The sequence below is a fragment of the Papilio machaon genome, chromosome Z (genome assembly GCF_912999745.1).
Source record: "Papilio machaon chromosome Z, ilPapMach1.1, whole genome shotgun sequence".
Classification (NCBI taxonomy): Eukaryota; Metazoa; Arthropoda; class Insecta; order Lepidoptera; family Papilionidae; genus Papilio; species Papilio machaon.
This window is the reverse complement of record NC_060016.1, coordinates 4,808,201-4,880,289: the sequence shown is the minus strand read 5'-3', so window position 1 is coordinate 4,880,289 and position 72,089 is coordinate 4,808,201. Positions and strand designations below refer to the sequence as shown.

General features: G+C 33.5%; 5 protein-coding genes across 7 annotated transcripts; 2 read left to right on the top strand and 3 right to left on the bottom strand.

The window, feature by feature from the left end:
- Positions 1–5,281: 5,281 nt before the first annotated feature.
- Positions 5,282–14,682, bottom strand: LOC123723459. The gene is made up of 9 exons (XM_045686109.1): positions 14,535–14,682; positions 10,840–11,878; positions 10,546–10,750; positions 8,034–8,147; positions 7,672–7,784; positions 7,305–7,409; positions 7,003–7,110; positions 6,734–6,862; positions 5,282–5,299 (listed from the first exon to the last, which is right to left on the bottom strand). The coding sequence occupies exons 2-9, from the start codon at positions 11,665–11,667 to the stop codon at positions 5,282–5,284; spliced, it is 1,620 nt and encodes a 539-aa protein (XP_045542065.1). The 5' UTR covers positions 11,668–11,878; positions 14,535–14,682.
- A 3,416-nt stretch (positions 14,683–18,098) lies between these two features.
- On the top strand, positions 18,099–28,785 carry LOC106717135. Of its 2 annotated transcripts, XM_014510857.2 has the most exons (6): positions 18,100–18,279; positions 22,196–22,346; positions 26,860–27,040; positions 27,587–27,652; positions 28,359–28,460; positions 28,664–28,785. In XM_014510857.2, exons 1-6 carry the CDS (start codon positions 18,263–18,265, stop codon positions 28,762–28,764), a joined length of 618 nt encoding a protein of 205 aa, XP_014366343.2. In that variant the 5' UTR covers positions 18,100–18,262; the 3' UTR covers positions 28,765–28,785. The 2 variants fall into 2 exon arrangements, with proteins under 2 accessions (XP_014366344.2, XP_014366343.2); XM_014510858.2 differs by lacking the exon at positions 27,587–27,652 and having other exon boundaries at positions 18,099–18,279.
- A 4,126-nt stretch (positions 28,786–32,911) lies between these two features.
- LOC106716975 (D-3-phosphoglycerate dehydrogenase) lies at positions 32,912–34,593 on the top strand. Its single transcript, XM_045686108.1, has 6 exons — positions 32,912–33,046; positions 33,173–33,324; positions 33,459–33,678; positions 33,905–34,033; positions 34,179–34,311; positions 34,412–34,593. The coding sequence occupies exons 1-6, from the start codon at positions 32,912–32,914 to the stop codon at positions 34,591–34,593; spliced, it is 951 nt and encodes a 316-aa protein (XP_045542064.1).
- A 1,050-nt stretch (positions 34,594–35,643) lies between these two features.
- On the bottom strand, positions 35,644–40,117 carry LOC106717084 (D-3-phosphoglycerate dehydrogenase). The gene is made up of 8 exons (XM_014510793.2): positions 39,958–40,117; positions 39,253–39,393; positions 38,921–39,072; positions 38,240–38,459; positions 37,855–37,987; positions 36,839–36,954; positions 36,390–36,492; positions 35,644–35,831 (listed from the first exon to the last, which is right to left on the bottom strand). The coding sequence occupies exons 2-8, from the start codon at positions 39,385–39,387 to the stop codon at positions 35,707–35,709; spliced, it is 984 nt and encodes a 327-aa protein (XP_014366279.2). The 5' UTR covers positions 39,388–39,393; positions 39,958–40,117; the 3' UTR covers positions 35,644–35,706.
- A 2,366-nt stretch (positions 40,118–42,483) lies between these two features.
- On the bottom strand, positions 42,484–71,729 carry LOC106717253 (flocculation protein FLO11). Of its 2 annotated transcripts, none has more exons than XM_014511029.2 (11): positions 71,635–71,729; positions 71,287–71,390; positions 50,529–51,497; positions 50,065–50,244; positions 49,319–49,977; positions 48,553–48,662; positions 46,877–46,983; positions 45,485–45,649; positions 44,981–45,167; positions 43,808–43,963; positions 42,484–43,499 (listed from the first exon to the last, which is right to left on the bottom strand). In XM_014511029.2, exons 2-11 carry the CDS (start codon positions 71,304–71,306, stop codon positions 43,290–43,292), a joined length of 2,763 nt encoding a protein of 920 aa, XP_014366515.2. In that variant the 5' UTR covers positions 71,307–71,390; positions 71,635–71,729; the 3' UTR covers positions 42,484–43,289. The 2 variants fall into 2 exon arrangements, with proteins under 2 accessions (XP_014366515.2, XP_014366516.2); XM_014511030.2 differs by lacking the exon at positions 71,635–71,729 and adding an exon at positions 71,537–71,627.
- Positions 71,730–72,089: the final 360 nt, after the last annotated feature.

The window sequence follows — 72,089 nt, the reverse complement described above, 5'->3', positions numbered from 1 at the left end:
AAAACTCGGCTCGGTATGTTTAGATAGCGATCTTTGGTAGTAAAGTCCCTCATGTCTAATTATTTTACACGATTACAGTCTTTTTATTTTTTTATATTACAAGGTGGCAAACGAGCAAGCGGCCACATGAATTCGCCGAAATGGCGAATTGACCGCTGCTCATAGCAATCGCAATTGCAGATGCGTTGCCTAACCTCAATCGACGAAGGAGGATTTCCATCCTTTCCTTATAAGAAAAGGGTGGGAAGGGAAAGAGGACTAAAGTTAGGCCTCCGGTACCACACTCATCAGACGAAACGCGGAATTACTTCTACTTCACGTCTGTCTTCTGTGTGGTCGTGATATTTCAGCGGGCGAGCCGGCCAATTCATGCAACTGATGTTATTGTTGCTGGCGTCTACCATTGTTATTTTACACGCACAAAACAAGAGCAAAGAGGAACATAATATACATGCAAATTTATTTTACTCGTCTTCTTCCAGTGCCGCTTCAGTCTTGAAGGTTGGCCGCTAACTTGGAAAATTTATTTCTGTCTAATGCAGTGCGAAACAATTCCTCCGCTGAGGTTTTTCCTACATCCCGCGCGTCTCTTGTCTTCAATCTTGTCCATCAATATCAGCTGAAGTAACTTATACCTTATATCATGCGAAAGATTTTACTCGTAAGTATCTCCAATAGAATTTGGTGGCAACAATTCTTTACATATAGTATGTTTATCTGGTGCAAAAACATGAATATACAATAAGCCGTGGATGAAATATTTTTGTGATCTTTATCAAAGAAGAATTAATATCAATAAAAAAAAAAAACAATATTCTAATAAGTATAATAAAACTAAATGCTTGCATTTAACATGGTTAAAATAATGAAAGCACTTTATGAACAACGCTGAATAAGGGTAAATTGACAGGAAGCACAAGGTTCTAATATAGTTATAGGAAAATGTGGTTAGGTTAGACAAACCGTACGACATTGCACTAAGAATGTCTCTCAATAGATAAATTAAATTAAAACTAGCATCAAGTTATATTTGGTAGTTTTCACCTAACCGACATAAAAGTATTCAACCAATGAAACCAATGATAATGTAGATAAACTTTACGAACATATAACAGATAGTATTATATATAAAAAGAGATTTATTTTAATTTTCATGTATTTATTACACAAATTTAACTACACTTGGTATAAGAGGAATCCTTGACCTGCTGGGTCATAGAAACAGGGGCTCTACGAAGCAACATTCGTATGCTAGCATTCATATGTAAATTTAAATTGACGAATATTTAAACCCACAAAAAAACTATGAACACCAATTTTGACATTATTCAATAAACAACTAGGTATAATTGTTGTTGGCACAATTAAACAAAAGATATTCTCATCCCTCCCATTTTCTTCGAAATAATAGACATGGCAATATGTTTTTGTATATGCATTTATCAGGGGATATCCACAGAATCTAGAAGCAAACAAAGCGTTACGCTAATTAACCAGTGAGGTCTTTGCAACAATTGATATGACAAAGAATGATGCAGTGTTACATAATTAAGTCATGGTACAGTTATCTATGGGGCATTCCACGTGAAACAGACGACGAGAAACTGTCTGATTCTAGATTTAGATCAAAATTTGGATAAATTGGACTTTTATAGAATGTGATTAGAACATAATTAGTTTCAATTTTATTTTTATGTGTATTGTAATGTTTATTTTTACGTATTGCTCTATTAATATAGGAAGTGCGATGAATAACGACCCAGTTGAACATTTTTCCATTGCTAATTCGTCCGTAAGTCCCGTATATAGTATTTTAACAGTATGCGTAACACGTATGACTGTTTTATGATGAAATAAACCAATGCGAAGCAAATCATTATTAATATTTGCATTGCATTAGCAAAGTATTCTAAAGTGCCCTTGACTTGTAACCGTGGAACTCCGGCGTCGAAACATTTATAAAAAACAATGATATTTAAATGAACTCACTAAAGACGTGAAGACGAAGACGAAGACAGGCGCGAAGTGGAAGTAATTCCGCGTTTCGTCTGATGAGTGTGGTGCCGGAGGCCTAATTTTAGTCCTCTTTCTCTTCCCCACCCTTTTCTTATAATGAAAGAAGGGGAGGTGGATTTGATGGAGGCGAGGTGCATAGGAAGGTTAAATATTCTCTTTTTGTGCGTTTCCTCCTTCATCGATTGAGGGTAGGCAACGCATCTGCAATTGCGAATATCTATAGGCAGCGGTCGCTTCGCCATTTCGGCGAATTCATGTGACCGCTTGCTTGGAAAAAAACTAAAACTCCTATCAGACAAACTATTGTCATGATTATAATATCTGTAATAAATTCGATCAGACGTATTTTATTTTCGAGAGATTTACTTATCTAGGTACAATGTACCTTTGACAGATCTAATCCAGTAAAATAAAATAAAATTATTACTGCTTTAAAAAAGTGAAGAAAATTATCAGTTAAGAGACCAGTGACCGCGGAGTTTTCTGCTACTATAAGTTTTCACTGCCAAAGGACCCCAACAAAAACATATTCTACCTCGTTTCTTTTTAAGAAACTAAGCGGGATGGCAATATGTTTTGTTTGACTTTTTCGAAAGAGGAAACCAGACACGTTCGGTCACAATGAACGAATCGCTCATCAATCATGATAACTAAGATGATCCGATAAACCATCTACTACGTAGGTTACCATCATTAATAAAATTAAGTCCTCTAAATTAAATTTACACCTATTTTTACGGTAAATAAATGCTAGAATTCTAAAAGGAGGTTTTGGTATTAATGTCTTTGATTTTTGTATTTTTCCATTTCACATTCTTTTTATAAAAACACAATTATCTCAAGTTGGCATTATTTCGCAATTTTTGCTCGGCAGACTAAAAATTACCTACAAAAAGCAAACATCTGGCGATTCATGTGGCAAGGAGAAATTTAAGTATGAGTGTGGATGGTTACACCTGTAGAGGTAGACCTAGGAAGAGATGGATAGATTGCGGGCAAGGTAAAATGATTGAGAAGGGAGTGCCGACTGAGATGACTCAAGATTCGGAGAACAGAAACCTGGTGCGCAGACAGAGAGATGATGATGTCTGGCAATTTATAATGTGGTTTCCAAATTAATGGTAGTAAGCTTACAAGATAAGGATGCAAGAGAATTTAATGTAGTGGTAATACGATCTTTGAGAATTACGAAAGGAATGACTGTGAATGATAGAATTAGAAGCAGTGATGTACAGAAGAATGTGCTTATATGGTTTGGATATATTGATAGGAAATTAATGGCGCGTAAATGACTGACAATGTTGGTCGGGAGCATTCCAGACACACTGACAAGTCGGACGCATCACTAGTGCACATATGTAGTGAAGTAACGGGACACTGTTCAAATTGATGTACTACTCAAGAAGGGTTGTTTGTATTAAGAGCACCTGAAACCAACGTGCATGTGCATGTATGAATGTAGAAGAAATCAGAAAGGAGTATAAGAGCCAACCCATATGATAGTCCGTGGTCTCTGCCAACTCCTGTGAGTTACGGTCGTGAGTTGTTGTTGTTTTAATTTAATCGTAATAAAAAGCAAATCAATTAATTTATTACTTTCCTGAGTACAAAAATCATTAACATTGTTTATTGTAATGCAATTACAGACATAAATATTACTTTATCATAGTGATAACTCGGTATATACTATTAAATCAATCGACAAATATGATACAGGTTTAAAATTGAATTAGGTGTATAAATATGTGGGTTACTTTAGGTTAAATTAACTATAAAAATAAAGCAACATACAAATATCTTATTACTGTATTCCAAAACTTGACGTGATAATCAAAATGACCTTGTACAATGAGTTACAGTTAAGTTATAATTTCCTACGTAAGTAGCAAAGAAGTCATCAGCCATCAACGAGAAGGAAACAAACACCATTACGATAAAAACAACAATCGAAGCAAAATTATTCATTAAACGTTCTAACAATCGATATTTTTTCATAAACAATTAGAACAACTTATTGAGAATTGTTATGTAAAAGAATATTTTTTTCCAACTAATTGGTTAGAAATTAGTATTTAATACAGTTTAAGAGAATTCATTTTCCAGGCATATTTACAAATATCACTTAGCGTTTTCGTGTATACTAGTGGCAATTCATAATTTATCTTATACATTTTCTTACAAATGTATCCTTGTTTAGTCACACGAATTCAAATAAACAATAAAATATTTCAAATTAATATTATTCATAAAATATTACCTCTTCTTGTTGGTGTTGTTGTTGATGACTCTGAGCCACCAACCTGATACCTGATAGTTCCAAAGATCTAGGATCAAGAGAGCGACTTCTCGGCTTTTCCGAATAGAAAACATCTTCGTCCCTCTTTCCTTTAATCCATCTAAAATAATTTGACATAGCGACGTATTCACAGGCACTGTACTAACTAGACATGTCGCGGGAGCAACTATTTTAAGTGACAAAACGTTTCGCAAACTCGTGTAGACGCGGTAAGGTTATAACGCGAAGGCATCTCTTAAAGTACTGAGCGATAACGTTGTTGTCACGAGATACTAGTTTGTTATGCAACGGTTGAGGTGAGTGAACAATTTCTGAAGATGCTGGTACTTCATTACGGAAGTGCAAACCGGTCCCAGGAGTCAAGCAATCGAGTGACCTTTCTTTTTCGGTATCAATACTCGCTGAACAAGATTTTCTGATTAAAAAATTCAGCGTTTCAGTTAGCAATGTATTGTCTTTCAAAGAAGTGTTGTTCACGGAATGGAATACCACGCGGAATGATTAGTACACAACAAAGTGCACAATGTACGGTCACATGTGTTATGTTTTCCGTATTCATTTAGCCTCGATTTATCAAGCGTTATTACGTCGTGTTTCACGTAGTTCAACGGCGGCTGATTGGTCTTCCGTCCGCCCTCGTGGAAAACTATCCTTTGTATAACATTGTAGTAAGATTTAAATGGATTTAAAGACAGTCAATTATTTTTATTTGTAAGCGAAATGATCTACCAGTTTCTTTGAACAGATGAAAGAAATTCAAATATGAAATTTTACTGACATATTTTAAAAACAATTCTTAATAATCCCTTCAACGATTATTCGACAAACATTTCTTGTAACCATAGAATAGTATGATAATAGTACGAAACTTATCATATTATTCTACGACAGGATATGGTCCACACAATAGCCAAATGGCGGGATTTGAACTCACAACCGCTACATCTCTAATCCGTCCTTAAACATTAACTATTGACGCTTCATCAACTGTAAACACATAGTTTTTTTAATGTTGAATTATGATCATACAGTATTATTACAATAATACCACAAATGATAATGTTACATGCTTAATTCATTGTTCAAATGAATATTTTTAAAAAGTGAAATAAGAAAAATTGTTCTGTATAACAGCGCGCATTTAACTTATTCCCTTCTTATGGATTTATCATACTAATTACAACACAGAGTGGTTAAGTATAGATTTAATACGAGAAATATACTCTAAATGCCTCGTTTAGTGATCAATTAAAGACTAAGTGTGTCAGATTATAAAAGATGAGAGATTCAGTATTCAGCGTGTAACGAGTTTCTTCCTCCGACATACTCCAACTTAAAAAAAAAATCATAACTACAAAGGAATATTTCGAGGTCATATATCATAGATATCCGTACAATAAAAAGATAAGATTAAAGATTACTAGATTATAGATTCATCCACTAGAAGATAGGTCTTTAATTATTTACACTATTCACCATAAAAACATTTTACGTCTATATTTTTGTTAATAAATATTAATAAAAATTTGTATGTATACCCTATTTTCCGTAACCTCTGGACACAGTAATTAAAGTTAGTAGTCTAACAAAAAATAAACAAACCTTCGCCATATTACGGAAAAATATGAAACTAATAGTAATTTCTTTGCGTACATCAGAAAGTGATGCAGTAAAGATTAAAGCGCTGCAGGCCAAGGTACACGACTTCAACAAACGTTTGGGTGCTTAAAAAATTAAGCACAAAATGTTCTTTCAGATTTACTGAAACTTTTAACTTGTGATATGCTTTGGCATTAAACAGAAGTTAATAACTAACACATTTAGAACTATACGTATTTAGAACACACCGACTGAATTTTATATCATGTCCACTTTAGAAATAGTTCTAAGAAAATTAGTTTCCTATCCGTACAAGGGACTACTATTAGGTGCAAAACTACAATCTGAGTTCCTATCTTAATAGGACCTTTGATCCTATTGTTAAATTTAGCTACAAAATAAGCGCGCATTTCGAGGTCAAATTAATGTGTCCATGTTGTACATCATTGCTTTCAAAGTATATGTAGACTCCTTTTCATGTAAACATTACATAAACTAGGATAATCGGAATAAATTAGATTATAGCTACTGAAATTAACATGTCTGGATAACTAATTACAATAGACTTTACATTTCATTTGAATCCAATGCTTACTTTTATTCAGCCAGTATTGGCTTTTGTCAAAAAATCTTTCGTAAGGTTAAATATCTCGCTCAAATCCACTGTTAAAAACTTCAAAGATAGATAAGTTATGTTTCAACAGTTCAAATTGAGTTTGAAGCTTTTCCCACGATAGGTAATCAACGCCATCTAGCTGGTTAACATGGAAATTGTAAAATGTATAACCACGCCATCTAACGTAAACAATAAACATTACTTACCATTCGACGTTTCTGATGAACTTGTTCGGGCTGGGGATTTGCTGATGTCATGCCTCTAAAGATGTCGAGTACTCTTGCAATTGGACTTTGTCGCCTATACAACAATTCCGGACGCAACGTATGAGCGTACTGCGAGAAATAAAAAAAACAATAAAGTTTAATAAAAATCTTTTACGTACTTTTTATAACAGCAATAGAATTCAGTCTAAAAATTAATAAAAATGAATCATATTTCATCTTTACATAACTAAAATTAGTTAATATCTTACCATTGCGTCACTGCCTTGCTGTGTTGATGATGTACTAGTAGAGTTAGGTCCCGTTGACAATTCGCTGGTATCAGAGCCTGTTTTCTCATTTTTCTGGCCTCCTCCAGGCTTCGGTACATAAAGAAAAAAATTATAAAAAATTTAAAATTAATATTAACACATTAAATGACACTGATTTTTTTCGTATGAAAGTAAATTCGCGAGTCCTTGGCACTGAAAGTTTTACGATGTGTATCGCGAATTAATGTTACTACGGGATACAGAGAATCCTTATAAATGTAAAAATAGTGTTATTGCCTTACCATAAAGTCGGAACCGTGTAGATGGGGCGAAGTAGATCCAGTGTCTTGTTCTCCTGCCTCGGTTTTCTGCCCCTCCTTAGGCCCGCCACCTGATTTCGTCATATTCTAAAAAAAAAAAACACGCTACTTCAAAGATTCACTTCAACGTTAGCACAAGTGTTTATTTTTTACTAATTCAATGAAAACTGATGCGACATCTTACACCACTAATAATCAGAAATTGTGTTCCATAAAACAAGGAATGATAAAGGAATCAGTGAAATTATAGGGAATGAAAATTAGCGATCTGTTACACAACAGCGAGATTTTTAATTGTACATAATATAGAAATAATGATATTGTTTTATCTTTAATAGTGAATGTATACCTGAACAGTTGACTTGAATTGTTGCATTATAGACATGTGTCGCTTTGCATCTCCCTTAGGACGTGATTTGAAAATATCAAACAAGGCAGGTCGTCTGCTTACTCCACTTGTACCTGTAACAGATAACAGTTATTTATTAACAAATAAATTTAATTCCTTCGCTTTTTTCTTTGATTGAAAGAAGCTTACGTTAATATTTAAGTTTAATGTACCTCCTAACACTCAAAATTTCCCGATCTTGGCTCGAATTGGCACGACCGTAGCAAATCTCTTTCGCTTCAACATCCATACATCTACGCATATATGCTCTTTGGATACGAAGATATCTTAAATAGCGTTTTTAGGATGTTATTAAATATTACCGTGTATAGTTTGTTGATATAGTTGATCAGCCTGTCCATCGTCAGCAGATCCTCGACGCTTGCGTTCGCCAACCGATTGTGAGCTGCGGGTGATAGCTGCGTCCAAACGCTGGTCTGATAGAAAAAAAATATTTCTATAAGAAGCAAGTAACTTAGTATATATTAGATGCAACGACTCTTAACCTGATCTGGGAAACATATTTTAGAAATTTTAAATATTAAATATATAAATAAAACAATTAAATTAGTATCAGTTCCTATGACTTTGATAATACGTGAGCTCTATTAAAACCGGATAATCAGTTATGTATTGCCTTATTTCTTAAATCATGTGAAAAAATAGGTGGTATATGCTGTAACTAGGGGAGATAGGGTATGGTTAACCTGAAGTATACAAGTTAGTCTGGTTAAAACTATACTTACTCCCCGTAAGTATACTTTAGTTTATTTTATTATTTCATTTTATTGTAGGTACCCATCGCTACCATTTGTAGGCTACGCTTTATGGTCACAGTAAATCAATGACATTGCGATGCGTAATTATAACTGCGTGTATACGTCACGCTCCCTAGAATATCTCGGTCGCTTGTATAACTATCCATTTTGTTATATCCGCTTTTACCTCATATATAAAAAAAGCTCTGATTTATAACTTATTTAAGTAATTACCGGTCACTTGTTGTACAAAATATAGTAAATATGTAGCGAGAAAATCCAACGTTATACAAATTACCATTTACCAAAATAACACTAACGCTAATACCACTATTTTCGCGTAATATTAACACATTGAAACGGCATGCATTATGCATTTGTTACGCTCAACAGCACAACAAATTCCAATGGCGTTCGTCATAACAACAATCACTGATAATTTTATCGATATTAACGAACATTTGCTAAACATTTGTTATTACTATTTAATGGTAAAAGTTAACGTACAATTATTTGAACGTATTTACATAATTTATTGTATGCATTAATATTTTTAAAAGGTTAACTTTGAATTTAATATGTGTAGATTAAATACTATAATATGCAATGCAGTATGGTAGCATATATTAAACAACCACGTGCCATAATATTCAACCACTTTACATCAAATGAAATCGCAGTCAGACGCTGCTTTTCTTAATGTAAAATGAATAAACTTTTTTTAATTTAATTAAAGGGGTGAAATCAAGAAACTTAAGCTACCATCAAATGAATAATCAGATTGTTACTAAAGCGCATTAATAATGATAGTTAACTATTTTGCTTTGATTTTATTCTTAATTTTTTCCAAAAACTGTATTTTTATATCAACATATATATGTTATTCAATCATAAGAAAATTACAGGAAGGTGATAAAAACACTTGAACGATTAATACCGCAACATAGTTACTTTAATCAAGGTTAACGCGCATTCGTCAACTCCACGTCCACCCGGAACCCCAACGCCTCGCGATCGCCGTGGTGTTCACTTGCCGTTGCCTCATCGCCGATTGAACGGAATAAGAATATAAATTTGGTAGCAAAACGAAAACGACGCATTATTCTCCGGCCTCGGGTGGACGATTAGTTGACGATTGCGCGTTAAACTTTAACGATAATGATTTATTTAATAACAGCGTGTTTTAACACTACAACATATACAATTATATGTAAACATGACCGTGTTATTGAATTATAAGCAGCTAGAATTAAACTTTAGATAAATGTGGGCATTTAAAATAAGAACTTGTTACCATGAAATTCCAGTGCCGAAACATTTGTATTAAATAACATTGTTATAAAGAGATGAGAATATATTAAAATAGAAATGTTTCAACGATGGAAACGCACAAATAAAAAAAAATTATAAAGTTACACAGCGACGACGTCAGTTGCGGCTTGCATGAGTCAAATCGACTAGGAAAGTACCATGACCTCACAGAATAGACCTGCTTTGCGCATCTATACATTATGATAATCACTCGCACAATAAATGACATATAGGTTATAAATGCCATACGTTTAAATAAAGTACTCTCTTTCCTGAATTCAGTTCCATGATCTACATTTTTAGCTTATTGACAGATATACAAAGGCGGAGCTAATAACTTACATTCAATACCCCTCATTTACTAAGAAAAGAATTCTAACGAGCAGTTATTAACGTATTGTTATCAACTATGCTAGAATGTCACGAGATTTAAAATAAAACAAAACCGAAGAGATCTTACTTCAATTAAGAAGTTAAAACCCTTTAAAAATTTACTTTAATTTGTATTATTCTGCACATTAGAACGTATCTATTAACATAGAGATATAGGTTCTTTATAACCTACTTTACGTAACATTCTTTTATCAGCCACTCGTATGTGGCTAAGTATTGGCGAGGCGCCAGATATACGGAAACTCAAATAGTACGTGGGCTCATTCTGACCAAACGTTATGGCGCGTTATGGAGATCAGAAAATTTCCAGTGAAAAAAAAAATGTGTGAATTTAACTATTGTAAATAAGAATGTTAAACGAAAAACTATTTACCTCGTTTTTGTCGCCTCTCATCACTGCTTCTTCTTTCTTTTTCCTTTTTAAGATTTGTTTTCTTCGCAGCTTCGATTTCCTTATATGAAGCCTGCGATCCCCAAGTTCCAGATCGGTTCCGATTCGCTTCTTTCTTGTCTAGCTTATCTTCTACAGATTGTTTGAGCGGATCGACTACCTTAGACTTGGGCTTGCCAACTTCTTTCTGAAAAATAATGAAACTTACTTATAGTAGCAGTGGTGTTCTTAAAACAATAACTAAATACAATCATATGTAGTTATTAATTTGCTTACCTTTAATTCTTCCTTTCGCATCACCCAAATATCTTCTGAGCTTGACGGTATACCGTCCACCGTTGATCTTATTTCTATTAAACTACTGTCAAAATAATTCTTATCGCGGTGAAGGTTCTCCCCAGCAAAAATGGATCGAACACTTCGTCTTTGCTCTTCTACTCCTTTCGTACCAAAGTGTACTGTATGAGCGTTATGAACTTGTGAACGAATAGCTTTTTCAACCTGTGGTGCTGGCGGAAGTGGAGCTGCTTCAGCAGTGGTCACTAAGAATTTGTGTTTTGCTCCCATTACAGTGCGCTTAGAAGATTCCCGCTCATCAGTTGAAGAATCTTCATCCTGGGATTGCTTTTTACTTGTGTGTATATCATTTTCTGTGTTATCTGTACTCCTATGAGCTAGCCAAGCTTTACTCAGTACGTCTGACGTATCTTTCTTTTTTTCATCGTCCTCATCTTCTTCGCGACATTGAGATAGGCGTCGCCTCTCCACAAACGGAAATGGCGAATTAGTGTTACGACTTGAAAGATTGTTGCAATGGTTCATAAAATAATGCTGGAAGAAACTATCAGTTTCGGGAGTGTCATTCTCTCCTTGAATAATGTCTTTTAGTGCCGCTAAAGATGTTATCGTGTTATAATTAATAGCGTTAACCAAATCTTCACTATCTGTCGAACTTCCAGACCCATTGCCGCCGTCGTCCACATCCAATTTGCTGACTTGTTTGGATACTTGGTCCAAAGTCAGGTCTGTACTTACTGTCTCCATTTTTTTCGTCTTCTCATTTTTTATCTGGATATTCGAGCTCTGTTCTGAATCGGAATCCATTGGACAGCATTCGACGCAATAATTTCATTCAATTAATTTACGAAAGGAAACTAGATCACTTTACATACAAATCAACCACAAATAGTCACATGTTATTGTTTTTATTTGATCTTAAGTAATATCGAAACAAATTTCGTGACTCCCGTCACCGATTGGTCGACATTTCACTGTGTCTAGTACGGGAACACATACCAATGTACATTTCACTGATCTAAAAACGCATTTTATTTGAATTATCACATATCTCTTTCGCTCATCCATATCTTTGTAGAAAATGAAGAAAGGTGGAAAAGGGCTAAAGTTGGGTCTTTAGTATCACAGTGTATTCTGTGGGGTCATGGAGTGGGGAGAGGTCTTACCGTAACACTGCACGAACCTAACGCAATTACAGACTCTGTCACTGTTGTTTTTGAAGCTATTAATATTGAGAGAAAGAACCTGCTATAATAAACATATCTGCATTTTTTCTTTTGATTTTAACCAGATACTGCATTGTCAATGTATGGCATGTAGGCCAAGGATATACAACATTAAGGTTTATCATTAAAACATTAGAGATTGCAATAAAGTGTCAGATTTGAATTACAATTAATATTTCATTAATTCTGATCAGACGCAAAGCGTTTAAGATAAATGGCCGACCAATGCAAACAAGCATGAGCAAGGCCAGACTTATCTAAGGCAAAGTCTATGACGTCTATAATCTGTATTTGCTCCAGTCAATTATTGTATAGTGCATTCTTACACACTTTCGGAAAATCTATTAAAGTATGCGTTCTATGGAGTATAATATTGTTTTTAAGATATTTCAGTGTATCAATACATAATAAAATTGCTTTTTATAGATAAGAACGTAAAATTTAATTTATTCTTTATGTAGGTCAACGGCAAAAATCAATCTTTCTTGTCATTAAAATTAGAGTTAAATATTTTTTAATTGTAAGTAAGATAAAGAGTATCTTAACCTAATTACCTGATTATCAAATCATAATGATTTATGGTAAGAATTTAACTTTTCAAAAATAGATGGTTAGTATATGTAGACATTGATAATGGGTATTATTTCCTATCACCATCCATTACGAATTTTCAATGCTATATATTGCCTTAGAAATTCAAGGCAATTGATAATAAACACCAAACTTATATAAATAGTTAGCAAAGATAACACTAAATTCAATGCAAAAGAACTTGGTTATCTCAGCCCGTCCAGTCTTTAATCAAACAGGTACTGATAAGATTCAGATTCAGAAATCTATATATATATCTATATATATAAAAGAAAGTCGTGTTAGTTACACTATTTATAACTCAAGAACGGCTGAATCGATTTGACTGAAAATTGGTGGGCAGGTAGCTTAGAACCAGGAAAAGGACATAGGATAATTTTTACCCCGTTTCCTATTTATTTATTTTTTTATTCTGCGCGGACGGAGTCGCGGGTAAAAGCTAGTAATGAATAAACCCACCTTTTAGGAAGGAGGTTTACTTGGCTACAACTGTAACACATATTTCTATTGAATTTTGTTTTCTCTCAAAACTATGTGCATAATCTTACATTTTCAAGATCATCAAATAATACCATTTTAATGACTAATCCATGACAAATGAAATAATATTGGCACTAATTTTTCTTATTGAAAATTATTATTGGTAGAGTCTATAATTGGAATCTTTGAATCTGTAAAATAGATATGAGAGAAGCTTATTCTTAATTGCCCAAAACAATATTGTTAAATACTGTGTCCTAAATATGTTGTGGCATCATGCTGACTTTGTCAAGGACATGTTATTTATTGCTTTGTAACACATCATTATTACTGACAATTGACTTGATATGTAAGCTCATTTAAATAATGAATACAGTTTGTGTACAAAGATAAGTAATTTTTTATTTATTATGATAAAAATGTATATCTGTTTATTTAGTACAGTAAAAAATAGTAACATATTTTTATGAAACAAAACTACATTTGAAAACTAATTTAAAGAAGATTTTATTGATTAAAATCTTCTTATTTCATTATTTATCATCATTTCCCTGCCAACCCCATGTGAGTGGGATACGGCACAAGATTTATATGAACCTTAAAGTTTTGGCTTAATTTGCTTTTCTTATGCATTATTATATAAATTATATTCTAAATCAAAGTTTGTATTTGTGACCAATGCGGATACAAACCTATATTGCAGGTTTTAGCTCTCAATTTTTATTTTTTATTTTGGTAAAACTTTTTTTTTGCATTTTAATAATGAATTTCTGATAGAATTCAATCATGTCATAAATAGTTAGTAACCTAATAGAACCAAAAAATAAGTGTTGTCAGGTAGCATTTGTTAGCGTAACATGCTTAATTGCGGGTCCCAAATGCCATGAAACTTCTTCTTCGTCTCTGTTTTTTCAACAAGAATGTAAAAAAGGATAATATGCGTCAAAGTCTAGTGTCACTGCAGTCGAAACTCAAATTCAAGTTGATGTTTGTTAGGAAAATGAATAATGAATAACTGAATGAATAATTTTTAAGGAAAAGGTACGTTCATTTTAAGCATTACTTTGATACAAGTTTGTTTTAAATTCAAAAGTATCGCTTTATATTACATATAAATATACATATTTAATAAAATTCATTCACAATTTCAAATCATTTTTAAAAAGTCAATAAAAAAATAAGATTTTAATAAAGGGACTATCCATTACTATTAAATATATAATTTATACAAATGAATTAGGTCCTGCCTCAATGAGACTACTGTGTAGGGATAATCGAAAGAGACGTGTCGAAATTATTTGTAGAACAAACCGTAAACACATCACATCACATCACCATTAAAGTCAACACAATGACATCTCATAATTTGTCACTCACATTTTATTTTCACCTTCTTTATTCATTAAATAACATAAGCTGTTAGTAAATTTTTTGAAAATTTCTTGAATATCAAACAATTTGCAAGTTACCACAAGGCAAAATGTTCCCACTTTCCGCATTTATCAGACATAATAATTGTAGGAAACGACGACACTGACATTTTACTGACAACGAAAACTTAGTTTTGCCAATAGTAAATATTTGTGGTAATTTTTCGTTGTGCTTTCATTTTTCCAAATCGATGTTTTAATAAATATTTGTGTAATATTTTTATTAATATTTAGAAACCATAATTTTGAGCGTAAAATAAAAAAATGTGACGACATGAACCATTTTTTGTATAACCTGATCAGGAAAACAAAAAACCTCACTATGTCGTTGAAAACCTATGAATGTATTTTTTGTTAATGGCAACAGCAATTTTCTTAAAACGAAAAATAATTCGTTACTCTGATATCCTCATTGTATATTTTCGTCTAATGACGAAAAACTGACTTTATTGTTTTTTGATATTGTATATGATTTGATATTAATATTCTAATAATATATTAAATCTTTGACTGTCGTAAAATTAAAAATACTTTTGAAGACTTAATAAAGTCTAGTTAGTTCTTTGGTAATAGCTTATACTCGCCATCGCTGTATGTAGCTGTATCGCTCAGTCTCGAGTAAATTACTATAAGTATCACTCGCTCGCACAATAAGATGGCGGCAATTTGCGTCTCTGGTTTGCTGTGAATTCCTATCACTGGAACTGTCAACGCCGAAACGGCGAAAATTAAATATTCACGAATTACTTGTACCACGATTAGATTTTTTAATTTTGTCTTGTCAGTGCGGAAAACCTACGAAACTAATTTCTTGTAGTGGCAATACTTTTATATACTACTTGAATGCCAACGAAGCAACAAAGAATTTCGTTAAAAATATAATCGGGATTTTTCTAAATAGATATTTACTAAATTTTATTTTTGAACTAGCGGTCGCCCGCGGTTTTGTCAGTTTTATTATATGTCCGCAGACATCAGCTCCCAGTGAAAGTCCCGTTAAAATCGGGCCATCCGTTTTGGGGATTACCCGAAAGAAAGTTTGGTTTTCGTTATACGTAAGGCAAATACATCACGTACACGAAATATGGTATTTTTAGACGTTACATACGGACAATCCAATTTTATTCATCTAAATAGATGACATTAGTTCGTATCACTGACCTCTATATATGGACTGGCTATAAGCAGTATTTTCGTGCTTGTTTGAATTAGACATTTAGTAAACTAAACTAGAGATTTATTACACACTAGCTTTTACCCGCGACTCCGTCCGCGCGGAATAAAAGAAAATGCACAAAAGATAAAAAAAGTTCCTATGTATGTCCGTCTTCTAGTTCTAAGCTACCTCCCCATCAATTTTCAGCTAAATCAGTTCGACCGATCTTGAGTTATAAATAGTGTAACTAACACGACTTTCTTTTATATATATAGATATAGATTTTGGATGCTGGCACTGGGTAAAGGAAACAAAAGTGATATTAAAGCGATGAACGCTTGAGAACCACCAACGCCGAGTTTTAACGCGGCGTAAAAAAAAGCGCCCGTACATATGCTTGCTTACAGCCTGATTGTGATATTTTAAAAGTTAAATAGAGGTATTTCTTCATAGAACAATAATTTGGGAATTTAAAGTCTATTATCACGCTCATTAGCGGTTTAAAAATAATAGAGCCGCTTTTCGTAAGCGTTAACAATGAAACTATTGTGTCAAAGTTTGATTGGCATCAAAACTCGTCAAAAGAATTACCATGCGAGTATTTATTTTGCCATATCGTGATTCTGCAACTCGATATTACAAAATTATTTTGCATCCTCAATGTATTTACTTGTAAGTCTGATCGCTTGTAACAAGCGATATGAGTCAAACAGCGAAGTTTGGCGCGACCTGGCTATTTGCTATAAAATTTCGCTATAATTAATTTTTGATGGCATTTAGAAACTTAACTACATGTCTACATGCAATAAATCTTCTCGATGTGGATGATGCGTTTTTAGCAGACCTTGTAATTAATTTCAAATATAGCAAGTTGATATATAAAGGCAACAAAAGAGAAAGTATTTTGTTCGTAAGGCATTAAAAGTGTGAAAAGTAAGTTGTAAGTCGTCCGTGAGGAATTAGTATTGTAAACATGAATTAAAACGACACAGCTGAATCTGGCATCGGCGCATGTATGTACGTTATGATGCTGCAGGCTTACCTTGGGCTCGTAGAATTTTATGTTTTAGAGATTTTTAGCTTTCTCATTGTTACTTTGATAACTGACTGGAATGAGTGCTTCTTTTGTTTCATTTATTGTTTCTTACAATTTACCCTTAGATTGTAAAAAAAAGTGTTATTCTGAAACACCATTCAATTCTAAAATAGAATTTTTGTACATTACTAATATTATTTATTAGAAAGTTATCTTGTTTCTCATTATCAAATAATTAGTTACTGAAATCAACGTATTTGTACATATTTAATAGACATAAAAACAGGATACAACTTTTATTATTGAAAAAAAAATTATATCCTGTTTAGTTAAATACGTGTTTTAACCCTTTGATCGCTGGTGATTGATATTGTCAATCCTTAATATGTATCAACAAAACTGCTTCTAGAAAAGTGCTTTGTTTTAACTTATCAACATCACATTTCGGAAGCCTACGCATAAATATTTCAATAGTCATAATTGGTTGCTTATAATTTTTATTGACTAATATCATTAATTATTTAATATCTGGTAAAAGGATTGACAAACACTATTGTAAGTTTTTTTTATAGCTAGGACCAATACGTCGAGCTTTATTGCGGGTTTATTTGTTTTTCCTTGTTAAAATCTCCTTGTTTCTTAAATTGCATAAGAAATTATTTGGCATCTTCAATTCACTAAATAGAGAAAGAAACATTTTGAACCTTTCGTAGTTTTAAATAAAATCCTTTCAATTCGCATGCTAAGTGACGAACAATCACCTATGTTAGAAAATGGCAAATTTCAAGTGTACATTACGCATTATCACCGGTTGGACGGCTCGATTAGATATTACTTCACATTTTCTACCGGGTCATCATCACCTTTGACCTCAATGAAAATGACTAGCTTTAAGTAACTGTGTAAGTTTCATCTTCATTTTGAATCGAATGACCGAATTGCCGATCTCCTCGTAACTGATTAACTATTTCATCTTAAAAAGGGTCTAGTTTTGTTAGTAATATTTAATAGGTAATATTAACTGTTAATTAAGTTTCCAAATAAGTGAAATTATTCTAATTCTCAATTGTGTAAATTAAAAAGAAATAATATTACAAGTCTCTAATAACTATGTAGAAAAAACATTTATTTTTCGTAAACCATTTTTGGAAATTCTTAATTAGTATGTCATTGTCAGAATCAGTGTACAGAGAACAGGATTTCGTCTATTTGGAAGGCAACAAATTACCAAACGGCGCTATGAGGACAATGATCGGTATGTGTGGTGTCATGTGTGCCTCTACGCATATAAATCAGGTAAACGATGCCGGGGTGGCGGGCGGACCAGTGCAGCGACACCGAAACTTGGAGTGTACCCAAAGTGCTCGCGTTGGCACGGCAGATCAAGCGTGGCCTCCGTACACTGTAGACCTGCACGCAACCGCTCCGCAGAGAAAGGACCAACGGCAGTGCCTCTTGCGACACGCGCGGCCCCAACACCAACATGAGGATACTCCCCTTGTAAGTAACTGCACATCACTTATCTCACCCACCTCCCAGCTTTTTATATTCTGTAGATACATCTGCACAAGTCTCAGCTGAGCGACTGCGATTGCGTTGTCATAATATTGCAATTAACCGTCCAGAAGGTGCCGGTGTTTGCTAATTTTGTGTATAAGGTTTTTCGCCTCGCGACTTTTTTTCTATGATTCGTAAATAAAAATAGTCATTGATTTCTAAAGTATACAGCATACATTTAGAAAACAAAGCCTATTTGTAGATACGTGCAGTTTTAACAAAGAAGTGTTCTCAAAAAGTGTTTTGCCTTTCTAATATGGATAGAATTGGTGTTGGCGACACAAAGGTGTTGTGACTAGGAATACTGTACGAATGTATAGTAATTTGTCTTATTGTTTTAACCTTTCACAATGTCACGATTGGTCGTGCGTAATATTAATATGCAAATTAATAAAAAGTGATTTCATCAATATTTTACACAACACACATGTTGAATATAGATTTCCTGGTAACAAATTTTGAACCGGTACCAGAAAATTATCTAAATATTCATCATTTGCATTAAAAAGCTTATGATTTAATTACTTAATATTGGTTGTTTTAGGCTAGTTTAAAATCCTGAAAAACTAGTTATTTAAATGAAGCAGTATTTGGAATATTGTTCAATGTGTAATAAATCAGTAATTTTAAATTTTAATTACATTTATGAAGTTAATTGGAGAATAACGAATATGTCCATCGCATGGTATACAATTGATCGATCGATAGGATTCATTTTTCTTTCACATGTGATGACTTATAAACCTCATTATAGCCAGTCACAGCTTGACCTAGTGCACCGAACCAATTAATTTTCAAACTAATTGAGCGAAACTGCGAACCGGTTTCCTCGCTTACACCGTCCCATGTTGAAAGTTAGATCCGCGACCTACGATTAGGCAATCGTCGTTATGTAGGATGAACAGTCACAGTTACGAGCAAACTCTGAGCTTTCAATAAGTTAATGTAAACCATGTTACGTAAACACTTTGATAAGATCAAAGTGTACATTTTATAGACATAATAAGATAGATACAATCTATCACATGTATAATATGCTTAATATAAAATACTAGCTTTTACCCGCGACTCCGTCCGCGCGAAATACAAAATATAAAACGGGGTAAAAATTATCCTATGTCCTTTTCCTGGTTCTAAGCTACCTGCCCACCAATTTTCAGTCAAATCGGTTCAGCCGTTCTTATGTTATAAATGGTGTAACTAACACGACTTTCTTTTATATATATAGATAAAAATACAAATCTATACAACTTTTTAAGTCAAATTACTTGTTTGTGTAATTAATAAAATCAAATCGAATGTTTGAATATTCTAAATTAACACAGATAATCAATAATGTTAAAACTTCGAAGATAAGTAAAATAATTAATACTATTTAATATTAAATATTTTATGAAGTTACTATTACATTAAAAATAATTTATAAACCACCTGAGAGATCAATTAATACTTTGAATAATCTTTTCACAAAAACTATGAGTATAATATACTGAAAGTTTTTATATGTTAAAGTTGTTTAGATCCACATTCTTGGATGAGTTTTAGATCTTTATAATTTCATTAGCACTTGAACTGTACGCACAATATAATATCTTTTTATATATTATTCTATGAGCATGTAACTTAAACAAATATTTTGCTTACGTCGGATTGTTGACTATTCGAAATGATTCTAACTTCGTTCCTTCTGAAGAATTTAAAAATTAATTAATTAATGTTATTGATTTGTTATTGTTTATCAAAACTTTTTAAAAGGATTAAACCAACATTCAACAGTTGTTCATTGAAAGACCACATAATTCGATACAACTCAAAGGTGAAAAATCGTAAAATAATGTTGAAATTATGTATCGTATAAATAAAGATCAATAGGGAGTATGTAATCCGCAAGCGTAACTGGATAAAGATGTCCAATAATACTTACCACTTACTCAACTCAAACTTTACGAACATAACCATTTGGCAATAAAACACTGTTGTGCAACTAAACTATTGACATTTGCCGATGTATGTACGATGCAGGGACTTGCATACATTCTATATTTCAAAGTTTCTTTCGCACCTAATTCATACTTATATAATGTTAAAATCTTCGTCTACAATAACTTTTCATTGAGCAAGATTAGATATGTTTTAAAGTTGTTTGTGCAATTTTACTTCTTTGCCTAACTTTAATTGTAACCTTTGTGTTGTGGGAAGATAGTTTAGAACGCTTCTCGTGGGATATTTCAATCAGATATATGTAATTTCACAGCGGTAATTGTTAAGACAGAGGCCAACTCGATGCTTGTCTGGCTATAAGTGGACCTAGTTGATAATTTTAAGGAATTCAATTGATTGCTTCGCCTTGCCTGCTCGTCACAGTCCAAGGGCTGTACAATCACTACGACAGGCGGCCGCATTTTGTCACAAGGCCATCTTTACTTCTTGTTCCTTCTAGTAATTATTACTACGGACTTAAAGTGAATAAAATAATTATGAAAGCTTCTAAGCGTATAGAGTTAACATTGAATATCGCGATCGTAGAAAGCTGCACTTTTTCTGACGTGACTTGAGACATAAACATATTCGAGGGACCTGCGCTGCATACTGAAGAGGACATATCAAACATAACAAAATAAACTACCACTAATCTATGTCTAAATAAAATGACTAAACATCTATCAAGAATGATTTGCTAGAAGCGTATAATTTGTACACGTATAGATTAAACATATTTCATACAAAACATTTCGTGACTTTGTGACTTATTATATAAAAAATAGAAAGTTGGATGAGGCTATAAAGTAGGTACAATAGGAAGCGGATGCGGAATCTGCTAATCATTCATTCGACCTTACTCTGGAGTTGATCTATTACTCAACAATCGATGTTCTGTGAGACGTTGATACTTATCATTAGGTGCAGAGAAATGTTCACACTTGTGTATCTGTTTACCGGCCGTTGAATGTCGTAGTTGTACCAGTCCACCTCCGTACACGGCATTCGCCCAACCTCGGCATGCCACTCTCAAATGACATTAAATGCCATTGAACTATTTGGCCTATATTCAATGGCAATAAGACATAAAAGTTAATCAGGAAGTAGTTTTAAATGTAAAGTTTTATTGTGGATGATGAATTATAAAAATATTATATAACTATTGTTGCATATGCAATATAAACTTTGACATTAAACTAACCTTTATATTACCACTTGGGCTATATTAAAGTTTTTTTTACGTCGTAACCATGTCCATGACGTGAATAGTGCTTTAACATATTGCCTTTTAAGTTACTTGTTTTACCATTTATCGTGATTTCGTTGTAATGTTACTTCGGCCGGCAGATATGTGACTGCGTCAATACATAAAGGTTGGACGTGCAAGGACAAAGCTCGCAAAAACTTAAAACGTGTACTCAAAATCAGAGAGCCGATTAATATTATTTGCATTAGTGTATCTACTTAATATATTTGAGGCTATGTCTTTAAACATACTTGACAATGTGTTCAATATTTACGTTATTCATTCGGATATTTCCACACAACCACAATATAAGTATATGATATAAAGAAAATGACATATGTAACTGTAAAGGTAGGCCTATAATTCTTCCCAGTCAAACATATACCAAAATGATTAGAAGTATTCTGGTAATAAATTAAGATTTAAACGTTTATCTATGTTCAAAACATTTTTAATACGGAACATCGTTCCTATTAATATACACGATGAGAAGAAAATTTTACAATATACTATTTGTTTTCACCGGACATGGCTGAGCTTATCTTTTGTTTTTAATTTTCCAGTATAGTTATACATTCTACCTATATGTGCGTAGATTTCTGGTCATTAAAAAACATGTTTTCCTAATTTCAGCATCGTTCTTTTGATGTGTTTGGCGTGGCAGGCATCTGCACGGGCCCAGGACGAGAGTGAAGCGCGGGCGGCGCCCTCTCGCGGCCTGCTCAAGCGAGGCTTGCTCACCAAGGGCAAAGCTACCACAACCACCACTACACCTGCGCCACAGGTAATAAGATCGAATTACTTCAACTGTACATTTCCACAGCAGAAACATTCACACAAAAAATAATGTTTCTTAATTTTATCAGAGACAATGACGGAGATAACAATAATGGCAATGGAAACAAACTGTTACCAACGTAACGGATACCAAAAATGCAGTTTCAATTAAAAGGCGCCATAGCTTAATACAAGTCTTACTGCTATCTAAACACAGTGTAATACAATAACAATGTAGGTAGTTCAAGTTCAAATCCAGTAAGTATTAGACTGAATGTTCAGAATGGTCGTAAACCACTTTCTAAGAAGAATTGTCTTTTGTAACTGATCCTTCAAAATTCAATTACTTACAATGTTATGTTTACCTTTAACAAGGTTCCCTCAATATTATCTTTACATACATACGAAATCAGTAAGAATTTCTACTGAAAGTAACTGGGGCACATAGCGTTGCATGTTAAATGTGATACACATTGTGATAGAAAGACAATTATTCCACGTACATATACGCTCTACCTTCCAACGATTGCGGCCTTAAAGTTTCACGATTACGTTCTAGTTTCGAATTCTAATATGATTCGGTCCAAAAGTAAGACACTGATATTATTGCAATATTACAACCGCCATTAGAACTGGTTTCAAGAGCAGGCCTATGACCATACCTTATCGGTCCAATACGTCCGCTTATATTTCGTATGCAATAATAAACTAACTTACCGGAAGTACTACATTCATTGTTAAAGGAGTTAAGTAGTAACTTAATGGAATTCAAATATTTAGAACTACCACGCATTTTTAGCAATTCTTTATATTTATTGCCCTGGTCTTATCACACTATTTACAGGGTCGTGTGTCGGTGGGGTTGGCGCACGAGAATTTGTAAACTTTAATGTTTTGACTCAATTTTCACGATCGGTCGCCACCTGTCGCCATCCCTAATTTTAGCAATTTTCTCGAAGACATTTTATGGAATAAATTATATTGTATTCTAAACTGTGGGTTCTGTGGGAAATTAAAAACGAACTAAAATAAAAAAAAACAATAATCTCGATTGGATAAGAATTATAATATTATAATACGAGTAATATATGTTTGAAGTAGTCTACTGACTACTTACTTACTACAGTAGTAGTTTAACATTTATGCATTATTGTTTGTAAGTAAATATAATTCGTAGCAGTAAAAAATATATCAAAGTATCTTTATGCTAATTTGTAGTCGCTATGTATTTTTTTTTATCTCCATTGATGTTTGTTACTGCTTTGCTCAGGTCAATTAAAAGATAGTTTATAAAAAGCGGTAAAGTAAACCTCCGCCGAGAGATCGTGACTCTTAAAAGATTCCGCATTCTCACGCGGCCGAGGACTTTCCTATTACTTCGTATGTCTAAACATTTTCATATGCTTTGTTCTTTTTTCGTCACACATAACATGCAACTTGCATAATCAAGCTTTGTTTGGAGTGAATCTCAAATTGGGCAGATATCTCAGAACATACAATTGTAGAAATTTATCTGCTTTGCGTAACACTTTGCAATAATATTTCTTAACCTCTAACCACAAACGATGCGAATACGAACCAGTCATGCAAACAGAAATCTAAATTGGAATGTTACTACTTGTATCTTATTTAGCTACAAAAAGTAGATAAATAACTATAAGTCAATTTATTAACCCTATCAATAGGTAAATAATTAAAAATAACTTAAACACACTGAAAGACTAATTAATTTTGAATTTTGCAATGTAACTAATATCGCAATACACACTATCAACAAGAATTGATGGTAATATTTTCTACATAATTACGAGTATATCTTACTAATCTTACTTAATATTATAAATGCGAATATTTAGATGGATGAATGGATGGATGTTTGTTTGAAGGTATCTCCAGAAACGTTCAACGGATCTTGATGAAATTTGACACAGATATAGGACATACATCTGGATGAACACATAGGCTACTTATTACAAATTTTTTCAATTCCGCGCGGACCGAGTCGCGGGCGACAGTTAGTTTCCATATAAAAGTAAGGCTGGTATTTAACAGAAAACGCCAGAGAAGGTTCTGCACTAAAAATAAATTGAAAATTATTGTGTACTTGGTTTTATGTATTTTTGGAATTGCATCGCAAAACAGCTATTACTCGTACGTTTTAAAAGAAATTCTATAAATGTACTATATCTATATGATTCTTTTTATATATAAATTTAAATTTCATTAATGCATTAACGTAGAGTACTAGGAAATGATAAAATCTCCTTTCTAGTACGCTTATGGTATTCCGGTTTGACAAGGGCGATACTGTTTGTGTAATAAAAAAAAATGTAAGAATACTTCAATAATAATGGTTTACTTTATTTAAGAATAAACGTAATTAATAGAAATTAATATTCGTAATGGGAAGTGAATAGCTATCATCAATTTGTGAAATTGTGTTACAACAATCTTATATACTTTATGCTATTTATATTGTCTATTTACATTGTTTTTAAATATCATACGAACAGGCAATTCATTATTGTTATCACCATAAACATTATATGATATTATGCTTGTATTTTAATTAATAAATATATATTAACAACATATTTTGGAAGTAATTGAAGTAACCGTTATTACAACTAATCTATAAATCTTAATTACAAGTTGTTGGCGCATTTTTGGGTCAATAGCGACACCGCTTGTTGCTAAATTTCATCATTACTAATTATATCGAAATACGTTACGTCGCAGTGTGATGTTTGCACAAATTATTATTAGATATTTCGCGTTTAAGTATTTGTATAAAATTGTATACCCTTCCACTGTAAAAATACGGAAATATTCGTATTTAATTTAAAAATGTACAATAGCATGTGCCATTTGAGATTCTTAAATATAAGAAATTAAATTAAAAGAAAGACTGTCTGCTGTCATGGTTACTATTGGCTGCATGAGACATCCAGAAAGGCGGGAAAACTGTTCATTGAAAAGATGTATCATGTGGTTCAAGGCGAGTGTAGCTCGAGGCGGATGATCGGTTTACCTTCGCCGATGACCTCTACACGAGCTCCCTTTCTTAAGTGACATTTCTATCGGTAATCGTAAGGATTACGTATATATTAAGACTGAACTGGTTACGTGAAGAAAATATAGCGACAGGCAACGGAATGTGCATGAGAATGTTTATGCATGAAGGCCAATTAAGCCTTGAAAAGATTTCAAATATACAACTTTGCGAGTACTATATCGTGAAATAATCTGAAGGAAGTAGCTATCATTTTATTGAAGTAAAATGATGTCTTTTGTTTTACTTTTAAGGCTTGTTTTGCTTTCTCAGTTTAACAAAATTGGGATTGACTGCCTTATATAAATAATAATGTTCGGTAAATTATGTATAGTGTTGTTTGCTGTTACATTATATTATCATTATAAAACAAAATTAAACAACGCTTTTAAAGATTCAAATGTCATAAGGGATGAAACCAGTCGTGTAGGTGTAAAAGTAAAGAATTGTTCTTTTTTATTCATTTTAGCGCATGAGTGCATTGTGCATGTAACAGAAAGAGAACCGGTATGAGGAATATATTACGACAGAGTAAGGATAATTTATAGCCAGTACTGCAATATGATACGTGCGATTTCTTCACAACCATATCGTCTGTTTTGTAGCGCGCTTAATTTATATAAACGATTCCCGTAATAACCTTTTGATGTCGTCTTCATGAGAGTGTATTATGTAATATGGCATAATATTATATAATTTATATCGGAATTTCTGAATAATCTCACAAAAACTCATGTTTTAGTACGTTTTAAATATTGAAGCCTCGACCTTTAAGAATTTTAACGGTTCACGTTTTATTTACAAAGGTCCCAATGGAATATGAGAAAAATCAACCAAAATAGGTTAATCAAATTTCAGAAGTTTAAGTTACTTTTATGGTTAGGACAAATGGGATTAGATTTTTTTAGAAACGTTGCATAATGTCACGCCGAGATTGAGTTGCTTATAGACTTTTAATTACTTTAACCTTTATTTCATGTTGGAATTGTTATATGATTTAAAGGTCAATGTGACGATCAGGTTTTTACTTTATATTTACATTAATGTTTATTCATGATCATAATATTTACTAATAATTAAACCCAAAATTGTCGAATTCCTTATTACAATATTACAAGAGCAAACAGCGCACATTTTTAATTCCTTATAGTAATTGATACTATTAGTTGATGATTTGAGGAATCTTGAGCAAAATTTCAAGTAAATTTACACTATCGCTGTGCTTCTGTGTAACCGTATGACTTTAGTTTATTTTTTAGTATTTGCTTTGTGAATACTATACTCGAAGTTTCTCTATTTGGAAGAATGCATACATTTGAGTAACAATTATTGGCCCTTGGATCCGATCTAACTAACGCACACTTTTCGTTAACCATTTCGTTAGAATAATAAAATTAGCAGAGAAGAAGATACCATAAAAAGCATTCCTGGAAATTTTTCATATTTACATTTTTATGTTTCTTTTTAGGATGATGTTGAATACGAGGACGATGCTGAATACGCAGAAGAAGATGCACAGGAGCCCTCAACGGAAGCTCCGCCTTCGTCCACTGAAGGCAAGAAGCTTGTCACAGGCGGAGTCCGACCATTCCGCAGCAATACAGACCTGCTCGAAGCGTTGAAGAGACGACGAGCGCAAGTCGCTGAAGGTGACCTTAAATATTGTAATATGGCATTTGATTTGGCACATCGGGAACATCAGTACTGTTTTATTCGACGTGCCAACTGATGCGGTTAATATTTATTTATTCAATGTATCCCCAATTGCCTACGCTTAATTGTCAACTGTTTCTCGTTTCCTTTTATTTATCTAACTATCTTCTCTGTCGTTATCCTCTGACTAGCGGTGTTCATTGCAAATTAGGAACATTTCATTTTCCTTTTTATTTTATAAAAGAAGTTTACATTTTATGTTGAACATATTTTTGAATTACCAAAAATATACAAGTAGACAACAAGGGATGTTCTTTTTATGAAATAAAGTGGGAAAATAAATGGTGCGAATATGCTTTTACAAATTTATCATCTTAGTATCAGTGCAATAAGGTCTTTGTAGGCTACGTAACTTTTTTTTCTTAGTAGTCAGTTAATAGTCATTATTGATTTGTAGGGCCATCGATTGCCTAGTAGTAGTTTCGTTTATTTTTGCCATAGTATTATGTACATAACTAATAATGATTTCCTTTTTTCATCAGCTAAAATCAATGGGCAATCTTCGTCCAGTGTAGATGGTGTAGATGCTGCATCCAAATCTAGTTACAGTAAGTTAACAAAAGATAGAACTGAAGAAAAAAAATAATCTTAAAGGAAAGAAAAGGGACAGAGTATGGATGGATTGTGTGAATGATGGTGTGTAACGACTACTCCTGTGAGGTAACGGTTGGTATGGGAGAGAGTAATGTACTGCGACAAATGTAAATGGTTATCGAAAAATTAATAAACCTCGACATTTCTACTAATAAATTTAATTGCCTTTTCATGGTATATTACTCTATTGTCGTAACCACCGTTGGGATTGTATAAAGCGGTTAAATTTGTAACCGATTCAACCTTGAGTTTGATAGGTCTGTATAAACCGCAAAGATAATCATGATCCAGCAACATAAAATGACCTCTTGTCGGGTGAAATGTTCAACTGATAAATTATAAGTGTTTACGCAGAATGTGAGTGACAAATGGGAATATTATTTAACATGCTGTGGTATACTTAGTTATTCTTTTTAGACACATTCTTCCTCTTATCTTTCTCTATATCACTCTTCTCACAAATATTTATATACGTAGTTTATTGAAACAAAGAGACACATATAAAGACGAATGCTTTAATGGCTCTGCGTAGATAAGGCACACAAGCTTTTTAATTCATAAGATATCACCCAAATACAGCTCTTGCTTAATCTCTGAAAGATATCTAAGTAAGAAAACTTGTATCTCTTCAAATATAAACCATAGTGTCTTATGTTTTAGATAAGAAACGCTTCAACACAGCTACACGGGAAACAAATGTTGAAGACGCACCTCCCGCGCCGCCCGCGCCATCTAAGCCTAGCAGAGGTCGTTTTGGACGACGTAAGTTTAGACTTCATAAGACATTTAAATGAACAATTGATTTTAAGAATGTTTTTATTTTTATTTTTGAAAGCTCACAAATTGCATGTTGTACATTAATTCTGATGGCCGGTGTAATATAATCTCATTTCCGAATAAATAACAATTCCCCACGATAATTATATTAAATAATAGTGTATTCTAATTTAAATATAACTCCACAGCGTCATCGAGATCATTCCAAGATGCCGAACCGGAGGAACAGAATGACGCCGCCCCTCCCGCGAGAACTGGCAGGACGTTCTCTAGGGGAAGGGGGAATTAACTAAACATTTAATATAAGCAGTCCCTTGTCTTGTCTTCCCATCCTCATCCTGTACCATTCCTCAGTCACGCCATCCTATTTACCTTGAATTTTGGCCGTTAACCGCAAAGGCCGATTAGAATTCATTTTATCTCTACTATATTGTAAATTATGTCATAAGTATTTTTTAAATAAATGTAGAAATATTTACTGCGTTTTTTGGTTTATGATTTCTTTGGCAACTTAAAATCCTTGCAGTCCGTAACATATACATCGTATGGCCAATATCGGTAATGTACGGTAGTTTGGCGAGAATTCTGATCAGCGGTGATTTTTTTTGGTCCTAATTGATTCAGTTTACTAAGCCTTTCTACATTACATTATAAATAAATAAATAAAAAAATGTTCGGAAAATTTGTTGTCCGTAAAATACGAGTATCATTATAATATTAAAACTGGTGGAGTCGCAGACCTCTGTACAGCTCAAGTACATTCTTGAAACGTTCACTGCTGACGTTACGACGTTCACTTTGTAAGAACGTGGGTCACCTCGAGGGGTGTGGCGTAGGTAATGTGCCTTGCCAAGTTCATATGCTACTTAATTATTTCCTGACACATTTAGTCATCTACGGAAGTAATATAAGAATTATCTATTGATTTATAGAAATATAGCAGATGTAGATGTAGATATAGTAAAATAATCTAGTAATAAATAAAGCCTACTAGCTGTCGCCCGCGACTCAGTCGCCCGTTTTCTTCCAGAAAATTTTATACATCTGTGCCAAATTTCAGCGAGATCCGTTGAGCCGTTTAGATACCTTGTAACAAACATCCATCCATCCATCTAAACTTTTTAATATTAGTAAGAGTACGATATCACTCGGGGATAGTGTAGCTACCCAACAGTGAAAGAATTTTTAAAATTGATACAGTAGTTTAGTGGCATATTAAATGTAGTATGTAATTTTTTTATTTCTCATTTTAATCAGGCAAAAATATAAGTTTTAGTTGTATGTTCTTAATTTTATTCTTGTGATGAGATTAAAAACTAAATAGGAACTGATCTTTATCATATCTGGAGTATTCTTGAATATGAAAGGTGTTTTGATAATAAAACGTTTCGAATAAGATGTCAAGGTCCACTCGGGGAGCAACAAGAGCATGCGAGAACCTTGCGGAATACTTGTTAATACTATAAACGCTTTTCAGTGCAGCGCAATGAACCGGAGTAGCCTGTTTTGACACATACATCCACAATTCCGTATATGATCATGTATACGATTGTAAATCGAACTTTGATTCAAACAAAAATCTGACAGTCTTTTTTTGGATGTTGTCTTTCCTTTGGTAGATATAATGAGAGTTTTAGTACTTTTTGTTTACTGTTTAATTACTAGTTTGGTACTGACTGTTTCGCGTTGCTTCATGCTGACTCTTCTTTACAATATCGCTGTATGTTTTTACACCTTATTTCCATGCATTTCCACGTAAGTTGTAATTAAGTAAAAGGTGTAAAAAATGTTTTAACGAGGATACTAAGGGCCATAGTAACACCTAAAATCGTAAAGTCCATTTACCGACATTTACCACGAGGACCAAACTTTTGATTGCAATGTTTTTATTCGGATGATTCTACTTACGTAGAATTGAAAATGCCAAGGTTGTTACATAAATGTCCAACAGTAAAATAATTCAGTTAATGATAAATAATTTAATATCAAGTTAACAATCAGCACTACTGATTGAATTACATCTAAACCAGATTGTTATTGCATGCAAATAACTTCTGTGAAATATAAAACAAGTTCACTCCATAACAGTAAACTAACATACCATTTTTGTATTTACATAATTAGCATAAAATTTCATAATTACCATATTAATTGTGTATTGTCTAGTATGAAATGTTACTTTTTATTAATTATACAACGTACGGTAAGAATTCATTCATTGCTCTAATTACGCAAGCGCATTCTACAACTTAAATTACACAGATACATTATTTCCTTCTAAATCAAACTTCAATTCAACATAACATCAAAAAAACAGTTAATTTTTCTCTTTATTTACATAAATGCATAAAACAGCAAAGACATTTTTTTAGAATATGGACAATAATAATAATTGTAGTACTCGTAAAGTAATAAAAATTTCTATACAATGTGTAACAGTAAAAATTACCCTGCATTGATGCATCACGATTTGTTATTTCCATTTTAAGACGGATTGTGGCGCTAAGGAACTTAAGAAAATTTAATTAGATGCTTGTAAAATACTCGTAGATGTTAGTTGCTAGCCTTAGTTAAGTATGCGATGAAAGGCGGCATTGAGCCTTACGTAGAAACATCCGGGTGTCAACGTCTCCCTGTAAATTTAAATGTGTGGGTCAATTTACAGGAAGACTTTTAACACGGGTCAAGTATCTATAAATTAAAAATCACTTTTTGTATGCTTCTCTTTTTAATATTGGCCGGATAATGTTGAAACTTTGGTAGGGTATTTAGATGATACTGTAGAAGGATAGTGAATGCTCATAAGATATGCAAGTAAGTTAACATACAAGGTAATTGATTATTTATAAAAGTTTATTTGAGTCTTTTTTATGAAAATATTGCATCAATCACGAGGATCTATTCGGTTGTTTTTCTCAAGTTGAAATTCAAGATAATCAAGTTGCGACGTCCGCGTCGTCTGCGTTTTAATATGGAGATGGCGGATTGAATCTGAGATGACGCGAACTGACCTTGCAAATGAAGAGAAAGCATAAATGTTTGGATCGAACAGACATCGCATTACATTGTTCTAAAAAAGTATGAAAAAACCAGCCAAGTGCGAGTCGGACTCGCGCACCGAGTGTTCCGTACAAATCTGTATATAGCTAAAAATTTACGATTTTCAACATTTCTCTTTTGACTGCGATATTTGCTACCACCACGCTGTACCAAATTTCAAGATTCCGAGTTCAAGGGATATGCCCGGTAGGTTTAATATAAGATAATCGTCTGTATCTTTTGATTGCGTTAACTTAGAAGTTAGATTTTTTCACAGCTCCAAGTGACAGTGCATCTGAGTATTTGCTATAATGCCAACTTGATACCTCCATTCGTTCCTGAGAAAAAGGGTCTTGACAGATAGACGATCGGAAAAAAGTGATCCTATAAGGGTTCCGTTTTTTCTTTCGTGGTACGGTATCCTAAAAATAGACTACGGTGCTGTTATCTAACAATGTGATGGTCCAGTTTTTTCTTGGCATTCTAGTGGCGGGAACACCGAAGTGATTTATCGACGGCAATGGACATAAGCAACACTAGATTTTGATAAACTTGCAACAAAAGTATACTTACCCATAACGAAACTTAAATTAGAAAGCATAACCGGTAAGAAACAAAAACATTTAGAAATGGATGTCATCAAGTATTTATGACAAATATAAAAATAACTATAAATATTTCGGATAACAGTGTGAGATTCATGCTTTTATTACTTTCCTACGGTAAATAGACACTTTTAAATAAATGAGCTTCGTTACTTGAAATTTGAGATATCACTTATGAAGCGAGGATTTGCAACGGTGGAAATAATTGTATATATTCAACTTGGAACCCGTGGGACGATTTGTATATTACCTACTGACCAACAAAGTAATTATTAGTTCACAATTAGAAGTTATATAAGTCAGTGTGGTTTTTTTCTTCATTGTTAAAAATTTCCATTGTAAGTTTCGATTTGCCTTTTTTATATTTTTAAATTACTGATTATTTTCTTAAATGATTATACAAATTCTTACAAAGTTCATCCGTCACAAAATTGCGTTAGTATGTTTTTATTCGGGGTGTAAGATGCTGCCATCTTCGATCTTTTATTTTTAAATACAAAAAGGCTAATATTTCAAATTATGTATCCCATAAAGATATAACTCTAATTTATATTTAAAATACATTCTGGGCATCCCTTCAGATCATATTTTTAATTTTGAATCACAATCTGATCACAGGTTTAGGATCACAAAATATTTGACAACCATACAAAGAAATGTTTTCATTCATTTTAATCTTCATCGTAACATAAATATTCTTAGATTTTATTAAGCTTTAAATAAAAGCTATAAAATAAATAGCTCGCATATTGAATGATCAAGTTTTTATTATAATTCGTTTTCAGGTTCAAAATGGTGGTGGATATCAAATTGGTTCTGGTGCTGGATGGCATAGGTGAGAGTTGTACTAATATTCTGAATTTCCACGGTATTCAAACCATTTCCAGGCCGGACATCTTAAGGAAGGACTTGTTAAATGATTTATATGTAAGTGTTATTTTATATACTTGCCCTTTACATTATTTTATATGGAGATCGTAATATTGTGATTGAGGTTGTACAAATATCCGCATATTTGTAGAAAAATAACAAAATTAATTCAAAAAATTCCAGGCTTACGACGCAATAGTGGTGCGACCCGACACTTTAGTCACTAAAGAAATTGTTGCAGCTGCGTTTCGTTTAAAGGTAGTCGCACTCGCGAGCCCTGGTTATGGCCAAATCGACGTGGAGGCAGCTAGCCACAGGGGCGTTAGTGTTATCAAGTAAGTACCTATTACATTAATCACATTGAAATTTCTAGCGTAAACGGACAATATGGAATGTTTATACAAATATTGATTTATTTAAATTAACAATAGAGACGAATATATAGGTACATCCTCGAATGTACTTTCAGTGCTCCGAACTCAAATGTAATTAGTGCTTGTGAGTTGATTTGTGGATTGTTATTGGCTGTGGCGAAACACATGCGACCTGCCAGGACCGCTTTTTCTAAGGGTCTTTGGAACTATGGCTCATTCAAAGGCACTGAGCTTAAAGACCGTACCGTTGCTATCATTGGCTGTGGCAGAGTTGGTAAGGGAGTCGCTAGTCGGATGAGCGCTTTCGGTATGAAGGTAACAGAATTAAATATAAAAATATTCATAATTCCTCTCCATATCGGAACTTTTTTTAAGAGAAGAAAAACAGGCAAATAATCAGCGGATCGCCAAATGTTTATTGATCCGACGACCATGGATAATTAGAATTATAGCATTTCATTATTTTTATACGATCGTTTAAAAGGAATGCATTGGTCTTTAAAATCAATTGAATTATAAAATGTCTTGTTAATTTTTGTAGGTAGTGGGTTTTGACCCGCTGCTAGCCGCTACACACAACAACGAGTTCTGCACTATGATAATGGATCTAAATGAAATTTGGCCTATCGCAGATTATATTGTGTTACTAGGTGATTACGTACTCTATTCGGTACGTAAATAACTTTGATTTACGAAGATCGTATTAATAATTCAACAAATTAATGTGTGAAATTTTTTGTGGGATTTAATGTCATTGATGAATACCGTGAGTTAGGCTGGAAAAATAATTTCACTGGTTAATATTATTATTTCAGATAATTGGCTTCGATCCGTTTGCAACTGAGGAGCAATGTGAACAGTACTACATATCGAAAATGACCCAAGAAGAACAACCTGCATTCCAGCAGTGGCTAGACATCCATTCGCCTCTCCTTCAACCTACTCGCAGTAAGTATATAATAGAGTAGTGCTTACCTTACAACAATTATTTCAATATCACAAACGTGTAACGTATGTTTTTTTTTCTGAGCTTTAATTGTATTTATAGATTTCATAAACGCTGATGTTATTCGCCGCTGCAAGACTGGCGTGAAGATAATAAACGTAGGACGCGGTGGTCTTATCAATGAGAGGGACCTCTTGGATGCTCTTAACTCCGGACAGGTATTATCATTTGTAAATAACAGATTTGGAGTGACTTCACCGAGTGGGATAAGGGCATGGGGATGATAAAGAAAAGGAAAGGAGAGAAGAGGAAAGCCAGGTTTGACCAGCTGTCAAGCCTTTAGACAAACGTTTAGATAAACATCTGAATGCCATTCTTTTTCAAATTGAACTTATCTTTTGATGTTTATTGATATTGCCTACAAAATATTCTTGTAATAAATACGATTATTTTGCAACGGTTGCAGGTCGGTGGAGCAGCTATCGATGTGTTCGAGGGGCGTCAAAAGGATCCGGTGACTTTGTCTCTTATTGAACATCCATCCGTGATAGCAACACCGCATATTGGTGAGTAAATAGTACTAAGTGTAAAGTACTAATATGTACTACAAAGGCATATTACATCTGCGAGATATTGTTCATTCAGATCTTGTTGAAACTACAGATTCCCGTTATTGTCGCTGGTTCAATATATGTGACAAAAGGCTTCTCTGATTTTAATGCAAATTTTTCACTATAAGTAATATAAACATTTCGACTTTTACATGATTAAAAAATCCCCTCGAAATTAATTATTACAGTGCTAAGTTCTGATAGCGTTTAGTAAATAGTTTATGAAATTAAGGTTGACAGTTATGGTGCCGACAGTAAAACCGCTTCTAAAAAATGTTGCTGCTTGAAGCTGTCCGTGTATATTGACCTTAATGGTAACAATGTTTCACAGCTACATCTACTACGGACGTTCCTGTGCATGCGGCGAAGGAAATAGCGGAGCAGATCGTTAACTTAGTGAAGCCCGGAACTTACTCCACCATGCTGTCTGAACTGAACAAAATCTACGACTAATAACTGCTTCCCAAACATATTGCATATTGCACGAATTTTTGTCATTTATTTTTTGCTTCATTTTATATGCACTATTTTATTTTTTGATTTTATGAAAAAGTATGTAATAAAAACATTTATTGAATTAAAATTTAAAATATAAACAACAATTTCTTGAGAGATACTTTATTTTTTTAAATAATTCCACTCGATTACATATTTTTTTTAAATAAAAACTAAAAAGTATTATAAAATATGCAAAGAATATAAAACTAGAAGCTAATAGTTAACATTATATAAAATCGTGACAATATTTAGGGAATGAAAATGGAATGTAAGTTGCTGCGAATGCTTTTACTTCTTAAATATGCTGGTCACTTCAGCTAGAGGAGTTGCGTAGGTGCCTGGCTTAGCCAGATTGACAAGCTGTTCCGCTATCTCTTGTCCTACGCGCAATTGGGCTTCTTTTGTTGACGCACCTGTAAAAATAATCAGGTGATAAGTTGACCCGAACAAAAACATACGGCAAAGTTTTTCTCGGAAAATGTGAACAACGTTTAATACAGGTGTTCAGAAATGGAATTTTGAGGTTACTTCTTACGAATATTATAAATGTTAATGTTTAGATGGATGGATGGATGTTTGTTTGAAGGTATCTCCAGGACGGCTCAACGGATCTTGATGAAATTTGACTTAGATGTAAATCATAGTCTGGAAGAACACATAGACTACTTATTATGTTTTTTTTTTACTTCCACGCGGACGGAGTCGCAGCTATCATATATTATTAAGTAATAAACTCAATTCGTAATACATAAGCTGTTTTACAAAAGCATAACTAGATCATAGTTTCTTCAATTGTTTTTGTGTTAATGAGCTAAGAAAACGATCCTCTAAAACGTATTGTGTACCTATAGGTAACTATATACTTAGTGTACCTATATAAATATAAATATATATACCTATATATATATAAATATAAATATACCGTAGGTTTTTAGGAAGCTGAGTATTTGCTATACATTACTGTAACTCACCTAGATGGGGTGTTGCTATAACAGACGGATGCTTTATGATCTGCCACGTCAGAGGGTCAGTCGGTGGCTCCTGTTCAAATACATCAATGGCCGCACCACCGACCTGCAATGTACAAAAATTACATCTTTAAGGACTATACGAAGATTAAGCTTCGGTGAATTAATCAGAAAAGTGATATGTTTTCTTTTGTACCTACTTTTTTACGTATTTGTAAGATAAGTGGGTAGATTAGTCCGGACTAATTTTGTTGAAATGTCTGTTTGTGTGTGTGTGATTGAGTGGTGCCTGGGATTGTTCAGATCTGAAAAGGTTGGTGTCGCTGCCATCTAGTATTTGAAATTATTAGTATTATAAACACATCAGAATAATTTAAACAAAATCATTAAACAACGCTTAAATTTCGAACGGTAGATAGTATACACAAACAAGAGAATCGCATATAAATTACCTGTCCGGAGTTGAGTGCATCTAAAAGGTCTTTCTCGTTGATAAGCCCGCCGCGGCCCACATTTATTATCTTAACGCCCTTCTTGCAACGTTTGAAAACATCAGCATTGATGAAGTCTGTAAACGATAAGAGTTGATTGTATACAAAGACCCATTCTAGTACATTAGTTACATATTATTTTAAAAATATAGCTGTTAATCTAATATATAAAATTCTCGTGTCACAGTTTTCGTCACCGTACTCCTCCGAAACGGCTAGACCGATTCTCATGAAATTTTGTGAGCATATTCAGTCGGTCTGAGAATCGGCCAACATCTATTTTCCATAACCCCCCCCCCCCCATTTTTTAACTGCGCGCGGACGGAGTCGCGGGCGGCAGCTAGTAAATAAATATAAAGATTACACACTTTAACAAAGTTACCGACTACTCGTAGAATGTATTCTAAGTGCAGAAAAATAAAGACAAAAATACTACTGTTATTCCTTCAAGAAATGTTAACCATCCTATATCCTATATTTAAGTTATTTAAATTAATTAAAATATCAGAAAATCAATCGAACTTGTTTACTGAAAACGTTTTATTATTTATTTTTTATTCATTCTGTACAAAAATTTAATGACCGATAACATCGAATTTGTCTTTAGTATTATACCGATATTTCGCTTAACATCTTAAAGATAAGTTTATTGACTTATCAATGTTGAGTAGCAACACATTTTTATCATGGTGATAATTTCAAATGTTTTGTGTACAATCCAATTACTCAACTATACAAAGATAATTTATGCTTTAATAAATAAAACTCGGCATCGTACCATAAGAAGTTTCCGATTATTACTCAAAAAGATCAGTAATACTTTGCAGTTATCTTTTTATTTGGACATAATTTGCTAGCAACATCATAAATGTTATTTGTTTCATAATTGAACACTAAAGTCAACTTTATATTGAACTAGCTTTACAAGCACAATTATGATAAAAGTTATGATATACATATGTATATATGATACTTACTGCGCGTGGATTCAATGAGCGGAGTATGCAGGGTGATGTATTCAGCCAGCGGCCAGATTTCATCCAACTCCATCTTGGTACAATGGAATGACTTACACTGCTCCGCGGTTACAAACGGATCGTATCCGATTATCTGACAAATAATTTAATAATTGTTAAATAGAAATCGAATCTCTCCTTAGTCAGTCGGGTCAAAATTGCAAGACCAATGTCGAATAACAACAAATATATGAATCAATAAAAAATCTATATAATCGATGAAATATTTTTTTAAGTTATTCAGATTGCTTTTCGCAAACATAGATGTATTTACTCAAACACAACTTACAGTTTCGCTAACCATGAACCGCCAAAGCCTAAATCTAATACTAGTCAAACAACTTACCTTCATTCCAAAAGCGTGCATGCGCACCGCAACTTCCCTGCCGACTCTGCCGAGACCAAGGATGGCTAGAGTCCTGCCGTTGACTTCAGTTCCGGTGTACTTGGATCGTTCCCAGCGGCCGTCGCGCAGCGCGCTTACCGCTGGCACTATGTGTCTTGTAAGAGTCATTATCAAACCACATGTCATCTCACAAGCACTCAAAGCATTGGCGCCTGGTGCACTGAAAAATAAAATTAAACATTTTTCATAAATCTATTACATTTTCTTAATATCAAATACCTCTGCGATTTCTGCATTTCACACGAACAATGTACTAGTAAAAGGTATTTACATAATGAATTCAAAAACACGCAATTAATTATGGCTGGAGAAGCAATTTCAGTATCAATTAGATACATAATTAACATTGTATGGACCTAATTAGATAATTACAGATTCATTTGTAAATATGTCATTTAAATCAATAATCTAATGAGTTGTAGGAAACGAATTGTTGTGTGAAAGTTCCTAATTATTTTATAAGTACAAGTTAAAACAAATAAATAACTCTTATCTGTAAATATTCATCTACAATCAAAGACCGTATATTTTAACTGGGTGTTTCGGCAGTACGAATCCACGACGCGTAACATCCTCTGAGCTAAAATAAAATCAAAATAATGTATCCATAGTAACACCTACTTGATAACGCAGATTCCTTTGTCGGCGGCGGCTCCCACGTCAATATTGTCTACGCCGGCGCCGGCGCGAGCGACCACCTTTAATTCTTTACCGGCATCCAGAACTTCTTTTGTCACTTGTGTAGCGGAACGTACCACTAAGGCATCGTATACCTAGAAATAAAATAAAAATATATAGCTGTATCAAAATCTGTGCGAAATCGATGCAAGTCAAATTATCCTGGGATTCAACCAAAAATTCAACCTGAGCCGATATCTAAATATAAACAAAAACAAAACACCACTAAATATTACGCCATTATAATGTAGTAATGTAGACGGAAAAATACTTACAGATACTGTCCTCAGGAGTTCTTCTTCGGTAATTTTAACCGTATTAGTAGCATAAATACCATTTTGCGCCAAAATCTCCCCGCAATTTTGTCCCACGCCATCGAGTATGAGAACTGATCCGATATTCAGCGCCATTTAGATCTGAAGGATGGTCATAAGAAAAATATTGCAGTGTTTTAAAAATGTTAATCATACATATTGTGAGCATTCATAAAATGATTTTACAGAAGCCAAATTATACACTTGTAAACAACATGTATGTTATCAACTAGCTGTCGCCCTCGGCTCCGTCCGCGCGATATACCTTCTAACAAACATCCATTCATCTAAACATTCGCATTTATAACATTAGTAATATACTTTGTTGAAATATTGCCGACTAAATCTTGGTATATTTATTCTATAATTTCCGTGTATAGTTTAATTTAATACACTAAAATTGTATACGCGAAGCAGAATGTTGTTAATAATTAACAATAAAAGCTAGCAGATGACAACAATCACATTCAATATTCAGATATATATCTATCAAAGATGGCACGCACAGCTTCGCAGTATATTGATTCCATAAAGTTCAAAGTGAAACGCAAATAACCTCTCAATGGAATAAAGTTACATGTGATTTGTGCTAATAAATAAAATCAACATTATCAGTTGTAAAAGACAAGCCAGTAAAATAATAAAATAGATAATTTAATAACTTACAATTTAATAAAACTTCGATTTGATGACAATACGGCGTCGGCGTACCGATACTTGATTGAATTACTTGGAAAAGCCGGTCGTTGGCTCGCTGGTCTTCGGGCGACTGTCGGCGATGGACTAATTGCATGGAGCGGTTTGGTTGGTAGTGCGCAAGTTATCACAATCGCACACATCTATACTCTAAGTAGGGTAACCATATTATATTAAATAAATGCAGTATATTCCAGTAACCATAAAATTAAATTGTAGATTAAGCTTTTAAAATTAATTTTAGGTGAGCTATAATCCTTCTAAACATAATCTTCGATAAAAACTATAACTATAAGTAGTAGACAGCAGCGGAATAAAAATAACAGATAAATGTGTATCTTAGTTTTATTCACAAATTATATTTAAGTTTTTAGTGGAATTTCTCTACTCGTATAAATATTTGGTCATATTATTCGTTGCTACTGATAACTAGCTATAAAATGTAACGTTATATTTAACGTTGATTTTTTTGTCATGATGTCTAGTTATTAGAACTGATTAATTTATTAGAACTAGAACTTAAAGTATGAATTAAAATATGTATTGATACCTATAGTATTTTCTAGATCATCAAGCATATAAAAAGAAGTAAATTTTCTTTAATTATCTCTTTTAGTATAGTACCAGTCAGAGTTATTGTACTTGAAATACGTTTGAAATTTACACTACTCTAAAGCTATGTGAGATCTTTCGTGTCGGAAGTCAAGACCCATTTTGGGTCACTGCACCAACGGAGTAAGTAAAGCTATGTGACATCTGATAGAAAGACAATCGTCGTAGCTCTCAATAGACTGGACAATATGAATAGAGTAATCCATGACCACTGGATAACGAATCTAGTTTAACACTCCCGGGTGTAAAAATTTGCTTCTGATGATTGCAACAGACCATTATAATTTAAGTGTTCGTAAGGAAATTTATTAACTTTCCGCTCTATACTGATTTTATTTCATAATTTCGAAAAAAAAATACGTGTTTCCCTAAAATATTTATATCCAATTTAAAGTCTGCACTACTTAAGATAAATCCATCGACAATAGAACGATTATAATAGTCATTTTCATATTTTATTAATATTCTATAGTAAAATGCTTACCATGCTTCACTTGTTTACTTCGATTCTAATAAAATGCCGGTTTATCGCAAAGTCTTTATGCCATATTTTGCAAACTGTACCTGATATACCTATATATTTGCTTATAAATAATTTCTCTTAATCATCATTAAGTGTGTCGTATCAAATGAAAGTAAAAATGTTTCCTAACATGTAAAATTACATAAGATGATTTGTAGGGGATAAACTTGTCCAAACTGATTGCGGTAGCATGATGAAATGTTTTAGGTAAAAAACTGGCAATAACCAGTAGCGGCGGACGGCGCTCGAATAAGATAAGAAGTTGTTTACGTTGACGCATACAGACATGTTATCGACATTATTTGTAAGAGGGCATCATTCTTGCATATCCTGTCAACAGTATTGCTATTCTTTCAAAACAATCTAAGTATTGTTTTCATATTCTTATATATTTTTTTTATTAAGTTAACTGCGATGAGACAAAACAAGTTGATAAACCAATTGTCAAATGCAAATTCTAAATTGGAATAAAAGTAAGTATTGTGTCTCCGATTATAGTTTGATATGTTTTTATAAAACTAATATAAGTCCGGCAATCCTATTTAAATCTTATGAAACGTTTTGTCATAAACATAGTTCAAGGCATTCTACTGTTAACGTCGATACTATTTTGTGTTTCGCTTGACCTCAATTCATTAATTAAATGTATTGCTAAACGAATCAAGTAAAAGTTGTTGTTTTTGTATCAATCTGTAGCGTTTTGTATCAAAAACATGAACGTATCTTTACAAATAAAAGTAAGGTATTTAAAATGAAACCAATAAACAATGTACGTTATTTTCTTAATATTAATTTTATTATCACACTTACGAAAGATACAAAACATATCACGATGGCACTAACTATCAGTGCTTCTGGATACAAATAATAAATTGATGATCAAATTTCGTAACTATTGATAAAGGATTTCTTAGCTTAATCCCTAAGAAAGGTTCATGACTTAACTGTAATAAATTAGGATACGTTTTATATAATTTTTGTCATTTAATTCCAAAATTGTAATAAACTAACGTTATCTATAATTATAAATTGATCTAATCTCTGTTCCATTTTAGAAATGTATGTTTTGAAATTACAAAAAATAGATATTAAATTGATATCAAAATTAAAAAATATTGAAAATGGATTTGAAGCTTTTCTATTATAAACTAAACTGAGGACGTAAATAGAAAATATTCTAAAAACATATAATTAAAATATATGTAATATACGTATTTTCAAAATGTATAACTTATACAAAATGGGTATATCGTTGGCTGCGCTTAAACATACATACATACATTTTATAGGTAATGTAGTCATAATAATTTGATTGCTTTGGCGTACAAGACCACTGTGAGACAAATGGAATTGTGATATTGGCAATTCATTTGGAAATAAAGTGTCGCCATTTGATCGCCACCCGTGGCCGCGTACAATAACAATCATTAATTCTAATATGTACATAACTCATAAAATAAACGCTAAGGAGTATTCTTACATAGAAAAGGCTATAGTGATTCAATAACAAAAATAAAGGTATGCAAATGTTAGAGAACTAAAATACACAAACCTAAATTATACAAATATTGGTACATTACTATATAACTGGAGATATTATTGAAAATTATAGAATAAAGTTATACTAATCTCTAAACAGTTTGGAGGAGAGAATTGACTAAAGTAAAATGACACGTTTTTGCTACGTATTATTTTTGGCACTGACAATGCAAATTTTAAAGTTAAATTGAAAAAATCGTGAACAGTCTCACATACTATTTTTAAATCAAATCTAATAGTTGTTTTTATTTTTGATTTTGTAAATGTAGTTATAGTTTGCTTTACCAGTGCTTTAAAAGCATGTCATTAAACCAACATTAATAAAATGTGTGGAAATTTCTTGAATATACGACACAGTGTATAAATATCTGTCAAAGTGTTGGTTTTTGTTTTTTTCTTTTATGATTATTGATAATTAAATGGCCGTTCGATGAATTCTATTTTAACGGATCTACTTTTAAAATAATATCCATCATATTGGTGGTTATGTTACGGAAGTAAATTATGTAATTAGAAATGAAAATTATATTATTTCCTGGTATTCACTAGAATCGCTTTAATATTTTTCGGCTGCTTTTTCGCTTTAAGTCTGTGTCGTACGTTTCAAGAGATCTACATTAAGAAAAAATTAATTTTGTTGGCGCGTTCCTCTGGCGGGCCTGGCAACTCGGCCGATGCCAGCGGCTCTGCGGCGGGCTATCAGAGCATCGAGACCTCGCAGGGGGGGCGCTGGTGTCGTCTCCGCCGGTTGTGCCTCAGTTTCTGTTTCATCCTTCTCCTCACTTGTACTTTCTTCTGTTGTCTCCGTTGACAACTTCTTTACCGCCTCAGTTGTGGCCTGAAATAAACATTTATCATGACTATGTTAAATTAAAATAGATTAATCGATATCGTCACGTCAAATGTCACGGTTGTGGAATTCTACGGTCAAGTTCAAACTTTAAAAAAATGCTATCATTTGCATACAACTACTTCAATGTGTTAAAAGATAAGAAATATTCCACAGATAACGCCTACAGTTCTTATTACGAAAAAAAATCCTAAAAGATTACATGTATATAAAATATTTTATATTAAAATTTGATTTCTTATTGTAATTTTTATAATCATTAATATTTGTTGTATACATTATATTTGGCACATTACCTCTGTGGTCGCCTGCTTTCTCTTCAACAACGGGTTGACGCGTCGAGCTGGTGGCGTGACAGCAACACGTGGTTTTGGTGACGGCGAAACTTGGAGTCGGTTTCTTAATTTCAGACCTCCACGAGGTTGTTCTGGAACTGGTGTCACTGGTGATCCCTGATAAAATTAAAACAGATAAAAATCATGCATGATAAAATACATTGACATGACGATTTTATTAGTACACAAGTATAGTACTCAGCGCTTGTCTCTAAAATTATTTGGGTAACTAGGAAAAATAAAATTTTCGCCATAAAAAGGGAGATACAAATCGCTATTAACTAAAATTTCTTTCATTAATGTAAAGTAAATTAATTACTGTTTAAATGAATAATAAAAACATTTTATTTGAAATCCTTTGCATCAAGACTTTTTACATTTAACATCATAGAGTCAGTTATCAACAGACTAAATTAAATTACTCAGCTAAAATAAATCAAATAAGCAATTTATCGAAGTATTATTGAAGTCAATGGTAAACAAAGGACTCCTATTTCATTTAATCGTATACTTCTGAATAGAAAAACTAAGTTTAAAATTTCTATTTCTTTTTTTTTTTAAATAAAGAACACTTATGTATTTGCGTCTTTTTGAACACAATACATGCAAAATATTATACTGTAATAATAAATATAATGATATCATAGCAACTAAAATGTTTATTCTATTTATATGAATCTGCATTGTAATTTGATGATAAAAATTCAAATGTTACAAATTGATAATGTTTAGAACGAATCGTGCCTTGATAAAAAGATATGAACGATAACGCATTGTTACGTTATTTATATTTCATTCCACGTGAATAACTTAATATTACCTTTAAATACATTCATTAAAAATAATAACAAAATGGGTCATACTTTTTTTATTTCATTTTTATTTTCGCTAATATCATTTGATGGTAATCAAGGAGCCAAACAATTTTATTTTGATTCATTTTAAGAATAAACGCTTTTAATATGTATTACTGTGGGTTTCCATTGCCTTGACGCTAATTTAGACAAATATAGTTGTCACTATTTTTTATTTCCAAGAGTGAATATTTGTTCGGTAGTGGAGTTCTACTATTATATTGTGCGCCAATTCGTAGTTTTGAAGAAATGAATGTCACTTCAATTATTGTTTCTTTACCTCACTATCAGAGTCGGAAGCGGGAGTAACTGATGCTTCTGCTGCCGAAGTCTCAGCGGCGGGTGTCTCGGATGTTTCCGTTGGCGCTGCGCTAACTAAGCCCGGCCTTGCTCGCGCGTTTGGTCGCAAATTCAGCCTAGGTCCAGGTCGCAGGGATGGCACTGGCCTAATCTGACCTGGTCTACGACTGAAATATACAATGGACCGTTTTAGATATATTTTAATTTAATGTTATAATAACTTTTCGAAGTATTTCGAGCTATAGAAAAATCTCTCATGTCCTTTTATTTTATTAATAAAATATTGAAAACTATGCGAATGGTATCACAGAGACTTGGTTGTCTAGCAGTGGGTCGGTAAAGGTCATGACATAATAATTATGATGTTGATGTGATTTATGTTGCTTGTACAAATTCTTAAATATATTTATCGATCCACTATTAGATCTGTATCTTCTCTGTATAAATTATTGTTTATGATATGATATATTAATCGAGTATTTACCCAATAGTCCTAACAGGCGCAGCAGTTGTTTCTGCAACTTCTCCCGATCCAGCGCTGGGAGCTGTTGTCTCCTCACCCGAGGCGGCAGACGCGGCTGATGATGGCGCGGCTGTGGTAGCGGCGGTTGTTGTCAATCCTCGGCGCAAACCGGGACGCAGGCGCGGTCTGTTAATTGAAATAGTGAATTACACATTCTCATTTATCACAAAATCTGACCACCGAATCGATATTCTGTCTCGAATAATTTTTTGCTTACCTGCTGTATTTTGAGCCTTAAAATTCGAATCTTTTTTACGTATGTTCCAAATCTTTTGATATTCTTTGAGACAATTTGGGTCTATTAATTAATTAATCTATTATTAATCCAAGTATTCGATAAGATTCGATATGCTAAATAAAATTAGTAAATAACGACATAAAATGAAGCAAAGTTTGATATGAATTAGTTCAAATTCTCCTCCGTATACATAATTAAGTTTAGTCGACGAAAGGACGACAATGCGTCATTGTGGCCTTTGAACAAAGGACGCGTAGAAAATAACAATGTTAAAATGTTTTGGTCCATGCTGATAAACAGCGACCGGCGAAACTTTCATAAATAAAGCTTTGTAATAGTTTTAATTGCCCTGTTTGGGAATTATGCATGCAAATCTTGGTGCCACGAATGACAGCAAAGTACTACATCTCAAAATTTCCAAGTTAATATTCGGCAGATTACATTTTACCTCACACTAAGTACATCTGTCACTAAAATTGTTTTAATTATTGTCTGCAACAAATCATAACTGTTAGAGTTAATAAGTAATATTTTAAAACGTTAATCTGTTTGCTTTAAGCTTATATACATAGACACTCCTTATATCAATTAGATATTTCAAATAGTATGTTAAAAACAATGTTTATCTATTTTCAAAACAATTCAAGAGTTAAGTAAACATATAATACAAGTTTTCATTGAGTGCACTAGCATTTGTTACCTAATCAATGCATGCTCTGGTTACTTCAAACCGGGTTTTATCGACCTGCCGCCTGCCCACTGTATACTTTGATTAAACCTTTTAATATTGATATTAATAGACCGTTCATTAAGTTGCATAATTGATATAGCTAATAACTGGCGTTCTGTATAGCGTTATAAACATCCCATTGATTTGAAGTTCTGGAATACTTTATCGCAATCGACAATTAACCAATGATCTCATGTAAATTTCACTGCCAACCTTAAACATTTGAAGCTACTGTTTGCTGAAATTATGAGCGTTTTCGTCTTTTCTATAGGAAATAAAAGGACGTTACGAAAAACGAAAAGATGACTTATTTCCAGGGCATTGACAGGATTATACGCATAACTTACTCTTATAATTAATAGCATTAATTAATGTATTAACTTACCTAGGCGCTGATGCTTCGGTGGCCGCGTTGGCAGTGTCTTGTGCAGGTGCAGAAGTCGTCGAGCTGGGACGACTCCGGCCCGCGAACAGTCCACGACGACCGAATGCCTATAACAAAACAAACAAATATAAAACAAATGAACACTTGGGTATAAAATAGATTACATCGCAGCCTAGCAGTTAATGCACCTAAATGTTTAGATATAGGTCATGAATTCGATTACTATTTATTGCAAAATATTTAAAACATATTTGTAAGTATACCTATTTTAAATGAACTTTAGGATTTATAAACTGAGAAACAAATAGTAGATTCACTAATGTTACTTATTTAAGGCTAAACACTAGTTTCCTTGTTCAAGTAGCAAGACAAGATTTTTTTTTAATATTATTTATACAGAAATTCGCTCAATATGTGGCGGAGGAATAATTTATGAACGATTAATTTTAATGCATAAGCGTAAAGAACAATTTAACTTGAATAATTCAATCGTGAGTTCGTGCATTAAAGAAAGTGGTTATCAGTAAGACTCATCTTCGTGTAACGTCATTACTGATGCATTACTGATGCTCGCTATCGATTACGGTCTCATACGCAACCAAAAGACAGGTTTTGATTTGTTTCAAAATAATATCATATTTACTATAACCTAAATAAAATAAATTTACAGCGAATGAATTTTAAACAGATGCAAAATTAAAAGAACGAGTCTGTCCTAGAATTGTAGCTGAACAGTATTCTTTAACAATAAAATCAAGCAACGGAAATTCATAGGTTCAAGCTCAACGCTCGACCGTTAGTTTTTATTAAATAGGTCGCATAGTCACTGGACTACCAATGACTCGTGTAAATAAAATTTAAACTAAAGCCGTGGACTTGGATGATTGTTCCGTAATAACTATATGTAATTACAAACATCCATCTAACCTTTCGCATTTATAACATTAGTAAGATCAGTCTTAATAATATTATCTTTTTTATATAATTTCGCTTACCTTTGAAGACCACAGCCAAAACATTTGTACCAAAAAATATTGTCGTCTCTGTTTTTTTTCAAAGATAATCACAGCGACCACATCATATGTTTTTATCCAATTATTTTTTCAGATACACTTTTACGGGTGTCATTCAGATTTAGTTCTACAACATTAATTTCACTACCGTACTTGTTATACCATGCTCTCATTTCTTAGCACTTTCCGCCTTTAAGTAATGGTATTATCCAAGTTGAACATGTAATTAGTTTAAGTACAAGTTTTATAGGTGGCAACTTAAATAACTGCATGTTATGAGTATAGAAAATAGTTGGAGACAGTAACCCTATACAGTAAAAAATTATGTTAAGTTCATGGAGAAATTAATTCGTTTTTAACAAGTAGCTGATTAATTCAACTAGTCCTACCAAATTTTATGATTAGAGATTATACGTGGATATTAACGCTGTAAATAAATCAACATTTATCACCTCACAGTGTTTCTCAGTTTACATTGAGTGTGTAATTTTTTTTTTATTTCACAATACCCGTTTATTGATGATGTAATTCATATGCGTTGGTTACAACATACAATTTAAAAAGAATGGTAATTCGCATTGCAAACAATCGCTGATGCATAGGATATTGCAAGACATTCGCATTTGAGTAATAAATAGAAATAAAATAATCTTAGATGCGGACCTTAGGTTGTGCTGCAGGCTTGTCTACAGGTGCGGCGGAGGCAGTTTCCGCGGCGGTAGAGGGTGCAGCCGCTGTGGTTTTTCTTCCACCATTTGGTTTACCAAATCGACCTGTGGGGAAACACTTGTATATAGCAAGGACACACGAGTTTTCAATACGCTACAACACAATTTAATATTAATAGTTGGTGTTTAGGCAATTTGTTATGTAGAAGATATTAATTTTGATAACTGATATAGACGTTTGTAAATAAATGGTAAAAGTTACAATACATTTTTTGTTATTTTAAAATTAATAATGGATGTCATGTCAAAAAAGAAACTAACAACACGCCGTGGTCGGGTGTTAGAATGTAATAGATTGCTGTAATTTACTATTTCATAACAATGCATACAACAATCGCAAAGCAATATAAGAATAATTGGCATTTCGCTTTCGCGCACATTTTATATATGTTACATACTAAATATAGATAAAAGTTATCGAGATAATTATTGAAAGCTTAGCTAGTAAAATGGCCGTGAGAAGAGCCTGTTTTGTAGCTTATGTGACGACAACTTTCTCTTCACAGCCTATGTGTAAACAGGATTTGAAAAATTAAATGAAATCTTATAATTTGTGATCGTCCTCAAGTTCTTTTTTAAATTATTTAATAGATTTAAACCAAGTAGCATATTTACAGAAGGTAACCTTTAGGTAATGCATGATACAAGGTTCATTTCTATTATCACAAGTTATAAAATTTATCCTGAAATTTTAAATTTACCTCTTGCTCTCGTAGAGGTTTCCTGTGGCGCCTCTGTGGCAAGGCTTGTCGAGACGGAGGCGCGACCACGAGCTCCCGGACGACCCTTAAACCTCGAAGGCCGAGTTGCAGGTGCAGCAGTTGTGGTAGTCGTAGTTGTTGGGGCTGGTGTTGTAGTTGTCGTGGTCGTGGTAGTGGTCGTTGTTGTAGTACTAGTTGTAGTATCTTCTTCTGTGGTAGTTATCACTTCCGTTGTCCAACCATCATCCCCGACAGTGGTCGACCCATCGAAAGTTAATACATCATTAGTCGAACTTATCTCGTTGTTCAAGTTTTCTCCAGCTAAATATGCATAAAGGTCGAGGGCAACCTTCTCCATTGCGGTCATTGTCGTGTACTCGGTTGTATCCTGTTCATATGTGGTTGTTTGCTTATAATCTGAAGGTAATTTCGATTCATCTGTAATCTCTTGGAATCTTATATTTCCGCTGAGACTATGTCCTTCCCTTACAGTGTCTTTGGCATGTGAAGGTTCACTAGGAACTGATTCTTCTTCAGAAACTTCCGATTCAGGTTTACTTTCAGAAGAATATCTCGTTGGAGGTTCTTTGTACTGAGAAGGAATGTCTCCTGAATGAGTCTTGAAGCTATCAAGATCTACAAGTTCAGAGCTTGGGCGTCTGAAAGACAAGGTAAAACAATAAATATCAAGGGAAACATATAGACATCTTATTACAATGTAAGAAGAATTTGCACAATAACTGTACCTGATATGGGCACGTGCTCTACTTCTAGTTTGTCCAATCGATTCGTCAGCGACGCTATCACTTTGTGGGCGACCTCGTTGTCTGGTGATTTCCGACGTTGTTTCCGGAATATGAGTTGTAGTGGTTGCCGAACCACCCAAGTTACGACCACGGGGCGGGAAGCGAGTACTCGATGGAAGCCTTTTTTAAGAAAAAAATATATAACATGTAATCACAACGATAATCAACATTTTAAGAATATCTATATATATAAAAGAAAGTCGTGTTAGTTACGCTATTTATAACTCAAGAACGGCTGAATTGATTTGACTGAAAGTTGGTGGGCAGGTAGCTTAGAACCAGGAAAAGGTCATAGGATAATTTTTACCCCGTTTTCTATTTTTTATTCCGCGCGGACGGAGTCGCGGGTAAAAGCTAGTTTATACTAAAACAAAAAAATCACAAATATAAGTAATGAAAAATACCTTTCATCTTCAATTTCTTCCTCCACTGGTACGGTAGCAAAGTTCGAGCGACCACGGGAACGGCCTCTAGTCACAGCTGGTAAAACTTCATTTTGAACTTCGACTGTAGCTGCAGTAGTTGCGCTTGATCTATCAATAGTACTATATTTACTTCTTTTACTTTCTTTGTTTATTTGATTTTCCGATTCTACTTTTGCTGGCCCATCATGTGAATTTACTATGGGTTCTGGTATCTTTTCTGTAGTTGTTGTTGGTTGTTCTTTAGGTTCTTTCTTACTACTATCTTCGTCTTCATCATAGTAATAGTAAATGTATTCGTATTCATAATCTTGGCCATTAGGACCTTTCTTAATTTGTATCCTAGAGTGTTGTTTTTGTTCGGTACCAGCCGTTTCAAGTTTAATGTTTGAAGATAGTAAACCACTATTAATATCATCTATGGTATCGAAATTGATAGGAATGTAGTCGTAGGCCTTAGTAGTGCCAATTGCTTCTGTCGTTAGAACCGGTTTTTGAGTTGTCGTGCTAGCCTTGTTGCTTAGTTTACCGGATTCAGACATTGCTTCTAAAGCAACAGCCAAGTTTGGATTTGTTTCTACATTCTTTGCACTCTCCTTAATTTTTATATCTTCTAATTTCGATACAGGGATATCGACTTCTATCGATTCGGAAGCCTTTATCTTTTGACCTTTTTTAAATAAAGCCTTTTTATCCTCTTCAATGGATACGATACCTTCGGTCGGGTGTTTAGTTTTACCACTATGTAATTTCTTAATAATTTTATCATTGTTTTCGTCTTGTTTTATAATACGATGGAGTGGGTGTTTCTCAGGTATTTTGTGTGATGTTTCAAAATTTCGCAGTGGTGTTTGTTGGCCAGAACTAACTAATACATACTCTTCCCCTGGTCGTGGTTCTGTGATGATATCTACATCCGCACATACCGTGTAGATGCAGAGGAAAATAAACCTGAAACAATGATATCTTTGTTACTTAATTGAGTTTGACATTTGCCTACGATATAGTATGTGTCAGTATCCAATGAGTCATCTAGACGACATCCGACTGTTGCAGCGGGGCGTAAGAAAGGTGAGCGTACTCATTGTTACTCAAAGCAAAAAGCTATGACTCATCTATAGGAATGTCTAGTTTGTTAGTAAGGTCTCCTTGCGCAAGATAATAGCAATCATATAGAAAGATTACAATTTTACTTCTGCTGCGTACTTTTGAATAGTTTTTAGGTACTTAAATTTGTGGGCAACTTACAATTTCAAACTCCATACACCGTCGTCTACCAAGTACGTTTTGATAAAACAAGGGAATTCGCAAGGTATGTAAATAAACTGTAAGAAACTGTAACATGGTAATATGGTATCGGAAGCTAGTCATAACGTGGGCATAAATTACGTGTACAAACACAACGAAAGTGTAAGTCGATAGAGCAGTACGTGACGATCACTTTCGCTTGATGAATATATTCTTGTTCAATTCTATACGTCAATAACGTAGTAGTATCAATACTTCGGCAAGATTAATTAAAGAGTAATACCGGAACTAATAAAAAATTTTCATTGTCAATTTTGATGTTTTACTCGAAAAATAATTCTAGCATTACTTATTATCATTAACATTGGCAGCTTTTTCATCATATATTAAAAATGTAATAATTTTTTTCTGTGTATAAACGTATTCCAATCAATAAACTTAAGTATTTTTAACAAAATCTACAATAAATATAGCATAATAAATGAATCCAATTACTGAAGTCGGAAGAAGTTGACTTCCGGAATATTTCTTGTGTATGTTGCCATGAGACGCGGAAATCTGTCGGGGGTTGTTAGGTACGGACGCTCGTTACTACGTAAGCAAATAGTGTGTACGATGCTGCCATCGCTAAACCTGGCCACACACGTTAGATTTGGTTTATTTTTTGACCTTACAGGCGTAACCGAGTTACAACGATTTTAGCTCACACGCTAGATTTTGTCTATGGGTGTTGCATGTAAGGTCAAATCCAACATACAAACCCTAACGTGTAGGATCTATACTATGCATTAATATACAATTAGAAATTTTATATAGGACTAGCTTTTACCCGCGACTCCGTCCGCGCGGAATAAAAAATAGAAAACGGGGTAAAAATTATCCTATGTCCGTTTCCTGGTTCTAAGCTACCTGCCCACCAATTTTCAGTCAAATCGATTCAGCCGTTCTTGAGTTATAAATAGTGTAACTAACACGACTTTCTTTTATATATGTAGATAGATTAGGTAGTTACATCGAATAGGCAACGGATAATTATTTATAAGTATTTTGATTAGGGAAAATGAACGCTGCAATTGAATAACTTAACCTTAATTCCATACACGACCACAACAGAACTGGTACTATCGTACTAGTTCAATTTCACTATACGTAAGGTCGCACTGAGAGCAAGGCTAGGTGAGCGTGAAGATCTCATTATACTAGTTATGTCTTAGTTCTTCCAAGTGACCTTTCGTTATATTAAAGTTAGCGCAGTAAGTTAACCGGTTGCAATAAAAGGCAATGTGAAAATATCTTACATCGGCTACTAAGAACGCATACAGTTAGCGTTTATGTCTTTTTCTTTGTTGACAAAATAATAATAAAACTTCGTTTCAATTCACAAAACAATTACAACCAAGTTTTATACAATGTGTGAAAACATATTTTTGTATGCTAGTTACTTTGATTTTTTACAAATCTGAGTATAATTAAACATAATTGGATCGCAATACAGACTGCATTGTGGCAATGCAATAAGACAAAATTTAGAAGAGTAGCAATCTTCCAACAGCGACATTATATCGTAACATCGTCATCTCCACGCCTAATGTCCCAGACGATGGTTCGTGCATGTCGTAACTCCGATTTGCGTGACTCGATTACACCGGGGTTCGACAACCCGGCTATTCAACCAAACTGTACACGTGGCGGCATGACTCTCAACCGACTAATAAGGAAGTTATTCCCTTACGAACTCTATCTACTTGAACATCATATGCGCCTTAAAGCTCAGACCTGCGTACGTTAAAAAGTCCAGAACCTTAAATATAAATTAATTCGATATAGGATACTAGCAAAATATAGTTGATACTTATGTGACTTCCGATAAGTCATTAAATATGCGTCAACCGGAAACGGATCCAAGGTTGATAACAAAACAACCTTATAAGCATTTAATGACATTAAAAAAAATTATAATAATTTCAAAAACATAAATCAGTCCAGTAAACAGTAAGTATGATTTGTTTTAAATGGAAGAACAAGCCGACGAAGTTAAAGTATTGATGTCCTCAGAAATAAGAAAATATTACAACAAATTCACATAAATATGTGAAGCGGATGCACACACTCTAAAGAGTCAGGACATCCTTAAATAATCTTACGTAAAACTTTTGTAACAGATGTTTATATAAGTATTGTGGTTAAACATTCATACATAATACATTGTGGTTGAGTGAGAATACATGAACTTATATGCGCAAAATCATAGTTTGTTTGGTAATGATTGTCTACTGCATTGCTAAAGGAGTAAATGATACTATAGTATAAAACTTTACCATGCATTGAGCGCCTACATGATAATGTCAAGTAAATGTTAGTCACACATGAAAATTGAGGTCACAGTTAACAATAGAAATTGATTATATACATTGCTGTATCTCATAACTTATAAGGAGGGATGACCTTCTATACACCTAACATCACAAGCTATGTATGACACAACGTAAAACAAGCAGCAGCGATGTTATTAAACAATGAACTTTAAGCTTTTGAAAACCTAAAATAACTTCGCAAAAGTCTTTGGATTCGCATCACAATTTACTTTCATTAACAAGTTACTCACGCTAATCATGCTAACATAAAAAACATATATTTGATAAATCGACTATAGTTAAATGTAAATAATATTATACGCGTAATCTCGTATCGATGTCTTATTCAATATTAAAAATAAATCTTGTATACCGAAGTTAAACATATAAGCAGCGGACTTTGGTAATGTAAATCTTTTTTATTGTTAACTTGTGCACCTACTTATTGACATACACAATTTTTTTTACAATAACTATAACCACAACCTCTTTTAAAAATGTAAGTATATTGTACATATAAGTGTAAATATTTACTCGTTTCCTACATCTACTATATGTTCTCGCTACACTTTTTATCCACTAATTAATAAAAATTCCCTCTTAGTATATAATTAAGTATTAGTAAGCGAGAGCAATGAAAATATTTTTCGTTTTATCTCACGGTCTATTTTTATCTGATGGAATGAGCAAATGTAATATAATGATCGCATTATCCCGCCACAGAATGTGCATTCGCAATCGTGAAATACCAAATAGCCGATTGTTGTAGCTAAATGGAAAAATATCAAAAATATGACGTTATTGAATGTAACAGGACATAGCGTTATCGAAATTACCCAACGATAGCAGGTTCTGTTCGTCCATGCATAATCATCTAATAAAGAGCCATTTATAGGCTTGTTAAAAATGCAGAGTTGACATTTAAGCAAAAAGTAACAGAAAACCGGTGGAAAACAGGTTTTCTACAGAAAGCTTGTGCGCCAAATGTTGGCAAAGAGTAATTTTGGACAGAAACAGCGATTGTTATTCGTGGGACACCAATTCCACCTGCACAATGAGTAGGTCAAGGACTATCAACATTTCCCACACCCATACCTTCGTGGTAGCATTATGTCGTATTTACATATTTAATAATACGCAACTTAACAGTTGAGGTAACCCAACATACTAATGTAAAGTTACCTCAACAACTCAACAAGGCTGATACTGCCATAGCATCTAAATCTCCAGATTTTGCCATTCTATAGGTCTGTTTTAATATTTCACTCAAATGTCCTTCACAAAATTAACAAGAAATGAATTTTAGGAATATGGCGACATAAATTCATAACATAAGATCATACATACAATACATTTTGAAATCTTACACACAGCAGTTACATGATGCAGTCAGATTCATTTAATGGCCGATAATGAAGTCCTCAAGTCCTGTAGACTGTAGTGAGAAAATTCAAAATTAATTTAAAATAAATTATACGGTTTCAAATTTATATTATAATGTTTTAATAATGTCAAATGTCGGTTGTAATTATTTTATGATGATTAATATTATTATTTTCTGATTTATTTTTCGAATATATCAGATAATAACGTCTAGAGGCAGTTATAAGAACCACATAATATCCGCATTTCATATGATGAACGTCATAAGCTATTACATTTTTTTATAAGTTTGTAAACTACATTTTATTAAAGTGAGGGAATTCTTAAAACGATAATAATGATTTTATATCAAACAGATTTCGCTTTAATTAACTTGTGATAAGTATATAAGTATTCAGCCATTTAAAACTTACAAAATTTTAAAAATTAAAAGTAGTGCATAGTTGCATATCATTGTTCAGTGTAACATTCCATCATGATATTGAGGCACGGACTAGTATTACCATGTCAAGGTGTCACTGAATAAACAATTATATTACATCAGAACAAGTATAATAACGCCAATTAGGTACTCATAAAGCGTATAAGATTACCTTTCATCCATTTACCGCTTGCCAGCTGTTGAAAAACTTACTTCAAATTGTTCACATAAAAATTACAACCTAGTTTTTAATATCTACAAAAAACATGCTACGGGATTTTAAAAAAAAATTCCTAAAGAAGTATTGTTTAGTCATTTCGGTCGAGTAATAAGGGTAAAAATGTTTTCCAGTTTAACTGACCTCTTGTATTCTAAATCAATATTGAAGTATCTCAATAAGGTAAAGGTCATAAAAGAATTGAGGTACTATACGAAGTCCTATGAAAACTTTATCGGTTACTGCTGAATAGAACTAATGTATGAACACTGTTGCATTGTATATCACTTCCCTAAGTAAAGTTTAATGACAATGATAATTAAGAACAATGGACGATTTTTGTTCCTTTTTCCGGTAAAGAATAAAACGCCGTTATTACACGGATGCACTTACAATGTAAGCTCTTTACAACGACACTCATTATACTACAACCGCCATTCCCTATTATCTTGTTGACTACCAAAATGATTCTGTTGTCCAGTTTGCAGCATTTTTGAGACTGCTGAATTTCATTACGTTAAACATACTTTTTAAATCAATGTCAAATGCCAGTTAAATAACCCGATTCACGCAATAAATGGTAATATTAGAAAGTCCATTACTATAATCATTACTTTGGTAATTCAGATCGAACAAGCTGTTTCAAGGTGAGAAAAAACAAAACGTTATTGAGTCTCGGCCGACAGCCCAGCCATATAAATCTTTAAAACAGCTATCGTCATTTACCAGACCCTATTGCATTCATGCCTTGCAAATTTTATATTAAAATGTTGTTTGGAATTCATAAACTTACAATACCTACACCACTTCCAACTCCGACAGCAATATTCTCAAAGGACAAAGTAGCAAAAAGTATTATGAACTTGTTTAACCTTTAAAATGGTTTTATTATTAAAAGAAGCTTGCCACTTCCAATAATAGGAAACTTCCTGCAGCATTCATTGACATGATCGGCGCCGAGGTGAGGCATTGGCGACTGTAATCATTTGCTGTGTGTAAGACAGTATCCTGACACAAGGTCTGGTTTGCCTGTCGTGCACTCCGAGGTCACCGGTGAACGTACAGTGGCCGATATGTAACCGTAACCAACTACCGATTGTCAAGCTGCTTGTCTCTTTCACTCGCATTCAATTCGCAATCAATAATAACTAGACAAATAATATCCAGAAAAACCACAGTACGGTTTTAAATCATCTTTTCCACAAATATTCCGAAATCTTCGTAAAAGCAAAAAATAATTAAATAAAGCTCTAGTATCTCACAATATACGTAAATGCTATCTCGTTTACACTTCAGTTGCGTTTGTAATTGATTTCGTAGACCATTTCAAGGGTCGGACCTTAACCGGTGCTGACTGAAATAAATTGCATTTCCGTACACTCTCGTCTAAGCATAATCGAATATTTTATTTTGAAATATGAGTGTAAAATAATAAGTTATAACATATAATGATAAATTACTGTGTCAATGACCGAACACGATTGATGCTCAGTCAATTATGTTTTAATAAATTGAATATCAAAAAATATATTAAAAATTAAAAGACTTAACCCTCATCAACAATGACATGTATTGTGATAAATCATGGTGTTAATAAAATGACGATCAGTTAACCATAAATCAATCATTTCAAATTGTATGGGTTTTGAACGGTAATCGGGTTCATCAACCTTGCTTTATTCCTTATGATCGTCACGTAACAATTAATGGTTACAACGTGGTCTGAACGCAAATACCTATATCCACGGTTTGTCACGGATTAATTGTTCAATGTCATCCTAGAAGTCCACTGCCGTTACATTACATTGATACATATTATCAACCCTTTCATTCTTTTTACAAAACAGAGGCAAAAATATGTGTCATGACAGATAGGTACGAGTATATTATCCTGGCAATCAAAACCAACTTTTAGGTTAGGTTGGTTGTTTAAGGAAATGATAAAGTATTAGCTCAGCGCTTATAAAAATCTATAAATATGGAACAAACAAATCTGTAACTTATTTCCGTGACTTTTAATATTTAAATAATTTACATACTTAACGTGCCGTAATTAAATATTTTGGTAGGCCAGCGTTGTAAAATCTTACGTAAAACTTGTGTCGATTTCATTTTACTTCAACTAATGTTATTAAATGTTTTTTGTAGGACGTTCCATTTAATAAAAGTTAATGTACAATATAAATTGTAACGTTAAATAAAATTAACAATCAATTATTTTTGCAAAGTCACATGTAAATTTTGTAAGAGTATTGTGCAAACAAATGTTGCAGTACGAGACAATTTTTGCTGTCGATAAATCTATACTTTAAATGCCAGTATTTCGGAATAAAACTTGCTACATGTTGGAAACTGTAAACGTGCTCAATAATACTTATTTTAAAATTAATATTTTACCCGCAACCTACAGCTTTCACCGCATGCACATGGGTGGAACATGCCTTAAATTTATTATTATTGCTATTGCATTTCTCAGAATTGTGTAATGTATTGTATTACGCTTTCGAAAAGTCAAATAATATTAGTTGTTATCGCTAATTTAAGAAGACATATACGAGTATATCTAGCAAACAACTATTAAATTATAGAAGTTTTTTTTTCTGAAAACGTAAAGGAAACTACTAGTACTACTAACTATTAGGTCGTTCGGATAGTCATTTTGTTTTTTCTCGAATTGGGATTCGTGTATTTTCTACGAAGATGCACCACATCCTGGAAGGTCGGTTGGAGCTGACAAAGGCATTATGAAACATAGAAAATGGCAACAAACATAGAAATGAACATAGAAAATAGAAATAAAAACGAAATGAATTCCGAAAAACCCAATAGTTAGTATTTTTTTAAGAACGTATTTTTCCTTAACCTAAAATTTAAGTATTTCCTTTTATTTTACTTTAGGATTTTCCGTGACTCAATTTTATCTCATGAATATCGTAAAAATCGATGTAAAACAAATTACATAGCCTATACAGACCATGATTGCTTCGTAGAAATTTTTACCATATTACAAGCGTTAGTATTTTTCAATGTTCCAATCATTGGAAGAGAGTTTGTAAAATAGTTTAATATGAACTTATAAAGAAATCAAAATTACATACAATAACCTAAGTATAAGAAAACATCGTTTATAAAACGATATTTTTATGATGGACGATATATTAAACCAATAGATGTGCGGGGGAGGAGGTATAGGAACGATAGGAACGAATAGGTTTAAAAAAGTACTGTTGAATTCTACAGCATTGAAGGTAAACTATGATATTCTGTGAGGAATAGGTACAATTTTCGTATATTAAGAAGGAGCTTAAACAATATAAGGAAATGGTGCTTTATAGTATACCGTGGCAAACAAGCAAGCGTCCACGACATGCGCATTCTCGTCTGCGTTCCCTACCTTTAATCAACAGAGGAAAGGACGCACAAAAAGTGTATAATTCCCCGTCGTATGCATACCTGCCTAACAAGAAAAGGGCGGAAAGGAGAAAAGAACTAAAATTACACATTCGGGAAGCATACTTATCAGAGGAAAGGCGGAAATGATTCCACAACACATCTTCTGTGTAGTCGTAGTATTTCTGTGGTTTATCTGGCCAATTTATGTACCAAATATGATTGGTGCTGGCACTACTACTTTAAAACTTGTATTAAGTAGGCGACCTCGTCGACAATGTGACGACATTGTATCTGCTTGCGGATTTTATATGAGTCATTTATGGCAATACGTTTCTTGCCAAGGACATTTTTCAAACATCAGTTTACACTTAGGTAAGTATTATTACACGAAGCCCTGAACATGTAGATTGTATACTAATACGATAGCATCCTTAAAGCCAAACATTTTTGATTCAGTAAAGACCATAACACACTTTATTTAATTTGGCACGTCGGGAACAAGGGAGATTGTTGAGAAATATTCTTCCTGATGTGCCAACTCAATCAAGGTATCAACTCAATCAAATTATGAATTTTTATTAAAGTAATCAATAGCTTCAAAGTAAATCCGGTCCAATTGAACCTGTTACCATAAAGGACGTATAAATAAAAATATATGAATGTAAATAAAAAAAAAATTGTGTATATTTAATTACGCATTTATAAATGCTTAAAATGCGACATATTTTGCGGTCGTAGGGAGTTGTGTTGCGCATGAGTGGAATTATAAGGCTCATCGAGCATCCGCAGCACGCACCGCGCCGGTCTACGCCCGACACGGACATATATTGTACATGCATATTGCCTATATGTATAAACTTTTATCTCTGCATCTTACTTACGGTCTACGGTATAATGTCCACATATCGTATACCAATATCACAAGTAAATTGTAACTCTGTAAATACTCGAATACGTAGATGTTATTCATACTTTTATGATTTATTTTATTTAATTTAACTAATCTTATATATATAAAAGAAAGTCGTGTTAGTTACACTATTTATAACACAAGAACGGCTGAATCGATTTGACTGAAAATTGGTGGGCAGGTAGCTTAGAACCAGGAAAAGGACATAGGATTTTTACCCCGTTTTCTATTTTATATTCCGCGCGGATGGAGTCATGGGTAAAAGCTAGTTTAGTAATAAATTGGTATGTATGTATATTTAAGAGACAGAAACATTATTTAACATGTTCCATAAATCATTCCAAAATAGCGTTGGAATATGAGTATGCGATTGGAATGCAATTCTTGCGCACTTTCCGATGAACAAAGCACGAGAAATTTACGAACATGCAATAAATGATGACCCCGCCGCTTTCAAGTGGTGACGTCAAAGCTCACACCGACCGTTTCGATTTTTCGATTATTGCTAAAGCAAAAGAAATCGATTACCACCGTATATAGATATTATATTATTAGGTGATTCCGGTTCAGTTAAGTTCGTATAATTCTCCTAAACTATTATATAAAGAAATCAAAGTAAATGATTAATTAAACTGAGAAATTTGTCTTTTATTTAAACGTTTCCATTTGGGTCTTCTAATTTCTAATAAGTTTATTTCTGAGATTTCTAAATTATCTAAAAGTTATTATTGCAGAATTGAGAAAGGTGTGCAAAACATAAATTCTTATGTTTTTTTAATTTGTCTTCTATATGACCCATGAGAGCCTATTTGAAGAAAACGATTTCGCTAATGCTAACCGTACATTCCATATTAGAACCGTGTGTTCTTCGACTTACGAGAGTTTGTTTAGTAAGACTGTGTTTTGTTTTAAGTATTAATCAAACCGTTTAATATATACAAAGAGAGATAAATTAAAGTTAACAAGCGTATACTTGCCTGAGACGCAGAAATTATAATTACACATATGTACAATTACGACTGGCGTTACATTATGGCATAAATATTAGTAAATTAAAAAAAAAACAAGTCGGATTATATTCCCAAAAAGAGTAGGACAGGGCGTTGGATAAAATTTCTCTATGTTCCTGTATCTATTCATGTCAAGGTTTCTTGCTTGCTAAATACCTACGCTTCTCCGAGCAGAAAATCAACTTTTACCTCATAAAACATGTCTCGTAAACAGGAACTGCCCGTGCGTTGTAGCGTGTGCAACCTCCATGTGTTTTATTAACTCACAATATTCTTTGTTTAAAAATCAATATTCTATTCATAAAGATTATATGTTAAATTCTCCGAAAAAGACTTATTAGAGAAGTATATAGGTATAATGTCTAGAATCGGAGATTTAATCGGATCGGAATACATGTAACGTGAAAATAATGTGCGTATTTTTTATTTGTAATGTGTGTAGCATGGATAATAAAATGAAGAAAACGGATAAAGTACAAAAACTATTATTATTATTTTTATTGAAAAAATACTTCCAAAGCTTTCTCTATTTATATAGCTTCATGGTTATCGAAGTGCATTTATACAAATTTTATTAATAGTAAAATATACGAAGAGCTTTCGTCACGTTCTTAGCAGACCATGGACGTGGAAAGAGCCAAGGTCATATACAGCGAACCAATCACACGGGTGCGGCGGCTACACTTTATTTGACTTCATTTGACGCATTCTATTCTTACTCAATCAAACACAACATGAACTAAAATATTATATCTCTTCAATAAAATAATAATAATATTAAATTTAATAAACGTAGAAAGTTTTCCAACGAAGATGTCGCTATAGAGCAAACAAATCGTATAGTTCCAGTCTTAGCGCAATAAACAAAACAAATGGTATATATGTTTTATTCATACGTTATCTCATCGCATTCCGCAAAAGGTCATCGGCAGGAAAGTGAAACTGGTCAGAACCGAAAGTGATAACATTATAATCATAATATGGTAAAACCAAGTATAACCAAGTTTTCTGTCTTTGTCATAAATGATTCAGGGATCGAACCCGGACCCAGTTCACTTAATGTCAGTGACGCAACAGATTTAATCCAATGTCAAATACTTATGACACACCTTAGCTTTTTCTCGTCGAGAGATGCGCGAAATGATCTTACGAAACCCGATGATATAATGCAGTTTGCGCAAACATTGTTTGCCTGTATTTCAAACATCTATTCTGTTCGCATTCTATTATATCTATTTACTTCGTAGTTTGAACATATTTAAAATGTCACTTTACTTGACGTTGGAAGCGTTTCTATTAATGTTGTCAATTAGTTATTCTTATTATAATTCGTATTTGATTCGGATAACAACACAGACTCATAGATTTATGCTAAATGCTTAGGAACGGAGCCTTGTACATCTTTGAATACATAATGTGGTATTCGTTTAGCGTTGTCCGCATCAAAATCATCAAATTAAAGCGACGGTGCAACGTGATTAGTGATTTAATAAAACATCAAGCAATCAGATAAATTTGCTTAATAGAGAACAACTTCACTTTTATATACACCGAGAGGTCATTTCGATTGAACATTAAAAGTTAGCTGACCAACTTGTACTCGTATTGCATGACAAGCACGTATTTCTATTACTATTACTAACATTAGGCGACTGTTCATTTGTTACACTTTTACCAATTATTTTTTACGAAAATATACAACGGATTTCTAATCAATATTGTTAATTTCTAAAATATGACAATGATTAAATCAACAATTTATTATTACGTATGTGACAAAAATTATTTCACAAGAATTACACGTTTATAATTATTGCCTGTAAACAATGGAGAAGTAACACGGAATCACAATTATATTTTTACATTGAAAGTGGGTACAGCGCCTTTCTCTATTACGTTATAGACTTAGCTTTATATAGATTTTTTTTTGTTTGCTGTGAAACAAAACAAATTAATCTTTTCGGGCAAAACAAATTTAAAGGGTTTGTTGTTTTTGTTTATTTACTATTTACTCGTAAAATCGTTTATGTATAAACGTAGAAATTAAAATCAACGTTTCATCAAGCAAATGTTAGACAAATTAAACATTTAGGTCACGACCTAGCCACATTCTTGCCTTGGAGTTGATAAAGTTGCATAGAATTACAACTTACCACATTCCAATAATTTAATATTATTTATTGATTACCTACCATACTACAGGAGAAACTTGTAAATAGTATGTTGCTATAGGAACTAAAGAGATCATCAGAGATGTCTAGTAAGATTTGACCAGTGGATAGTTAAAGTGTAAACTGTCATAATAATAAAAGCACGTGCTAAGAAAATAACTTTGGTAATATACCGCTTCAAGCTCGACCAAGCTGGAATTGTGGTATGAGATTGTATCAATGTTATAACGGTGGGTAAGCAATAAAAATAGTCGTAGAGCAGGTTTCAAGAGGTTGGTTTCGATCGTGGATAAACAAGCTTAATTATGTCAAAGTTGGTACGACGAGTTTTTGGTGGTTACGCAAGAGTGGTGGGATTAGCTTCGATGGGTCGTGACCCGCCGCGCTGTCGCCGATACAAGCCGCTAGCTGCCCTTGACATATCAACATGTAGAAAGTGCTAAGCGTCAAAATCAACCATTCTGAGAATTATGCTCTTTACGGATGAAAATTAAAAAAGAATGCAACAAATTGTGATTCTATCTTACTTAACATTTTAAATGCGAAAGTTTTGATGTGCAGATATTTGCTACCTCGTAACTCCAGAACAGCTGTATGGACCTGGATGGATTTTGGAATAGAGAGACATTACAGCCTACATTACGTCTACTACAGGCTACTAAATCACTGTCGAAGTCAGTTGAGATAAAATTCTGCAATAGAAATTTCCCACAACTTTATTCGTGCTTTTGTCAGTCACCGATGATGCAAAACCATGTCTTGACATAAAAAAACTTAATAATCCTAAATTTTCTTTCAGACTATGTTCTAAATCTGTGCCGAATTTTATGAAGATCCGTTAAACCGTTCCGGTGATACCTTCTAACTAACATCCAGCCATCTATCCCTCTATCTAAACTTTCGTATTTTAGAATATTTATAATATTAGTAAGATTATTATACTACTAGATATCGCCCGCGACTCCGTCTGGGAGGAATTAAAAAATAATAATTAGTAGCCTATGCATTCTTCCAGACTATGCTCTACCTCTATGCCAAATTGCATCGAGATTCATGCAGACGTTTTAGAGATACCTTCAAACAAACATCCACCCATCCATCTAAACATTCGCTTTTATAATATTAGTAACATTTGGACTGCAGTACTGTTGGACTGTTGTATTGCAATTGTCGTCTCAAGGCTATTCATATGATTACCAGATCTGATCGTCTGATCGTTTTATATGATTGTTTATATTTATCGAAAGTGATGCATCACGGTTACGATACTACGACGATGTAAAGGTGATTTCTCATTTCAAAAGAAACACCTCTGGTGAAAGTAAAAGCAAATATATCACTTCCAAAGAATACAATGAAGCGTAACCAAAAATATTACCTATTCCTATTCATTTAAAGCTTTAAATTAAAAAAAAAACATTATTATTATCATACAAGGTTGTAACATTCAATATTATAACTATAATGTCAAGGATGTTGGTACTCTGTGACAACGGCGTAATCAGATATAATTAGAAGGAGAGTTTAAAAATGAAAAGTAGAGCTACATATTCATTTATCGACAACAATAAAGGCGTAAATGAAATATTGGTTTAGCTTTAGTTTCAACTTTGGAAATCCTAAACGATCGTTCTTTCATGCAAACGTAGATGTATGAATATTGAATTATGTTTTATTGTTATTAGTTATTGCCCATAGGTTCGCTAATTTTTGTAATTTGTTCCAAGTTAAATATTTTGATAACATACAGGTATTACTACTAGTATTAACGAGTTCCGAGCTATTTGATAGGTCGCATAAAGGTATGTATAAATATCTTAAAATTATTATAAATGCGAATATTTAGAGGGATGGATGGATGTTGTGGCAAGGTATCTCCTGAACGGCTGCATGGATCTCGATGAAATTTGGCGTAGATGTAGAACACCGTCTGGAAAAAAACATAAGCTACTAATCGTCGCCTCAGTGCTTATTTGTTCTATCTACCAACGGTTACTTTTTCCAGTAGACACGTTTTTATCTCGATTTAAAAAAAAAAGCATTTGTTTTTAGATTCGAAAGTCTTTCTTAGTAAAATAGTTACCAATCAATAGATTTTTATAATTCTCATGTAGGGATGGTTATGAATTATACCTTATTTCACAGTTTATATTTGGAGATAGAACAAACATGCACAAATGTTATTACGAATATGGAGTTAAAACATTATCACATAAGAGATAGGCCAAAGTTATTGTTCCATTTTTGCGTGCTAGTTTGTTCTATGTGCCAATAGTATATATAGGATGTTTATTTTTTTTGTCATTAACTTTTGTCATCATCAAAAAGCTTTTTCTTGACTTTTGCAACCCTTTTTAAGTTCATGAAACAATAAGTAAAAAATTGTTAAATAGTTACCTCGATCTATAGAGGACCTCTGTGGCGCAGTAGGGCGAAAGTCTGCCTGTAACGCAAAGGTTGCGGGTATTTGTTCAAGATGATCTGGTCGTTTTTCTATGTATAATAAAAATATCTATATAAGTAGTTTTTTTTTTTTTTAGACGGACTTCTGCTGTATTCCCTTAGTGGGACAAAAACAGCGCAACCTTAGCGTTCAGGCGAGTCATACCTCGCAATGACAAGAGCGAGGCAGACTCAACTAGCCTGTATCTATATAAGTAGTGTATATCAGTCGTATTATATGTATATCAGACATGTAGTACCCATAACACAAGCTTTAGGTGCTTATCTTGGGGCTAAATGATGCTGAGTGAAAAAAATAAATGAGAGATTAGAATAAAGAATAGGTAGGTATTAAAATTTTAAGGGTGGTTCCGGATCAAGATATTAATTATTTAAAATTAACTAAATTGGAAAAAAATGTAAGGCGACTTCAAATAAACAGAAGGTACGAGTACCACCAAAAAGTAAAAATAATGTCATTTTATATAAAAAAATCCTTTCTTAGTGCCGCTCATTTAGAAAGTATCAGGAAAGATAGCAACTTACATCCAATCGTACCCATTTACTCAAAGAATTTTCCCTTAACTCCTAACGGTTAAGGAGTTACACCTTCCATCATCAGCTCAGCAACTCGATTCGATGTTCAAGTTGGTACCTGAATAGCTTTTTATATATACAAATCGCTTCAAGTGTGCCTATAAAACTTTAAGAGTTCCCTCGATTTCTCCGGGATCTCATCATCAGATCCTGACCTGGAGACAATAGGATCATACGGGAAGCACAAGCTTTCAAATAAAAAAAGAATCATCAAAATCGGTTTACCCAGTCGAAAGTTGTGAGGTAACAAACAAAACCGTAGAATTGAGCTCACCCTTTTTTGAAGTCGGTTAAAATGTTGTTAGCGTTATCAGTTATTATTATAGCGCTATTATGCAAGATTGTAAAAACTTATTTTTTCGGTCTCGAAAATAAATACACGTCATAATATCTCCTTAAACCTCCCCCCCCCTCGCTTGTGATTTATGATGATTTTTTCGGACCCTCCCTCTCCCTTTGAGGGATGGGTAAAAGTGTACAAGTTAGTAGAAATGGTTCTCAGTTATTAAAAACAACACCCTGTATCCAATTCATAACGGGATTGAGAGAAGGTTAAAAAGTACTCGCTGCTCAGTTCGGAGCTGCATCTTCTTATATTTATTTTTGCGACTAGATGCAGACATTGTTTATCACTTCTTTGAAACAATTCTGGCACAAACACACAACGATTGATATGTTTTTTTTTTATTTTTTCCGGGAGCAACTAAGTGGTCTCAGTGATGACTTCGGAAACAATGACAATCAAACAAAATGGCGGACGTGGCGTCGTGGGCTGTGATTGGTCAATTCATTGGACATAGAACACACAAGCACTGAATTTTTATAACGATGTAGGATATAAAACAAACACTGGACTTAGAACAAATAAGCACAAAAAATTCATTGCAGTGTCGTGTCATACGTAAAATTTAAATGTTTTTTTGTAGTTTTAGAAACAAAAACTTCCTAATCTTCCTTTACCAACAAGACTGAAATTTAAATCTTTACGATACTACATTTAAAGTCCATTTTCGGTCAATTTGGTCGATAGAACAAAAAAGCACTGAGGCGACGTAATATCATTTTTTTTAATTCCACGCGGAGACGCTGGCGACAGCTAGTAATGAAATAAAATGCTTCGGTACTCTATTAAATCATTGAGTCAGTAACTGATTATGTTGTTTTAATTCGGAAATCCGATAGTCAGCCTTTAGTTTCATTCACCACGTACATTTTTGAAGAAGGCCAAAGAAACCAATAATTATTTGCGACAAAAAGTAATTTACATAAAACTACTAATGTGCCTAAATACCGCTATTTAAGAGTTCCGTTCGTTTTTATAATTTCAATCTAACTGGTTTGCAATTAATAAAATAATAGCAACGGACATCGTGACAAGGCACAGGCGCGGAGATACGCCGGAACATAAAAAGCGAAAGTGAAGGTCGAACAGAGTCGAAGACGAGTGCGTCGCGGCGACGACGCAAAGTGCGGCCGTCACGCGACGACCACTGCACGGACCACGAACCAACGGAATGAATTCAAGTAGAATATTTAATTTATGTTGAATATTTAAGTTCGAATACCAATTAATTCTTGAATTAAAAATAAATCCCCGACTGAATGTTCAAAATACGTCTAGCCATTTTTATATATCACTAGCTGTCGACCGCGACTCCATCTGCGCGGAATAAAACAAAACCATAATAAGTAGCCTATGCGTTCTTTCAGACTATGTTCTACATCAGTGCCAAATTTCATCAAAATCCTTTCAGTCGTTCCGGCGATACCTTCAAACAAACAACCATCCATCCATCTAAACTTTCGCATTTATAATATTAGTACGATGTATAAGCGGATGTTTTTAAAGTAGTCGAGTAATAATTATTTTAATGTTAATGTATCTAATTTAATATGTTAATGTATAAAATGTAATTAATTCGTCAATAGATAATGTCAACAGGAATTGCCAAAGCTTTTATACAATCAACATTTATTTCTACTTAAAATTCTTTAATCGAATTCATCAAGATCCGTTGAGCTGTTACGGAGATACCTTCAAACCAAACAACCGTCTATCCATCCGTCTACAGAAACTTTCGCATTTATAATATTAGGTAGATTAAGGTTATGATGAGGAGACAATTACTACGTATAATTTTTATTTTATTCATTTCTATTTTGTTTTTGTCTATTAAAATAAAAACATACTAACAAAAACAGGAGATTGGTTTCTGCAAAATGCTTTGTATGATGTCCGCTTAATGTGACGAGTTTATTTCTCTTAGATGTCATTATAAACGGATTCCACTACACTTATAAATACTTATCAAACTGTTAAATGATAAATTTGTTAATAATAAAAGAGACAAACTAACAATAGATACAGTGAACAGTACGATGTAAACTTAAAAATAAAAACGGACGGTGAACGTCACACGGCGTGTATATCTTGAATGCTTTCACACGCGTTTATAAATTCGAATCATTAGTTACGAAATGTGTTCAGTAAACGAATGAACGTGGTGTAAATATCTATCGATGGTTACTTTCTTTTCAAGTACAACACTTTATTGGTGTTACATAGCCGAATCTGTAACGCAGAGAAATTCCAAATCTGTTTTGTATTCAAATACCACCTAAAGCGTATTACGCATCAACAGTGACAAAATTTAAGCCGTGTTTACATTAAAATTTGATAGCGAAAGCTAAACAAATGTAATCATGCAGCCGTAGACCGGAATGTTGAAGTAGTGCAATTAGTAATTGTACGGTTGAATAATCGCGCTTTGTTTTAATATATTAAAAAGTTGTGTGAAAAAAAGAAAATAAAGCAATGACTATAACACTGAGTAATTCTTTGTTCTAACGTGCAATTCAACGATATTTATTTCCACATCAACAAATTATATAATTTTAAGATTTTCTATGTGTTATTTATACCGTATTTTAAAACCTATCTGACATAAATCTTTATATATAAACAAAGCTTCTATTTCTTTATATAACTGACTAGCTTTTGCCGGCGACTCCATCCGCGTGGAATTAAATAAAAACTTAATTTGTAACCTATGCGTCCTTCCAGGCTATGTCATATATCTATACCAAATTTCACCGTGATAAATTAAGCCGTTCTGGAGATACCTAATAACAAGCATTCAAACTTTAGCATTTATAATACTAGTAAGATATGCAAAGCAATACACTTTAAAAGATAAAATAAATTATATATATATAAATATTATTAATATACTCAAATAAACGTATATAGGCCTTCGTAATATAAATCCTTGATATTAAAAGTGGCTAAATAAGCCAAGAAAAACAAAATAAAAGTGCCTAAAAGTTAGATTAATGAGACGTGTATTTAATTTTACAAGTAAAGCCATAAAATCGCAAGACGTGTGAACTTTTCTAAATTACTAAAATTCGTACACAGTGTTGTTGTGTCATCGTATCTACTGCACACCATACACATCTACTGCTTGGACTTGGCAATTCAATGTAAGAAAACAAACGCGAACCCCTATTGTGTTATCGACAAGGCATTTAGCGCCTTGTGACGCAAACCTTCGCAGAGAGAGTTTGACAAAGGTGGTTCGTGTATGTCTATTATCGAATATTTATGCAGCCAACTTAGCCGTTTTCTACATGTCTGTCAAATGTTGCACAAAAAGTTATATTTTCAATGCAATGCAATTAAAAGCTTTACCATGTCAAAAGTCAATTTTATCTGTAAATCCGGTTGACTCATCTGGCTAGGTAATAGTAATTTTATATCTATATGTTTAAATGGAAATCTAACTGGCATTGACTGTAAATTACTTTTAACTTGTGACGCGAATCACAGAAAAGTGTTGCAACAATATGTCTTGACTTCTAAACTTAATGTTAAACCGGTATTCTCATCCATGACCAAATTGAGCTTCGAAAGTGAGATTTGAAATGAACATTGCCTTGCCCAGCATGAACGTTCGCAAACAACATTTAACATATAATTTTATATTTATCTGTATAAATTTACTTTACATTTCTCGTAACTTCAATGTTGAGCCGCATTATTTTTAATGATGTGTTCACTAAACACCCATTCTAATCTAGATCCTAAATGTGTTACTTGACTGTGGCCACTAATAGCTATTTACACTATAGAATTACACACTATAGAACTTTCATGTATGAAATAGTGTAAGGTCGATGCAATTGTATGATCTGTTATGTTCGCTGTGGGAACAATATGCGACCGCTCTTAGTCTTGCATATTTTAAAGCAATGTTTCGTAGCCTTCATTGAGAAACACGCGCCCTCATTCGTGATGTCAGTCAGCTGCCGTTGGGCAACAAACACCTGATTTCCACACGAGAAATCAGATCAAATTTTCGCGGTATCGGTAAAAGACGAGTCGAACCATCCGCGATTACATAAAGCTCTGTGGCTGCGTAAGATTCACCTATGCAAACAGCCGATGAAAGTGACAACACACTGACTGGTTTCAAGCAGACCAGTACTGAACAGATTTGATTTAGAAAGTTATCACACACTATTATACTGTTATTTAACAGCTTCATTTTAAGATTAAAGATTAGTAAATAATATGCATAGATATAAAACTTACAGTGACATCCTGGCGAGCATATTGGAGGCGGCTGGGTTGCGTTGGTGTGTGCGGTAGCGTGCGCACGGCCCAGCTCTCTGGGGATGCGGGCTGCGGGCTGCTGACTGCAACAGAAACCTCACGTCAGCACACGCGCCTTTCCCAAACGACACATAGTTGCGAAAGACAGTTGAAGCTCGATGAGGAAGCTACATCACACATTCAAATGCAACGTTAATGTCAAAGAGCGCAAAATGCCAATAGTGGCGACCTTTCGGTTTTGAACTAGGTTGCGCAAACGAGGATCGCCGGTGATCGTGTGAGAAAGGCGAGTGCGTGCAGGGACTTCGAGGGGGTGATAGAACGCACCGGCGGGGAACGGCGGGGAAGAATAACACCGCAGGCGACGCGCTGCCGAACGGCGACTAACCTCGCCGCGGCGCGCGCACCTCCTACTTATAGCCGCAGAGGCTGCGCCCGCGCACCGCCGCCACCGCCGCCGCCACCGCCGACACCGCCCGCCGGTACCAGCTCACCCTTGGACAGTTTGTCCACCTCGGCACCATTCAGCGCCCGCGCCCGCGCCAACACTTAAACCCTGTTCCCGGGTTTTTACATAACATTTTCATACCTTATGCCTTCCATCCCTTCTGGATGCTCTTACCTTGAAATTGTGTAATTTTAAAGATCCTGTAATAAATTACGTACCTCATATTAAGAAACATTAAAACTCCGTGTATTATGAGACGATCAACGTTTATAACAATGAGACAGAAAGCTTAGGCAATACGTTAATATAAAAGACATAAACGCGTCACATGCAC

What these genes read in the sequence shown, in the direction of transcription:
- LOC106717084 (XM_014510793.2), bottom strand. Translation starts at nt 39,387, where the DNA reads ATGGCGCTGAATATCGGATCAGTTCTCATACTCGATGGCGTGGGACAA. An exon ending in TGCACGCTTTTGGAATGAAG is followed by an intron (nt 37,988 to 38,239) that starts GTAAGTTGTTTG and finishes ATTATTTGTCAG; the next exon opens with ATAATCGGATACGATCCGTT. An exon ending in ATGCACTCAACTCCGGACAG is followed by an intron (nt 36,493 to 36,838) that starts GTAATTTATATG and finishes TGTACATTGCAG; the next exon opens with GTCGGTGGTGCGGCCATTGA.
- LOC106716975 (XM_045686108.1), top strand. Translation starts at nt 32,912, where the DNA reads ATGGTGGTGGATATCAAATTGGTTCTGGTGCTGGATGGCATAGGTGAG. An exon ending in AGGGGCGTTAGTGTTATCAA is followed by an intron (nt 33,325 to 33,458) that starts GTAAGTACCTAT and finishes ATGTACTTTCAG; the next exon opens with TGCTCCGAACTCAAATGTAA. An exon ending in TCTCCTTCAACCTACTCGCA is followed by an intron (nt 34,312 to 34,411) that starts GTAAGTATATAA and finishes TTGTATTTATAG; the next exon opens with ATTTCATAAACGCTGATGTT.
- LOC106717135 (XM_014510857.2), top strand. An exon ending in TGCATCCAAATCTAGTTACA is followed by an intron (nt 27,653 to 28,358) that starts GTAAGTTAACAA and finishes CTTATGTTTTAG; the next exon opens with ATAAGAAACGCTTCAACACA. An exon ending in CAGAGGTCGTTTTGGACGAC is followed by an intron (nt 28,461 to 28,663) that starts GTAAGTTTAGAC and finishes ATAACTCCACAG; the next exon opens with CGTCATCGAGATCATTCCAA.
- LOC106717253 (XM_014511029.2), bottom strand. Translation starts at nt 71,306, where the DNA reads ATGCTCGCCAGGATGTCACT. An exon ending in ACCGAAGCATCAGCGCCTAG is followed by an intron (nt 45,650 to 46,876) that starts GTAAGTTAATAC and finishes TTCAATTAACAG; the next exon opens with ACCGCGCCTGCGTCCCGGTT. An exon ending in GCGCCTGTTAGGACTATTGG is followed by an intron (nt 45,168 to 45,484) that starts GTAAATACTCGA and finishes TGTATATTTCAG; the next exon opens with TCGTAGACCAGGTCAGATTA.
- LOC123723459 (XM_045686109.1), bottom strand. Translation starts at nt 11,667, where the DNA reads ATGGATTCCGATTCAGAACAGAGCTCGAATATCCAGATAAAAAATGAG. An exon ending in ATATCAACAAACTATACACG is followed by an intron (nt 7,785 to 8,033) that starts GTAATATTTAAT and finishes TATCTGTTACAG; the next exon opens with GTACAAGTGGAGTAAGCAGA. An exon ending in AGCAAGGCAGTGACGCAATG is followed by an intron (nt 6,863 to 7,002) that starts GTAAGATATTAA and finishes TATTTCTCGCAG; the next exon opens with TACGCTCATACGTTGCGTCC.